General features: G+C 45.4%; 2 protein-coding genes, 1 non-coding gene and 1 pseudogene across 9 annotated transcripts; 1 reads left to right on the top strand and 3 right to left on the bottom strand.

Annotated features, from left to right (window-relative positions):
- The first annotated feature begins 9,870 nt into the window (after positions 1-9,870).
- Zmym3 (zinc finger MYM-type containing 3) lies at positions 9,871-32,962 on the top strand. Of its 6 annotated transcripts, none has more exons than XM_045140253.1 (25): positions 9,871-9,923; positions 11,329-12,014; positions 13,120-13,163; positions 13,469-13,541; positions 13,997-14,291; positions 14,508-14,685; positions 15,053-15,271; positions 15,560-15,710; positions 15,910-16,025; positions 16,189-16,275; positions 16,396-16,546; positions 16,776-16,948; positions 17,165-17,330; positions 21,556-21,653; positions 21,734-21,893; positions 22,345-22,457; positions 22,577-22,751; positions 22,929-23,075; positions 25,992-26,095; positions 26,306-26,474; positions 26,995-27,146; positions 27,717-27,831; positions 29,155-29,409; positions 31,285-31,402; positions 31,515-32,962. In XM_045140253.1, the coding sequence occupies exons 2-25, from the start codon at positions 11,348-11,350 to the stop codon at positions 31,705-31,707; spliced, it is 4,119 nt and encodes a 1,372-aa protein (XP_044996188.1). In that variant the 5' UTR covers positions 9,871-9,923; positions 11,329-11,347; the 3' UTR covers positions 31,708-32,962. The 6 variants fall into 6 exon arrangements, with proteins under 6 accessions (XP_044996188.1, XP_044996190.1, XP_004661004.1 ...); XM_045140255.1 differs by lacking the exon at positions 9,871-9,923 and adding an exon at positions 10,054-10,102; XM_004660947.2 differs by lacking the exon at positions 9,871-9,923 and adding an exon at positions 10,432-10,588 and having other exon boundaries at positions 13,475-13,541.
- A 9,167-nt stretch (positions 32,963-42,129) lies between these two features.
- Positions 42,130-42,232, bottom strand: LOC123456843. The gene has a single exon (XR_006634720.1). It is a non-coding gene; the product is annotated as a U6 spliceosomal RNA (small nuclear RNA).
- A 13,940-nt stretch (positions 42,233-56,172) lies between these two features.
- On the bottom strand, positions 56,173-66,951 carry Gjb1 (gap junction protein beta 1). 2 transcript variants are annotated; one of them, XM_045140817.1, is made up of 3 exons: positions 66,854-66,951; positions 66,555-66,612; positions 56,173-57,675 (listed from the first exon to the last, which is right to left on the bottom strand). In XM_045140817.1, the coding sequence occupies exon 3, from the start codon at positions 57,657-57,659 to the stop codon at positions 56,808-56,810; it is 852 nt and encodes a 283-aa protein (XP_044996752.1). In that variant the 5' UTR covers positions 57,660-57,675; positions 66,555-66,612; positions 66,854-66,951; the 3' UTR covers positions 56,173-56,807. The 2 variants fall into 2 exon arrangements, with proteins under 2 accessions (XP_044996752.1, XP_004661013.1); XM_004660956.2 differs by lacking the exon at positions 66,555-66,612 and having other exon boundaries at positions 66,854-66,945.
- A 1,895-nt stretch (positions 66,952-68,846) lies between these two features.
- LOC123456889 lies at positions 68,847-68,939 on the bottom strand (annotated as a pseudogene).
- Positions 68,940-70,312: the final 1,373 nt, after the last annotated feature.

Raw genomic sequence — 70,312 nt, 5'->3', positions numbered from 1 at the left:
CTACAGTAAAACCCTACCTCAAAAAGCCAAAAAATAGGGACTGGAAAGATGGCTTAGCAGTTAAGCGCTTGCCTGTGAAGCCTAAGTACCCCGGTTCAAGCCTCAATTCCTCAGGACCCACATTAGCTAGATACATAAGGGGGCATGCGCATCTGGAGTTTGTTTGCAGTGGCTGAAGGCCCTGGCATGCCCATTCTTTCTCTCTCTCTCTCTCTCTCTCTCTTTCTCTCCCCCCCCGTACCTCTTTCTCTCTGTCTGTCACTCTCAAATAATAAATAAATAAATTAATTAAAAAAACCAAAATATAAAAATTTAAAAAAGATTGTATAAAGAGCTCCTGTCAGCCAGGCGTGGTGGTACACACCTTTAATCCTAGCACTTGGGAGGCAGAAATAGGAGGATCACCGTGAGTTCCAAGTCAGCCTGAGCTAGAGTGAGACCTGCCTTAAAAAAAAAGCTCCTGTTCATGAGAAGGCAGGAAGGAATAAAGCCCTTTAATTTTTATTTATTTATTTACTTGTTTGAGACAGAGAGATTGGGTGTGCCAGGGCCTCCAGCCACTGCAAATGGACTCCAGATATATGTGCCCCTTTAGGCATCTGGCTTTATGTGGTTACTGGGAAATCAAACCTAGGTCTCTAGGCTTTGTAGGCAAGCACCTTAACCACTAAACCATAACTCCAGCCCAAGAATTTTTGTTTTTGTTTTTTTTTGGTGACCTGCAATCCTCCCAGCACTTTGGAGCAGAGGTAGGGGGATCACCGTGAGATCAAGGTCACCCTGAGAATCCAATGTGAATTCCAGGTCAGCCTGGGCTAGAGTGAGAACCTACCTTGAAAAACAAACAAAAAAAAAATTATTTGAGAAAGAGGGAGAGAAAGAGATAGAGAGAATGGATGCACCAGGGCCTCTAGCCACTGTGAACGAATTCCAGATTCACACAACACCTTGTGCATCTGACTTTATGTGGGTACTGGGGAGCTGAATCCAGGTCCTCAGGATTTGCAGGCAAGTGCCTTAACTTTAACTGTTGAGCTTTCTCTCCAGCCCAGTCCCCCCCATCTTTTGTTTTTGGTTTTTCGAGGTAGGGTCTCACTCTAGCTCACGCTGACCTGGAATTCACTATGCAGTCTCAGGGTGGCCTGCAATCCTCTTACCTCTGCCTCCCAAATGCTGGGATTAAAGGTATGCACCACCATGTCTGTCTCCAGCCCCTACTTTTGAAAAGAAAAAAATATATTGTTGTTGTTGAGGTAGGGTTTCACTCTAGTCCAGGCTGACCTGGAATTCACTATGTAGACTTAGGGTGGCCTAGAACTCACCGTGACCCTCCTACCTCTGTCTCCTGAGTGCTGGAATTAAAGGTGTGTGTCACCACGCCCCACTCCTTTTTTTTTTGTTGTTGTTGTTTGTTTCGAAGTAGGGTCTCTCTCTGGTCCATGCTGACCTGGCCTCGAACTCATGGTGATCCTTCTACCTCTGTCTCCCAAGTTCTGTTTTTTTTGTTGTTATTTTGAGGTAGGGTTTCGCTCTCTAGGGTCATCGCCAATTTTAACCAGCAATGGATTTGGTAAATTTTATGGTTGGCCAGCCAGGCCAAATGTACCAACTGGTGCAATGGTGATATGTCTGTTATAGTGTAGCCAACTGTTCTCTGGTCTTAAGGTCCGCTGAAAACCTAGTCAAAAGCTTATGGCTGGGGAAGACATAAGGCCTAGAGAGGAAACTACTACTGTTGTCTGGCTAAATGCATATATTATACCCACTAAACTGCCCTCTAAACACTTAGGCTTATGCCCATATATTAATGCTACTCTCACTCTTGGTTAGAGAAACTTCTTTTTTCCTTTAAAATTTTTTTTTGTTTATTGTTATTTATTTATTTGAGAGTGACAGACACAGAGAGAGAAAGAGACAAATAGAGAGAGAGAGAGAGAATGGGCACGCCAGGGCCTCCAGCCACTGCAAACGAACTCCAGATGCATGTGCCCCCTTGTGCATCTGGCTAACACGGGTCCTGGGGAATCAAGCCTTGAACCGGGGTCCTTAGGCTTCACAGACAAGCGCTTAACCGCTAAGCCATCTCTCCAGCCCAAGAAGCTTTTTTTTTCAAAATTTTTTTTTGTTGTGGTTTATTCTTATTTATTTGAGTGCGACAGAGAGAGAAAGAGGGAGAGAGTGGACACACTAGGGTCTCCAGCCACTACAAACGAACTCCAGGCGAATGCGCCCCTTGTGCATCTGGCTAACGAGGGACCTGGAGAATCGAGCCTTGAACCGGGGTCTTTAGGCTTCACTGACAAGCACTTAACCGCTAAGCCATCTCTCCAGCCAGAGAAGCTTCTTTTATCAAATGACAATGACCACTGGAGTAATGTAAAACTCAGCATAGTGCTGAGAAATGACAATGAAGTGTTCAGCACTGAGACATCTCTATCATACCCTCAGGGACAATTGCAGAAGAGGTGGAAGAAAAAAATACAAGATCTAGTGCTGGAGAAATGGCTTAGTGGTTAAGGCCTTTGCCTGTAAAGTCTAAGGCCTCAGGTTTGATTCCCCATTACCCACATAAGCCAGGCGCATGAGGCAGGCATATGCGTCTGGATTTTTTTTTGTGGCTAGAGGCTCTGGCGTGTCCATTTCCTCTCTATCTGACTCTCTCTCTGTGTCAAACAAATAAATAAAATGTTTCTAAAAATTTTTAAAAAGAAGCTGAGCAAAAAAAGGGGGGGCTGGAGGAATGGCTTAGCGGTTAAGTGCTTGCCTGTGTAGCCTAAGGATCCTGGTTCAAGGCTCGATTCCCCAGGACCCACCTTAGCCAGATGCACAAGGGGTGCACACATCTGGAGTTCGTTTGCAGTGGCTGGAGGCCCTGCGCACCCATTCTCTCCCTCGGTCTCTATCTGCCTCTTTCTCTCTGTCTGTTGCTCTCAAATAAATAAATAAAAATAACCAAGAAAAGAAGCTGGGCATGGTCATACACACCTTTAATCCCAACACTTGGGTGGGAGATGTAGGATGATTGCCATGAGTTTGAGGCCACACTGAGACTACATAGTGAATTCTAGGTCAGCCTGAGCTAGAGTGAGACCCTACCTCAAAAAACTAAAAACTAAAAACTAAAAAAAAAAAAAAAAAAAAAAAAAGTCAACTGGGTAAGAAATAAGTGCTTGAGAGTTGGTTCAGCGGTTAAGGTGCTTGCCTCTGAAGACTGAGGACCCAGGTTTGATTGCCCAGAACCCATGTAAGCCAGATGCACATGGTGGTGCATGCTTCTGAAGTTCATTTGCAATGGCCAGAGGTCCTGGTACAACCATTCTTTCTCTCTCTTTCTCTCTGCTGGGCAAGGTGGTGTACACCTTTAAACCCAGGTATTGGGAGGCTGAAGTTGGGGGGTTGCTGTGAGTTAAAGGCCAGCCTGGGTTAGAGAAAGACCCTACCTACCTCAAAAACAATGAAATATTCATCCAGGTATACTTATTTACATAAAATAAACACGCACATACATATTAACATGTTTTTATCTTCAATAAATGCCAAAAATGAGGCTGGAGGGCTGGAGAGATGGCTTAGTGGTTAAGTGCTTGCCTGTGAAGCCTAAGGATCCTGGTTTGGGGCTCGATTCCCCAGGACCCATGTAAGCCAGATGCACAAGGGGGCGCACACGTCTGGAGTTCGTTTGCAGTGGCTGGAGGCCCTGGTGCACCCATTCTCTCTCTCTTTCTCTCTGTCTGTTGCTCTCAAATAAATAAATAAATAAATAAACAAAATTTAAAAAAATCAGGCTGGAGAGATGGCTAAACAATTAAGTTGCTTGCCTGCAAACTTAACAACCCAGGTTCTATTCCCCAGTACTCATGTAAATCCTGTTGTTTGTTTGGTCTATGGCCATACCACTATGAACACGTCTGATCTTGTCTGATGTTTTTTTGCAGCAGCTAGAGGCCCTGGCATGCCAATTCTCTCTCTCTCTCTCTCTCTCGCTCGCTCACTCTCTCTTTCTCTCTCGTCTCTCTTTTCTCTATCTGTCTTGGCTTGCAAATAAATAATCTTTAGGATAAAAGAAAAAAATGAAGGAAGAAGGAAGAAAAAAAGTAAAGAATAGCCCATACTAAGTGCAGCAGAATTTGCTCAAAACCCACATAAGTAGGGATATTATAGTGCATAGTATCTTAAACTGTGAGTCAAGACACTATATTGGGTCACCTAATTCAATATGGTGGTCACTGGGCTGGAGAGATGGCTTACAATTAAAGCGCTTGCATGGGAAGCCTATGGACCCATGTTCAGTTTCTCTCCAAATCCCACTTAAGCCAGATGCACAAAGGTGAGGCAAATGCAAGGTCACACATGTCCACTAGGTGACTCAAGTGTCTGGAGTTTGATTGCATTGGTTGAGGTCCTGGTGCGCCAATTCTCCCTCTGTTTTTTGTGTTTTCTCTCTTCCTCTCTCTCTTAAAAAATGAATATGGTGGGCAGCAAAAATAATAAAATAAAAACAAAAAAACCCCAAAACTAAAAACAAGACAAAACAAATTATGGCTGGGTGTGGTGGTGCATGCCTTTAATCCCAGCACTCCAGCACTCAGGATGCAGAGGTAGGAGGATCACCATGAGTTCGAGGTCACCCTGAGACTCCATAGTGAATTCCAGGTCAGCCTGAGCTAGAGTGAGACCCTACCTCGAAAAATCGATAAAACCAAAAAACAAAACCAAAAAAAATTATGTGCCAGGTTTGGTGGTCCATGCCAGTAATCCTAGCATTTGGGAGGCAGAGGTAGGAGGATCACTGTGAGTTTGAGGCCACCCTGACTACATAGTGAATTCCAGATCAGGCTGGGCTAGAGTGAAACCCTACCTCAGAAAACCAAATACCTCCCCCACCACAAAAAAAAAAAAACAGTAGGATAAAATAAGGGGCTGGAGAAATGGTTTAGCAGTTAAGGTGCTTGCCTGCAAAGCCTAAGGACCCAGGTTAATTCCCCAGCACCCACGTAAGCCAGATGCACAAGGTGGCACGTATGTCTGGAGTTCCTCTGCAGTATCTAGAGACCCTGGTGCACCCATTATCTCTCTTTCCACCTGCATTTTTCTAATAAATAAATAAATAAATGCTAAATCATGCATACCAAATAATTATTTTAACATTATATTTTACTTAATAAAATTTTATTTTATTTTTTTATTTTTTTTATTTGAGAGCGACAGACACACAGAGAAAGACAGATAGAGGGAGAGAGAGAATGGGCGCACCAGGGCTTCCAGCCTCTGCAAACGAACTCCAGACGCGTGCGCCCCCTTGTGCATCTGGCTAACGTGGGACCTGGGGAACTGAGCCTTGAACCGGGGTCCTTAGGCTTCACAGGCAAGCGCTTAACCGCTAAGCCATCTCTCCAGCCCTATTTTACTTAATAAAAACTTATTTATTTATTTCTTTGAGAGGGAGAGAGAAGCAGATAGAGAGAACAGGCACACCAGGGCCTCTAGCCACTGCAAATGAATCTCCAGATACATGTACCACCTTGTGTATCTGGCTTAGTTAGGTACTGGGGAATTGGACCAGGTCCTTAGGCTTCAAAGGCAAACACCTTAACTACTAACCCACCTCTCCAGCCTTTTTTTTTTTTTTTTTTACTTTTTGGTTTTTCAAGGTAGGGTTTCACTCTAGCCCAGGCTCACCTGGAATTCACTATGAAGTCTCAGGGTGGCCTCGAACTCAGTGATCCACCTACCTCTGCCTCCCCAGTGCTGAGATTAAAGGAATGTGCCACCACACACGCTTCTCCAACCTTTTTTATGGTTAAAAAACCCTATATTTAAAATAAAAACATATTTTATTTATTTATTTGAGAGACAGAGAGAGAAAAAGAAAGAAAAAAAGAGGCAGATAGAAAGAGAAAGGGCATGCCTCTAGCCACTGCAAACGAACTCCATATGCATCCACCACATGGGTCCTGGGGAATCAAACCTGGGTCCTTTGGCTTTGCAGGCAAGCACCTTGACTGCTAAGCCGTATCTCCAGCCCAGCTTTATGATTTATTATCTGTAGGCAAGTGCCTTAACCACTAAGCCATCCCTCCAGCCCTGTTTTATTATCTGTAAATGCTTGGTTTGTGTATCTATTCTATATACCTGTATGCATGGGGTTGAGTAAACATTTCTTAGGTGAGGTTGGGGATTAGCTCAGTGGAAATAACAGATATAAGGCTCTGAGTTAGGTTCTCAGAATCAGAAAAAAAAATCACAAAAACACAGAAACAAACAAATGCACACACAAAAAGCAAGGAACTAAAATTTTCTCAGGTTAAAAGAGGTCACAAACTGGGTGTTCTAGTGAATACCTATTTGTCCCAGCACTCTGGAAACTGGGGTAGTGAGATCTCCTGGAGTTCATGGCCAGCCTGGGGCTACAGAGTGAGTTCTAGGTTAACCTGGGCTATAGTAAGACTCTGCTTTGAAAAAAAATTTGTGTAGTCAGGCATGGTGGTGCATGCCTTTAATTCCAGCACTTGGGAGGCAGAGGTAGGAGGATTGCCATGAGTTCAAGGCTACCCTGAGACTACATAGTGAGTTCTAGGTCAGCCTGGGCGACAGTGAGACCCTACCTTGAAAAAAAAAATTGTGTAGCAGAAATCAAAGAGTTAAGTGAAGGATGTAGTTCAGTGACAGAGTGTTTCCCTAGCATTTTGGGGCCCTAGTTTATACTACAGGCTAAACAAAATAAGACAAACCATTCCAGGCTGGCAAAGTAGCTGAGTAGATAGAATGCTGGCCTAGCAAGTACAAAGTCCTTGATTCAATCCCTCTGAGCCACATAAACTGGATGTGTTGGTGCACTCCTGTAATCTCAGCACTCAGGAGGCAGGAAGATTGGAAGTTCAAGTTTATCCTCGGTATATAAGGATGTCCAGGCCAACCTGGGTTACTTGAAGACTCTGATTTTAATATAAAGCCAGGGCCAGGTGTGGTGGATCACGCCTTTATTTCCAGCCCTTGGGAGGCAGAGGTAGGAGGATCATCACCATGAGTTTGAAGCCAGCCTGGGACTACATAGTGAATTCTAGGTCAGCCTTGGCTAGAGTAAAATCCTACCTTGGAAAAAAAAAATCCAGGAGCCGGGCATGGTGACACATACCTTTAATCCCAGCACTTGGGAGGCAGAGGTAGGAGGATCACCTTGAGTTCGAGGCCATCCTCAGACTAAAGAGTGAACTCCAGGTCAGCCTGGGGTAGACAGTAAAACCCTACCTTGAAAAACCAAAAAAAAAAAAAAAAAAAAAAAAAAAAAAAAAAAAAAAAAAGCAAGCAAGCAAACAAACAGCAACAACAACAAAAAGCCTGGTGTGATAGTGTATGCTTTAGCCTGAGGTAGAAGGATTGCCTGGTTTTCTAGGCTAGCCTGGGCTGGAAATCTGGTCTCAAACAACAACAAACCAACAGTAGACAATGAATAGATGAAAAGTAAATAATAGCTGGGAGTGGTGATTCAGGCCTTTAATCCCAGCACCGCCCTGGGAAGTTGGAGAGAGGATTGCTGTGAGTTAAGGCCAGCCTTAACTGACATGTATCCATCATTATAGTATTTCCCAGAGTGGTGTTATTACTATAAAATCCTGTGTTCCTTGTCGTTAGTTTTTTTTTTTAACTTTTAAAAATTATTTATTTATTTGACATAGAGTGAATGAGCACATCAGAGCCTCTAGCCACTGCAAAGGAACTCCAGATGCGTGCGCCCCCTTGTGCATCTGGCTAACGTGGGTTCTAGGGAATTGAACCAGGGCCTTTGGCTTTGTAGGCAAACACCTTAACTGCTAAGCCATCCCTCCAGCCTGTCATTAATTGCTTTTTTTTTTTTTTTGAGTTTTTTTTCCTACGTTCCCAAGGCTGGCATCATGCTTCAAGCAATCCTCCTGCCTCAGCCTCTCTTGTGCAGGAATTACAGGTGTGTGAACCACACCCAGCTTTTGTTTTTCAACAGAGTTGAACTGTGTGGCCCAGGCTGGCTTCAAAGCCACAATTCTCCTACCTCTACCTCTCAAGTGCTGGAATTCTAAACCACCTTTCCAGATTAGAATCCACTCCCTCTGAAGTCACCACATTGCCTTTAGAAATAATAAGACACCGGTTACTCCTGCCCCCTTAGATTGTTTCCACTCAATTTGAAAGCTAATGAGCAGGCACTCTTCCCACCAGAGCAGCCAAGGATTCAAGCATACGTTGAGAAGGGCAGGCACCAAAAGAACTAGGTGTCCCAACTGAAAAGAAACAAATAGAACATGCAAAGGGAGATACAAAGATAAAAGGAAGAAGAAGATGGGAGATGGGTACACAGCATACTGATTAAGATACAGAAATCTGGGTTTAGGTACCCTCCCCCCACTCCCACACACACACACACACACGAAAAAAACCAAACAAACAGAAAAAACCAGTTACATTTATCTCTGTTTGTAGGAGACAGCAAAGACAACCTCTCAAGGCCATGGAGGGAACTAGAAAAGATGGTTTCTGGGAAAATCTGGGTAAAACTCCCAAGGACTACAAGACTAGAAAAGGCTTTGTGTGGGAAGGAAAGACCAGAGGCAAGCTAGACTGGTTACTAGACACTAAATCCATGTGTCCCCAAGGGCCTCCTAGCCTGAGTCTCTAGTATCTCAGTTATTAAATGCTGTGCAGCCCTTAGGAACTGGTGTGGTAATGTGGGGGTAGAGGTTGTGAAGTGCTTTAATTATGAAAACTGAGAATAGGTACTGGCACCTGTTAATTAAAAAAGCTCATTTTATTTTTAAATATTTATTTTTTTTGAGGTAGGGTCTAGCTCAGGCTGACCTGGAATTCAGTATGTAGTGTCAGGATGGCCTTGGACTCATGGCGATCCTATCTCTGTCTCCCAAGTGCTGGGATTAAAGGAGTGCACCACCACACCCAGCTTCTATTTATTTATTTTATTTTATTAATATTATCGTTTTGTTTTTGTTTTTTTCCAGGTAGGGTTTCACTCTAGTCCAGGCTGACCTGAAATTCACTATGTAGTCTCAGGGTGGACTCGAACTCATCGTGATCCTCCTACCTCTGCCTCTGCTGGGATCAAAGGCATGCACCACTACGCTGGCTCTATTTATTTTATTTTGAGAGAGAGAGAGAATGGGTATGTCAGGGCCTCCAGCCACTGCAAATGAACTCTGTATCACCTTGTGCATCTGACTTACATGGGTCCTAGGGAATCGAACCTGAGTCATTAACCTCTAAGCCATCTCTCCAGCCCCTGTTTTTTTTTTTTTTAATTTAAGTCAGTAGGCCTAATGCTAATGGGTCTTACTCCTGCCCTACTTTCTCAAGACTTAACCTCAGCCACATCCACATGCTAAGAATCATTGAGGCGGGAGCGTGTGTGTTTGCCTGAGTGCTACTGGGAGGCGCAGAGACAGAGAGAAAAAGAGACAGTGAGACAGTGAAGAACAGAGAATGGAGATAGGAAGAGAGGAGAGAAAGGATGAGTGGGGGAAGGTCAGCACTAGCCTGGTGAAGAAAACTACTTAAGAGATAAATGCAGGGAGCTCCTGCAGGAAGACTTGGCGAGAAGATCCCAGAACTGACCCTAAGACCACTGAGGGAGTGGGAATAGCTTTGCAGGACCTGGTTTGGTGGTCATCAGCCAGTGAATAGTTACTGCATAGGCGTTGTCACTGAGCCAGAGCCATTTAACCCGCCATGGGTGGCTGGAGAGCAAGCTTAAGATATCCCCTAACTGACTGAGACTGGTTAGAGCCCCCCTCCTGGGGCTGCAAACAAGGGGAGGAGGGGCACGTGAGGGCTGGGTCCCTGCTTCCCTGTCACGCACAAACCCAACAGTCGCCTGGGGGGCGGGCCCCAGAGAGGTGGGGATGGGGGAGGGTAATCTTGGCGCTTGCTGCATGGCGTAGGTAGGGACTGCTGAAGGGGGACACGCGCGCACGGGGGGGCGCACGAGTGGGAAGCGAAGAGACATACGGGGGGGGGAGGGGACCGGGAACCATTTGAATGAGAGGAGGGGATCACCGGTACAGTGGGCTCCAGGAGGTCGGGCGGGGGCGGGTATGACGGGGCCAGACTCTTGAGCCAGGTAAGGAAGCAGGTGCTTAGAGCTGGGTTTGTTTTTTCCTCCCCTCCGTGTGGCATGCCTTGTGAGGGTGTTTTTGTGTTCTAGGCCCTTCGGTAGCAAGGAGGCGTCGCCTTCCCTTGGGGTAGGCTTCTTTGAAGCTCCAGAGGCTATCTTTTCCTCCTTAACTAACGGGGCCCGGGCGGGGGCTCAAACTCCATCCCCAGTGACTAGGTTCCATTCCGCAATTTCCAGGCGGCCACTGGGCTGGGAGTCTCGCGCCGGGGGCCGGCGCTGTCTCGCGAGCCCCCTCCACCGGCCAGCCAATGGGATTGCTCGCTGGCACCGCCCGCCCGCCTGGTGCAGAGCGCTCAGCACTGCGAGCGGCGCTGCCATTTAAAGGGGCCGCGACCCCTATCCCGGCTGCTAGGGAGGGAGGTGGAGAAGGAGCGCGGGGCCGTCGCTGTCTGCAGTTCTAGGCTTGTAGCCTTTACTCTAACCCTGCCTCAGGTAGGGGTCGGGCCTGATCAAGCCGAACCGAACCTGCAGGCGGGATCTCGCAGTAGCCGGGAGGGGGTCTGAGGAGAAATCGTAGCTCCAAAATGTCTTCCTGTAAATGCCTGAGGTGGGGGGTGGGCAACAGGAGAAGGGAAGATTGGGGAAGCAATGGGAGAGGGGCACGGGGCTGAAGATGCAGGCTCCCCCGAAGGTAACTGGGGGGAGGAATGGTTAGAAAGGGTAGTTATGGAGGCGGGGGAAGAAGGGTTGAGGGAGGACCTGGCGAAGCGGGGAGGGACGGTGAGGCCGGATAGGAAGGGTAGAGACTGGGGTCTTGGGGGCACTGAGGGAGTCAGGAGGGAATAGGAACTGAGGTAGCAGGGGCGGGAAAGGCTCCAGTGGTGACGGCCTTAGGTGAGTCTGAGGGGGCATTCAGTATGAGTTTGGGGGGGGGTGAAAGGTAAGGGGCGAGAGAGCTGGGAGTTGTGGTGGGGGGTGTCCAGCCGAGTGCAAGACCAACTGCCTGGTGAGCGTGGGCACTGGGCCAGGGTGGGGAATGCCACTCCTCACAGAGGGCGCTGTATTGGGGAGGGGGGAGTAGATATTAGGACTACAGCCTGTGGAAATGCTTGTCGGTGGTTGGGGGGGGGTGTTAATGAGGAATCCAAGTGGGTGACGGGTGTGCCCCATAGCCTATGTAGGAAGTAATTCTGGCTAAGACCACCTCTACTGCCCCCTCTTCTAATCTGCAGCCCATATCCAGCCATCCTCATGGACCCCAGTGATTTCCCTAGTCCATTTGACCCATTGACCCTGCCAGAGAAGCCCCTGGCTGGAGACCTTCCAGTAGACATGGAATTTGGAGAGGATCTGCTGGAATCCCAGACTGCCCCAACTCAAGGCTGGGCGCCCTCTGGTCCGTCTCCATCCTCAGGGGCCCTGGACCTGCTTGATACCCCTTCTGGCCTGGAAAAAGACCCTGGAGTAGTCCTGGATGGAGCCACTGAGCTGTTGGGGCTGGGGGGGCTGCTCTATAAAGCCCCCTCGCCCCCAGAGGTGGACCATGGTCCACAGGGGACTCTTGCCTGGGATTCGGGGGAGCAGACCCTAGACCCTGGACCAGGGGGCCAGACTCCTGAGGTTGTGCCACCTGATCCAGGGGCTGGGGTAAATCCCTCTTCACCAGAGGGACTACTAGAGCCTTTGGCTCCTGATTCTCCAATAACCTTGCAGTCCTCCCATATTGAAGAGGAGACACCTTCTATAGTTACAAGGAGAAGGGGCTCCTCTGGGCAGGAGGAGGAGCATCCTCAAGGGCAGCCACAGAGCCCAAATGCCCCCCCTAGCCCTTCTGTGGGAGAGACTCTGGGGGATGGAATCAACAGTTCTCAGACCAAACCTGGGGGCTCTAACCCCACTGCACATCCTTCCTTGCCTGGTAGGTTGCCTAATCATCTGGAGGGGTTGGGGAGAGGATGGTGTAAGGAGGAGTGGCTATATGCTTTGGGAAGGAGGAGGGGCCAGAGGGTGGAGAAATAAATGTAGGGATGTGTTTAAGGAAGAAGTTGGGGTTTAGGAGACAGGCATGGGGGTGTGGTGAATACTATAGAAAATAATGGAGGAATAGGATGGGTAGGGCTGTGCAGGATGAGTGGGTAATTTGATGGCAGAGGTCCCCCCTTTTACACCCCATTGGATTTTTGGTGCCAGGGTCTGTCCTTCGGGATTTGAAGGAAGTTGACAGGCTTTTTGGCTCCATGATTTTTCCAGCTGTTTGGTTTTAGATGAGAGTGGGGTTTCTAGGATTGATGAATGATAACAAGACGCTGAAGTCTGATTTCAGGGAAATGGCAGAAAGATGGGGTTTAGGATTGCATCTCTGATATGAGAGTAATAACTTAAATCTCTGAGACATGGTATGTCTAGTAGTGTCCTTCCTCTAGACTTTGATGGGGGTCTTGGGATTTATATCACCACCCAAGTCCAGGGAACCTACCCATACATTGATGGTTTCTTTTCATCTTGTTTCCTTTGAGCTGTTACAATATATTTTTGTTGGTAAAATATAAATTCTCCATGAAAGGTGTATTACTTATGTGCCCTTAACTTCCAATGACAAGGATAAAAAGCTGTTGAAGCTGGGCGTGGTGGTGCATGCCTTTAATCCCAGCACTTGGGAGGCAGAGGTAGGAGGATTGCTGAGAGTTTGAGGCCACCCTGAGACTACATAGTGAATTCCAGGTCAGCCTGGACCAGAGTGAAACCCTACCTCGAAAAACTTAAAAAAAAAAAAAAAGCTGTTGAAAGGGGTAAAATGTTTATTTAATGGAGAAAACCTACACACATTACCCACTGCCCCCTTAGTTCAGAGCCTGAGGTAGCCCTGAAAAGGGCCCCAAGAAGCCACAGGCGCTCTTTTCCCTTTCAGTTTTCCCTTTCAGTTTTGAGTAAGTTCTTCCCCAGGAATGGAGGTGGGGGTTGGGCCTGGGAGGAGGTGGGGAGGGCAGGCTCAAGATTTAGGCTGCCTTCTGCTTCCTTTGCAGGAGATGGTCTGACTGGGAAGGAGAGTGAGAAGCCGCCAGAGAGGGTGAGGGGGGAGGGGATTGCAAAGAGTCTAGTTCCCCCTATAGCTCTGGTAAAGACAGACCCTTCATTTTCCCTCCCAGATGTTGTTCAGTTAGTTCTGTATGGAGAGTCAGAGGAGGGAGGGAGCTCTTATATCTACTACTTCTTAAGAAGAAAGTCCAACCTCTTTTTTCTCCCCTCCTCTTAAGGGCTGGGCCTAGGGTCCCTACTCTCCCTTCCCCCTCCCATCTCCTAACCCTCCCCAAACCCTGCACTTCTGTTAGCCTGCCCCTGGTGTCAGCTTTCCTCCCTGCCCCTGTTTCCAAGGTACAGAAGAGAAGCGAGCGCGTTAGGAGAGCAGAGCCTCCAAAACCTGAAGTTGTGGATTCCACTGAGAGCAGTAAGTAGGATTTGAGGAAGTATGACCTGGGAATTCTGGGTGTGGTGAAGAGTTGAAGGTGGGATTATGACAGGTCATGTATCTTCTAGTTCCTGTAGTTCCTCTCTTTGCAGCCAAGCATGCAATAAAGCGCCTGTCTCTGCTATAGGTTGGCATGGGAACCACAGACAGTGGGGGAAATGGAAAACAAGAACAGCAAGAATGGAGAGTTTCCTGTTTCAACTATGCCATCCCTGTCCACAATCTTCTTTCTTGGAACCCCCCCTTCAATATTATAGAGTAACCATGAATGAGAGACACCAGTAGCTTAAGATATCCATATAATGGGAGTGGGGTATAACAATAAGATGAAAAGTCCCAAAGATAGTAAGATCAAGGTGAAACTTAGTCTGGACATCAGATAGCTAGAGACCTGGCCTAGTGGTCTTTTCTCACTGCCCCCCTCACTCCCACAGTTCCAGTGTCAGATGATGATTCTGATGCCATGGTAGATGATCCAAATGATGAAGACTTTGTCCCATTCCGGCCCCGGCGCTCTACCCGCATGTCCTTGCGTTCAAGTATGTCACAAAGGGCCGGGCGCTCTTCTGTGGCCACCAAGATGACTTGTGCACATTGCCGGACACCGCTGCAGAAGGGGCAGACAGCCTATCAGCGCAAGGGGCTGCCTCAGCTGTTCTGCTCTTCATCTTGTCTCACCACTTTTGCCAGGAGGCCCTTGGGCAGAAAGACCTGTACCTTCTGCAAGAAGTGCGTGTGGAGGTCCAAGGGTGGGGGGTAGGGGTCAGGGAGGGAGTTATGAGTGAGACAAAATATGTTGGCAAGCACCAAGGAGAATGGAACAGGGAGAGTTATTTTAGGGAAATGATCATAAATTACTTGACACTGTGGACATCAACGAGGGGAAGGATTTATATTAATGGAGAGGGTGATCCTGAGAATACTTAAACCTGTTCCCACCTCCAGGGACATATGGAACACCAAGGAATCAGTTATGGCACAGACTGGTTCAGGAGGCTCCTTCCATGAGTTCTGCACATCTGTCTGTCTCTCCCTGTATGAGGCCCAGCAGCAGCGTCCTATCCCCCAGTCTGGGGATCCTACTGATGCCACTCGCTGCAGCATATGCCAGAAGACTGGAGAGGTGAGGACACTGAGTTGGGGCTAATTTACAGAGCCTGGGCAGCTCTGACATGCCCCTCTGGTTGTGGGACTGCAGGGGCCAGGCCTTATGGAAAAGGGATTCAGGCAGGAAAGGCAGCCATTATGAGAACATATTCAAGGATATAGTTTCTTCAGGATGTATGCAGCTGGCCTTCCTTGCCTCCCAGGACCTCTCCATCAAGTTGGCAGCCCGATGCACAGGTTGGGGAATCTCTAGGCCCACTGTCTGTTGTGAAGGTCTAGGGGGAGGTGGGGATCTGTTCTTGCAATGGGATGGGCAGTGGTGGCCAGGCCCCAGCTCAGGGTGTGTGTATGTGTGCATGTGTTTGTGTGTGTGTGTGTGGCAGGTCCTACATGAGGTCAGCAATGGCAGCGTGGTGCACCGGCTCTGCAGCGACACTTGCTTCTCCAAATTCCGGGCCAACAAAGGACTGAAAACCAACTGTTGTGACCAGTGTGGGGCTTACATCTACACCAAGACAGGGAGCACTGGTCCTGAGCTCCTCTTTCATGATGGCCAACAGAAGCGGTTCTGCAACACAACATGCTTGGGGGCGTACAAGAAGGTGGGGCCGAGGGAGTAGTGGATTAGAGGGCTGTGGAAGGGGGTGTGGCTCTTGGGTGATAAATAAAGGTGCCTGATGGGTCAAGGCTGGGAGAAATAAAACAAATAAAGGGGGTTTCAATTGTATCTGTTATGTTTTATTTTTGAAGCTGGCTGGTGGACACACAGGTCTTTGTTATATTATCATCTATGCTTTTTTGTATGCCTGAAATATTTCATGTTTAAAAAATTTTAAAAATAAAAGCGAAGGGACAAATCCAGCCTCAGCCTCTCCTTCCCCATCCTCCAGAAAAATACACGTGTGTACCCATGTGTTTGGTGCAAGACCCTGTGTAAGAACTTTGAGATGCTATCACATGTGGATCGTAATGGCAAGACCAGCTTGTTTTGCTCCTTGTGCTGTACCACTTCTTACAAAGTGAAGCAGGCAGGGCTCACTGGTAGGTGCAAAGCCCTCTTCTGGGATTCCTGCTGGCCTTCCTTCTATCTCCCATATTCCCCTTTTCTAGAGTAATCCCCGATGCCCAACCTCAGCCCCAGTCACATCTTCCTGTGGATTTTCCATTCTGTCTCTGCCCTGTCTTACACCATCTATGTGCTCTCTCTTTCTCTTTTCCTTTCTTTCTCTCTGTGCCCCAGGCCCTCCCCGACCCTGCAGCTTCTGCCGCCGCAGCCTCTCTGACCCCTGTTACTACAACAAGGTTGACCGCACAGTGTACCAGTTCTGCAGCCCCAGCTGCTGGACCAAGTTCCAGGTACTCCAGACCCTGGATCAGGGATAAAGGGTGTGGCAACAGAGAGGGTAGGAGAACTGGGGTAGGTAGGCCTGGGCAGAGCAAAGAGCAAGCCTGACTGCCCCTCCTCTAGGCCAGCACCACACACATCTTGCCCCACACCCCTTGTCTTCCTTCCCTCCAGAGAACAAGCCCTGAGGGGGGCATTCACTTGAACTGTCACTACTGTCATAGCCTCTTCAGTGGCAAGCCTGAGGTCTTGGACTGGCAGGTAAGATCCCACCCCACCCCACTCACATATTGCTACATGTTTGAAGGGGTTCTTCCACTTGGTTCCCACCAGATGAAGATGTCATACTGCTACCCTTCCTGCCCTGTGTTCCCACCTCAGGACCAGGTGTTCCAGTTTTGCTGCCGTGATTGCTGTGAGGATTTTAAGCGGCTCCGGGGTGTGGTGTCCCAGTGTGAGCACTGCCGGCAGGAGAAACTCCTGCATGAGAAGCTCCGATTCAGTGGGGTGGAGAAGAGTTTCTGCAGCGAAGGTAAGGAAATGAGGAAGGGACAGGAAGCTCTGTCCCTCATAGCCAGGCAGAATGGCAGAGAAAGCAAGACTTGGAATGTGGTCTTATGGGCAGGGACTTTTCAGGATGCTCTACCTCATCTTTTGGGCATGAAGGGCTGTTTAGAGGCAGTTGCAGCTGTAGTATTTTGAAAAGCTGGGTCTTGGGCCTGTAGGTATCTTAGAACTTGTTCCTTTCCCCTTCTTTCCAGGCTGCGTGTTGCTGTACAAACAAGATTTCACCAAGAAGTTGGGTTTATGCTGTATCACTTGTACTTACTGCTCCCAAACCTGCCAGCGTGGAGTCGCTGAACAACTGGATGGCAGCACCTGGGATTTTTGCAGTGAGGACTGTAAGAGCAAGTACCTGCTATGGTACTGCAAGGTAAGGAGGGTCAGCATGTCAGAAAGGAGAGAAGGAAGGTAACAGGGGTATTAGCTGTTGTGTTGCCATCAAAGTGTGGGCAGATCTCCAGGTAGGGGAGCTGATCTCTCCAGTCTCTAAGCTGGTCTAGTCTCTAAAGGGAGAAACATGACTTATCCTAAGGGAGAGAGCCCAGAACATTTTAGGAGGCAGGTCTGACCATCTTGTCAATGTCAGGCTGCCAGATGCCATGCCTGTAAGCGCCAGGGGAAGCTGCTGGAGACCATCCATTGGCGTGGACAGATCCGTCATTTCTGCAATCAACAGTGCCTGCTGCGCTTTTATAGCCAGCAGAATCAACCCAACCTGGATACACAGAGTGGACCAGAGAGCCTCCTGAACAGTAAGTATGGGGCAGGGTGTACACTGTCAGAAGTGGCCTGGGCTCTTCTAACCCTAGGTACAGCCCCTTCTTCCTTTGTTGCAGTCACCTCATCCCTGGTGAGAGCTCCAATGTTCCTTTAGATTCCAGATTCTAGGTACCTGGGGGGTGATCTTTTACTTAAATTTTATTTTATTAAATATTTTATTTATTTGTGTGTAAGAGAGAGGCAGATAGATACAGAGAGAAAGAAAGAACGAGTACACCAGGGCCTCCAGCTGCTGCAAATGAACTCCAGACCCATGCACCATCATGGGTATCTGGCTTACGTGGGTCCTGAGGAAGTAAACCTGGGTCCTTTGGCTCTGCAGGCAAGCACCTCACCACTAAGCCATATTTCCAGCCTCCAGAGGGTGTTCTTACTTAAATCTTCTTGGAGCCAGATTTAACTGCTTTTTGATAAGGGTATATATTTTTAAATTTTATTTATTTATTTATTTATTTACTTATTTTTGAGGTAGAGTTTCATTGCAGCTTAGGCTGACTTGGAATTATCTATGTAGTCTCAGGGTGGCCTCAAACTCATGGCGATCCTCCTACCGCTATCTCTCAAGTGCTAGGATTAAAGGCATGTACCACCACACCTGGCTTTAAAGATAATGGGCACACTAGGACCTCCAGCCATTGCAAGGGAACTCCAGACGTAGATAGAGATAATGGGCACACTAGGACCTCTAGCCATTGCAAAGGAACTCCAGACATATACACCTCCTTGTGCATCTGGTTTACGTGGGTACTGGAGAGTTGAACCTCACTGCTTAAGCTTATCAGCCAAATGTCTTAACCACTAAGGCATCTCTCCAGCCCTATGAGGATATATTTATAGGTAGTGGTGCCTACAAAGTTAGAAAGGGGCATGAGTTTTTTTAAGTTATTTTTATTGAGACACACACACAGAATTGGCATGCTAGGGCCTCTAGCTACTGCAAATGAACTCCAGATGCATGCACCACTTTGTGCATCTGGCTTATGTGGGACCTGGAGAATCAAACCTGGGTCCTTCAGCTTCTCAGGCAAGTGCCTTAACTGCTAAGCCATCTCTCCAGCCTTACTTTTATGTTTGTAAAATATATTTTTAATTTATTTATTGTTTTGGTTTTTCCAGATAGGGTCTTGCTCTAGTCCAGGCTGACCTGGAATTCATGGTGATCCTCCTACCTCTGCCTACCAAGTGCTGGAATTAAAGGCTTGCACCACCATGTCTGGCTCTTTATTTATTTATTAGAGAAGGCGGGGGTGAAGAATGGATGTGTTAGGGCCTCTAGCCACTGCATATGAACTCCAGACACATGTGCCACCTTGTGCATCTGGCTTACATGGGTACTGGGGAATTGAACCTGTGTCCTTAGGCTTCACAAGCAAGTGCCTTAACCGCTAAGCCAAATCTCCTGCTTTATCTTTTTTTTTTTTTTTTTTTTTTGGTTTTTCCAGGTAGAGTCTCACTCTGGCTCAAGCTGACCTGGAATTAACTATGTAGTCTCAGGGTGGTCTTGAACTCATGGTGATCCTCCTATCTCTGCCTCCCAAGTGCTGGGATTAAAGGCATGCGCTATCTTTGTATTTTTATTTATTAATTTGCAAGTAGAGGAGGAAGGGTGGGAAGGAAGGAATGGGCACACCAGGGCCTTCTGCCACTGCAAATAAACTCTAGATGCAGTGCCACTTTTTGCATCTGACTTTATGTGAGTACTAGGGAATCAAACCTGGGCCTTTAGGCTTATGAAAGCAAGCACCTTTAAGCAATGAGGTATCTCTCCAGTTCTTTGGTAAATTTTGAGAGAAAAGGAGGTGTCAGCATAAGCTCTAACCTTTAGTGATACTGGAAACTATTAACTATTTTTGGAATGTTACCCTGGTCTCTCAGGGATATTCAACTCCTGAGTGCTGTCTGGTGGAAGGTTTGAAATTGTGTATGCACATACATGCATACATTTTTTTCTTTCCTTTTGTTTTTTGTTTTTTCTTGGTAAGGTATCGATCTAGCCCAGCCTGATCTGAAATTCATTCTATAGTCTTAAGCTGGTGTCAGACTCCATGATCCTCCTGCCTCTTGAGTGCTAGGATCAAAGGTGTGAGCTACCATGCCCAGCAATATTTGATTTATTTCAAGGTAGTATCTCACTCTAGCCCAGGATGACCTGTAATTTGGTCTAGTTTCAGGCTGTCCTCAAACTCACAGTGATCCTCCTACATCTGTCTCCCAAGTACTGAGATTAAAGGTGTGCACCACCACATGTATTTTTTTTTTTTATTTAAGTGAGAGATGCAGTGTTTAATTCTGGGTATCTAGAAGCAAACAATTCTCTTGGTTATTGTTGTTACAGCCCAGAGAAGATGATCTGGGATGGCAAGGAGCAGAAATTTAGATTTCTTCCGGGCGTGGTGTTGCATGCCTTTAATCCCAGCACTTGGGAGGCAGGGGTAGGAAGATCACCATGAGTTCAAAGCCACCCTGAGATTGCATAGTGAATTCCAGTTCAGCCTAGGTTAGAGTGAGACCCTACCTCAAAAAATGAAAAAAAAAAAAAAAGAAGAAAAGGAAATCTAGACTTCCCATTATTTATTGGTATGTTTGTTTTTTTCTTTCGTTGGGGTAGTTTTTGAGGTAGGGTCTCACTATAGCCTATACGGACCTGGAATTCACAATGTAGTCTGAGGGTGGCCTCAAACTCACAGCTATCCTTCTATCTCAGCCTCCCGAGTGCTGGGATTAAAGGCATATACCATCATGCCTGGCAAAAAGTTATTCATTTATTTATTATTTTATTTATTTGGAAGTGATAGAAATAGGCAAGGTGAGAGAGAGAAAGAAAATAGGCATGCCAGGGCTTCTAGCCACTGCAAACGAACTCCAGATGCATGCACCCTCTTGTGCATCTGGTTTATGTGGGTCCTGGGGAATTGAACCTGGGTCCTTTGGCTTTGCAGGCAAGTGCCTTAACTGCTAAGCCATCTCTCCAACCCCCACCCCTTTTTGTTTTTTTGAAGTAGAGTCTCACTCTGGTCCAGGCTGACCTGGAATTAACTATGTAGTCTCAGGGTGGCCTGAAAACTCATAGTAATCCTCCCACCTTTGCCTCCCGAGTGCTGGAATTAAAGAAGTGTGCCACCACGCCTGGCAGCCCTTATTTATTTATTTATTTATTTAAGAGAAAGACAGGAAGAGGGGCTGAGAGAGAAAAGAGAGAATGGGTGCACCAGGGCCTCTAGCCACTGCATATGAACTCCACACGCATGTGCCATCTGGCTTATGTGGGTACTAAGGAATCAAACCTTGGTTCTTAGATTTCACAGGTAAGCACCTTAACTGCTGAGCCATCTCTCCACCCCATTTTACTTTATTTATTTTATCTTTTTTGTTTTTTTTTGACATAGAGTCTTGCTTTAGTTCAGGCTGGCATGAAATCCACTATGTAGTCTCAGGGTGTTCTTGAACTCACAGCGACTTTTTTGAGACAAGGTCTCATTATGTACCTCTGGCTGGCCTGAACGCATAATATAAACCAGGCTGGTCTGGAATTTGAAGCCTGTATGATCATCCTGCTTCTACCTCCTGAGGACTACTGGGATTATAGTTATGAGCCACCATGTCCAACCTTGATGTGCTAAAGTAGAGGTGAGGAAGACAGAGAGTTCCTCCAGTGAGAACATTCATTTATTTTATCTGTTTTGTTTTTCTTTGAGGTAAGGTCTCACTCTAGCCTTGGCTAATGTGGTATTCACTGTAGTTCCAGGCTGACCTTGAACTCACAGTGATCCTCCTACCTCAGCCTCCCAAGTGCTGGGATTAAAGGCGTGTACCACCATGCTCACCTTATTTTATCAGTTTTGAATATGTGATATATGCATGTTCATCTCTGTTTAGGTGCATGTATGTGCAGGTGTGTATGAATAAGTGTGCATGTATAGGCCAGCATTAGGTATCTCTTACTGCTTTCTGCTTCTTTTACTGAGGCAGGGTCTCTCATTGAATTCAGAGTTCACCAACTTGACTACTCTAGCTAGCCATCTTGTCTCAGAGATCTGTGTGTTTTTTTTCTCCCAAGTGTTGTGATTATAGGTGCACATTGCTGTGCCTGGCTTTTTATGTGTTTTCTGGGGGTCCAAATTCAGGTTCTCACGTTTGTGCAACAATCACTTTACAGACTGAGCCATCTCCCTAGCCTTCATTTGTTTTAATCTGCAGGTCAGTCTTCTGAGTCAAAGCCTCAGACACCCTCTCAAGCCAAAGTGGAAAACAGCAACACAGTGAGGACCCCAGAGGAGAATGGAAATTTGGGCAAGGTCAGGGCTAAAACTAAGGGAGAAGATAATCTCAGGAGGGTGCTACAGTTGTCTGGACTAACATTCCTTTGTCTTTGCAGGTCCCTGTGAAGACTCGATCAGCTCCAAGTGCTCCTACCCCTCCACCCCCACCACCCCCAGCAACACCTCGGAAAAACAAAGCTGCCATGTGTAAACCTCTAATGCAGAACCGAGGTGTCTCATGCAAGGTAGAAATGAAGTCCAAAGGGAGTCAGACAGGTGAGCCACGGTACCTTGATGCCACAGGCAGTATTTTATAGTCCTAGGCCTTAAGCCTTATGTTCAGAAACTGAACTAGGGAATTTCTTAGGTGACTGAAGAATTATGCATATGGTTGTCCTAGAATCACAATTATGTCTCAACCTTTGGTTCAAGGGCAGTTTTTTTTTTTTTTTGTTTGTTTGGTTTTTGAGGTAGGGTCTCACTGTAGCCCAGGCTGACCTGGAACTCTATGTAGTCTCAGGGTGGCCTCATGGAACTCATGGTGATCCTCCTACCTCTTCCTCTTGAGTGCTGGGATTAAAGGTGTGTGCCACCACGCTTTGCTCAAGGGCAGTTTTATGACATTGAACAGTTTAGAGCTGTGGGGATGACAGATGAGCATCAGATCCTAGATCATATGTGACCTATGTAGCAGGGGCTCTAAAAAGACTTGTTTTCTTGGTGACAGAGGAGTGGAAGCCACAGGTGATTGTGCTGCCCATCCCAGTGCCCATATTTGTGCCCGTGCCTATGCATTTGTATTGCCAGAAAGTCCCGGTGCCTTTCACAATGCCTATCCCGGTAAGTGTCCTTGCTTTTCCTAGTGGAATCCTCCTTTACCCTGCTATGATTAAGACCCACCCCCTTCCTTATTCTTCTCGGCTGGCACCCTCATCTGCTAGTGGGATTTGTGCCTCCAGGTGCCTGTGCCCATTTTCTTGCCCACTACTTTGGAGAGCACAGACAAGATTGTGGAGACAATTGAGGAGCTGAAGGTGAAGATCCCTTCCAACCCCTTGGAGGCTGACATCCTGGCTATGGCAGAAATGATTGCAGAGGCTGAGGAGTTAGACAAGGCCTCATCTGATCTCTGTGGTATGCAGTGAACAGGACGATGCTAGAAATAGTGTCACCCCTTTGTCTGCCTATGATGGTGGAGGGTGGTGATCTTGGGGCTAAGTGAAATATGGGGAAAGTTTGGAACAGACCCTGAATATCTGCAAGAGTGCTAGCAAGAGCTGTAGTGATTGAGCCTACTTCTCTGCCTCCTAGATCTTGTGAGCAATCAGAGTGCAGAGGGACTTCTGGAAGACTGTGACCTGTTTGGGCCAGCCCGAGATGATGTTCTGGCCATGGCTGTCAAGATGGCCAATGTGTTAGATGAGCCTGGGCAAGACTTGGAGGCAGATTTCCCCAAGAGTAAGTAGGATTCATGGGGTGACCACTGTAGCATTTGTGTGTGTGGCACTGAGTATGGCAGCATTTGTGTTACCAGGAAGGGACCCCAAGCACATGATCTTACACAGTGCTCATTGTGCCCCTTAGTCAGAAGTGTTAGTGTTTTTTTTTAATTTATTTATTTGATAGTGACAGACAGACAGAGATAGAGACATACAGCAGATAGAGGGAGAAAGAGAGAGGGAGAGAATGGGCGCACCAGGGTCTCCAGCCACTGCAAACGAACTCCAGACATGTGTGCCCCCTGTGCATCTGGCCAACATGGGTCCTGGGGAATCGAGCCTCGAACTGGGGTCCTTAGGCTTCACAGGCAAGTGCTTAACCACTAAGCCATCTCTCCAGCCCGACCTTGAACTTCTGATTCTCCTGCCTCTACCTCCTAACTGAACATCAAACCCAGGGTTTCATGCATGGTAGACAAACACACTAGTAACTGAGAAGTATCTCCTGTTCCTGTTTATTTTATTTGCTTTTTAATGTTTTGTTTGTTTGTTTTTTTGGTTTTTCTTTTGGTTTTTCGAGGTAGGGTCTCACTCTAGCCCAGGCTGACCTGGAATTCACTATGGAGTCTCAGGGTGGCCTCGAACTCATGGCAATCCTCCTACCTCTGCCTCCTGAGTGCTGGGATTAAAGGCATGTGCCACCATGCCCGGCTTTGGTTTTTGTTTTTTTTTTTGAGGTATAGGCTCTCTCTAGCATAGGCCGACCTGGAGTTCACAACGTAATGTCATGCTTGCCTTGAACTCACAGTAATCCTCCTACTTCTGCCTCCGAGTGCTGGGATTAAAGGCATGTACTATCATGCCTATCTATTTTTTTGAGGTGGGGTCTTGCTCTAGCCCAAGCTGACCTGTAATTCTCTATGTAGTCTCAGTCTGGCCTTGAACTCACGGAAATAATCCTACCTCTGCCTCCCAAGTGCTGGGTAAATGCATGTGCCACCACCCCTGGCTGTTTGTATTTTTTTTTTTTTGAGGTGGGGTCTCACTAGCTCAGACTGACCTAGAATTCACTATGTAGTCTCAGGGTGGCCTTGAACTCATGGTGATCCTCCTATCTCTGCCTCCCGAGTGCTGGGATTAAAAGTGTGTGCCACCATGACTGGCATGCATGCATGCATACATACATACGTACGTACATACACATATTTATATATATATATATATTTTTTTCGAGGTAGGGTTTCACTGTAGTCCAGGCTGATCTGGAATTCACTTTGTAATCTCAGGGTGGCCTGGAGCTCACGGTGATCCTCCTATCTCTGCCTCTTGAGTGCTGGGATTAAAGGTGTGCACCACCACACCTGGCTCTGATTTGTATTTTAAAATTTTTTATTTTTTATTTATTTATTTATTTTTGTTTTTTTGAGGTAGGGTCTCACTCTGGTCCTGGCTGACCTGGAATTAACTATGTAGTCTCAGGGTGGCCTCGAACTCACAGTGATCCTCCTACCTCTGCCTTCAGAGGGCTGGGATTAAAGGCGTATGCCACCATGCCCAGCTAGAATTTTTATTTTTAGTGTTTATTTTGTATGGGGATTTGGTTACTTTTTGGGAGAGAAACTCCTATAATATAAAATTTTATATCACCACTATTTAAAAATATATTTACTTTATTTGAAAGTATTTACTTAATTTTATTTGCAACAGAAATACACATACTGAGGGAGGGAGAGGGAGGCAGACAGAGAAAGAGTATAGGCACCCAGGCTTCCTGCCATCTCAGACTCCAGATGCATGCATCACTTAGTGCATCTGGCTTTATGTGGGTACTTAGGAATTCAACTCAGATCCTTAGGCTTTGCAGGCAAGCACCTTAACTGCTGAGTCATCTCTCCAGCCCTATCATCACTATTTTAAGTGTAAAGTTCAATAATGTTAAGTGTAGTCACATTGCTGTAAATGTTTGTGTTTGGTGGAGGTTTTTTTTGTGGTATTAGGGATTGAACCTAGGGCCTTAGGCTTGTCAGGCAAGCATTCTATCACCAAGGTACATCCCCAGTCTTATTTTTACCTTTTATTTTGATGTAAGGACTCGCCAAGTTGCCCAGGCTGACCTTGAACTCACTCTGTAGCCCAGGCAGGCCTTGTTCTTTTTATCTTCCTGCCTCCTGAGTAGCTGGGAGGGATTATATTCTTGTACCACCAGGCCTGGCTTGGGCATTATTTTGTTGTTGTTTTTCTTTTTCTTTTTGAGGTTGAGTCTCACTCTAGCCTAGGCTGACATGGAACTCACTCTATAGTCCCAAGCTGGCCTCGAACTCATGGCAATCCTCCTACTTCTGCCTCCCCAGTGCTAGGACTAAAGGCTTGTGCCACCATTCCCAATGTTTTTTTTTTTTTGTTTTTTTTTTTTTTTGTTTTTGGAGGTAGGGTCTTACTCTCGCCCAGGCTGACCTGAATTCACTATGTATTCTCAGGGTGGCCTAGAACTCACGGTGATCCTCCTACCTCTGCCTCCTGAGTGCTGGGATTAAAGGCGTGCACCACCATGCCCGGCCGTGTTTGTTATTTTTGTGACTCTGAGCATCTTTTCTTTTTGGGGGATGGCGGGGTAGGGTTGGGTTTTCAAGGTTGGGTCTCACGCTAGCTCAGGCTGACCTGGAATTCACTATGTAGTCTCAGGGTGGCCTCGAACTCACGGCAATCCTCCTACCTCTGCCTCTCGAGTGCTGGGATTAAGGTGTGTGCCACCATGCCCAGCTATGAGTATCTTTTGATATAACTTTGCTGGTTCTTATTGAGCTCAATGAAACTGACCAATGGTTTATCTTGAGCCATGTGGGCAAATAGCAGCAAAGGTGTAGGATGAGTGGACTGCAGAGTTGAGATCTAAAGAAGACATTATTATTATTTTCTTTTTTTTCTCTTCTATTAGATCCTTTGGATATCAATCCAAGTGTAGATTTCCTCTTTGATTGTGGCCTGGTAGGGCCTGAGGATGTGTCTACTGAACAGGACCTCCCCCGAACTATGAGGAAGGTGAGGACTGAGGGTACTGTATCCACAAAAAGAAGATGGGCATCCAAACTGGTGGGGGTGCTCTCATAGCCAAGCCAGTTCACAAAGTCATCAAGGCTGTGCGCCATAAAAGCTCTATGTGTCTTGCATCAATACCTCCATCCCAGTGGTGAACACTGCCCCTACTGCTCTGGCTTTACCTTTGCCACTTTCCTCTTTTCTTCTCTCCAGGGTCAAAAGAGGCTGATGCTTTCTGAAAGCTGTTCTAGGGACTCTATGAGCAGCCAGCCTAGCTGTACTGGTCTCAACTATTCATATGGTGTCAATGCTTGGAAGTGCTGGGTGCAGTCAAAATATGCCAATGGAGAAACCAGCAAGGGTGATGAACTGCGCTTTGGCCGTAAGTTCTCAGGAGGAGTGAGGCACAGGAAGAAGGAGGTGAAGGGGAAAGGGGGCATGTCTATGATGCTGCTGAAGATGTCTTAAGAATGAGAAGGGTATGATCACTTAGTAGTTTACTGTCCTGGGGCTGGGAAGATTGCTTAGTGGTAAAGGCACTTAATTGAAAAGCCTGCTAGCCCAGGTTCAGTTCTCAAGCCGCCCATGTAAGCCAGACACAAAAAAATGATACAAGCATCTGATCTGGTATTTGTAGCAGCATGAAGCCCTGGTGCACACAGTCACACTGGCACATATGTGAAAATAAATTACTTTAAAAAAAGACTTAACTATCCTGTGAAGATGGGGAAGAGTTATATATTAAAAAGAGATCCTAAGTTCAAGGCTGGGGACTTTTTTTTTTAATTGGTGGGTCTTCTTCAGGAGCTGGGTGTAACTAAAGGGTTAATGATGGTGGACATAAGTCAAATTCTCCATGGAGTTTTCTTAATCCTGTCCATCTTTACTACATATCACTGCAGCCAAACCTATGCGTATCAAAGAAGATATTCTCGCCTGTTCAGCTGCTGAGCTTAACTATGGTCTGGCCCAGTTTGTGAGAGAAATTACTCGACCCAATGGTGAAAGATATGAACCTGACAGTATCTACTATTTGTGTCTTGGCATCCAGCAGGTACCCCTTGCACATCACCTTGTTTTCCATCACTCTCCACACAGTGAGAAGGATCCTACTGGAACTGTTTCTAGCCCACTCCTTATTACTTGTCTCTTAATCTGAATAAGCAGCTGCCCTGTGATAAATTTCCTATGACAAATAGGACATGAGATGTCACTACTGTCCTAAAACCAGAACTTGACTGTTAAGACTGTTTAAGGATCAGTCTTTATTTCTATCTGGGTACCCTAAATCATCCTTGAATCTATTCTTAGGGAAGAATGTGCAGGTTGGGTGATCAGGTAATGTTTAGTTCCTACTGGGAGAGGTCAGCCAAGTATGATCTGGCAAGGGGTTTTCTGAGCTGCTGAGGACATCTCCAAGCCATCTCCTCTTCCAACAAATTGTCAGCACATCAGAGGTGTAGGAACACCAAAGCAAAAGCTGCTCTCTGGGTCATCTAATCAAGCAGTTGTTTGCTATCCTCTCCTAATTATCAAGAACCATTCCTGGGGCCTCCAGCTTCATTGTCTTTCCTGTAGGATCTACAGTCTGGCTTGATATGTGTTTGTTTTTTTCTTTCTTTAGTACTTGCTGGAAAATAACAGAATGGTGAACATTTTCACGGACCTCTACTACCTGACTTTTGTTCAAGAACTCAACAAATCCCTGAGTACCTGGCAGCCCACACTCCTCCCCAACAGTAAGGGACAGGGTCTTAGCACCCCCTTCTCCCTCTCCTTCTTTCAACACACCTTCAAGAGTCCTGTGCTGTCTGGACTACTACTTTTCACTAAGGGTTCAAGGGCAGGAGTATGTAGCCAGACGCCTCAGGGTTTTGAGCTAGAGAAGCAAGACCCTTGCTCTTGAATGTGAGGAGAGGAGCCACATGTGATACATGCCTATAATCTCAGCCCTTGAGGCCAAGGCAGAATTGTGAGTTCTAGGCTATCCTGGGCTACAGAGTAAGACCCTTCCCCATCATTGGAAAAAACAAAGGATGGGCTGGAGAGATGGCTTAGCAGTTAAGATGCTCATCTGCAAAGCCTGAGGACACAGGTTCAAGTAACCAGTACCTATGTAAGCTAGCTGCACAAAGTGGCACCTGCATTTGCTGGTGTGCCCATTCTCTCTCTCTCTCTCTGCCTCTTTCTCAAAAAAAAATATTTTTTAAAAACATGAGGAGAGAGTCAAGACTTAGATCTGAGTCAGATACAGTAGTGTGTACCTATAATTCTAGCTACTCAGGAAGCTAAGGCAAGAGGGTCTCAAGTTCAAGGCCATCCTGGGGTACATAGGGGAAATCCTTTCTCAAAGAAAATACTCAGATATGAAGAGCTATGTCTGAGACCAAAATAAGATAGCCTAGGTTTGAGTGGTAAGTTAAGAAAAGAAAGAAAGGGCTGGAGAGATGGCTTAGTCATTAAGGTGCTTGCCTGCAAAGCCAAAGGGCCGAGGTTCAATTCCCCAGTACCCACATAAAGCCAGATGCAGAAAGTGGTGCATGTGTCTGGAGATTGTTTGCAGTAGCTAGTGGCCCTGGCATGGCCATTTTCTCTCTCTCTACCTCTCTTTCTCTCTGCCTATTTCTCTCTCTCAAATAAACAACAACAGCAACAAAAAAAAGTAAGTAAGTTAGTTGCTGGGCTTTAGTCTACATCTACCTGCATTAATTTGAGGTTAGTCAGCACATTTTACATGCAAATTGAAAGTATATAAAAAGTACCCTAGCTGGGCATGTACTTTTAATCCTAGAACATGGGAGGCAGAAGTAGGAGGATTGCTGTGAGTTTGAAACCAGCCTGAGTAAATTTCAGGTCAGCCTGGACTAGAGTGAGACCCCACCTCAAAAAAACTAAAAAAAAAAAAAAAAAAAACAAACCCTGTCCTACTGTTTAGATGAGTGCCAAGGTTTTCTATAATGGTAACTCACTAAATGAGTATGTATATAAGACCCAAGATTGGTCTATGAGTGGTTGGGTCTGGAAAATTCAATCCCTTTTGTTTTTTCCTTTGTCCATTGCAGATACTGTATTCTCCCGAGTGGAGGAAGAACACCTCTGGGAGTGCAAGCAGCTGGGGGTCTACTCACCCTTTGTCCTTCTTAATACCCTCATGTTCTTCAACACTAAGTTTTTTGGGCTCCAGACAGCTGAAGAACACATGCAACTCTCTTTCAGTAATGTGGTACGGCAGTCCCGCAAGTGTACCACCCCTCGGGGAACCACCAAAGTAGTGAGCATCCGCTACTATGCTCCAGTCCGCCAGAGGAAAGGGCGAGGTATGAGGCTCCTTTACTTTTGGCCCTTATTTTCTTCTTTCATTCCAGCCACACTGGTCAAGTTGATCCTCTTCTGTCACTGGTTCCCTCTTCTGTGCTTGCAAAGAAGATAAACATAGCCAGTCCTCCTAGATGATAGGCAATGGCTGCTCATAAATTTGAGGTCAATCATCTGCCTACTTTCCACCTTTCCTTCTCTCAGGGCAGCTTATTTGCTTGCCTAGGGAATGGGTGTGGACAAGTAGTAAGTTGGTAGGTATGTTTGACTCTCAAAAATGAGTTGAAGGCTGGAAAGATGGCTTAATGGTTAAGGCGCTTGCCTGTGGAGCCTAAGGACCCAAGTTTGATTCCCCAGATCCCATGTAAGCCAGATGCACATGGTAGTGCATACTTCTGGAGTTTGTTTGCAGTGGTTAGAGGGCCTGGAGCACCCATTCTGTCTGTCAGCCTCTATCTCCCTCTGTCTCTCAAATAAGTAAAAAAAGAGTTGGGCTGGAGGAATGGCTTAACAGTTAAGGCATTTGCCTACAAAGCCAAAGGACCGGTTCAATTACCCAGGACCCACATTAGCCAGATGCACAAGGGGGCACACGCTTCTGGAGTTCATTTGCAGTGGCTGGAGGCCCTGGTGTGCCCATTCATTCTTTCTCTCTCTCTCTCCCCCTCCCCCTCTTTCTCTGTCAAATAAATAAATATAAATAAAAATACTAAAATAAATAAGAGTGAGATTGAAAGTAAATGACAGCTGGGCATGGTGGCACACACCTTTAATCCTAGCACTTGGGAGGCAGAGGTATAAGGATTGCTATGATTTTGAGGCCACCATGAGACTACAGAGTAAATTCCAGGTCAGTCTGGCCTACAGTGAAACCCTACCTTGAAAGAAACAAACAAAAAAAAAAAAAAAAAAAAAAAAGGAAATCAGAAAAAGCAAGTGATTAACAAACTTTCTGTGATTAAGTCTCCCTGGAGTGATGTGCTTATGGCCGTCTTCATTTTCTCTGTCCTGAAAGGAAAGCCAAACCTTGTATCTGTTTTACCAGTCAGTTTTGTTTGTTTGTTTGGTTTTTTTGAGGTAGGGTATTGCTCTAGCTCAGGCTGACCTGGAATTCACTTTGTAATCTCAGGGTGACCTGGAACTCACAGTGATCCTCCTACCTCTGCCTCCTGAGTACTGGGATTAAAGGCGTGTGCCACTATGCCTGGCTCAATAGTCGGTTTTTATAACATGTGAGATCACTGCCATATTTTATCAATTTGGGGGACATTATAAAGACTTTGATGGCAAGAACTTGGGAAGACTACAGAATAGCATACCTATATGATGTTTGGTTTTTGTGGAAAAATAGACCAGAGCCAGGTGTGGAGGCACGAGCCTTTAGTCCTAGTACTCAGAAGGCAGAGGTAGGAGGATCGCCACAAGTTCTAGGCTAGCCTGAGACTACATCATAAGTTCCAGATCAGCCTGGGCTAGAGCAAGACCTTACCTAACAAAAATAAAAGAAAAGAAAGGAAAAAGAAAGGATGGACAAGTTCTGCTTCCCTTCCTACCTCCCTTCCTTCTATTTTTTTGGGGGGTGAGGGTTGTATTGGTGTTATACGCCAGAGTCTTGTGCATGTTTGGCAGATATACTACCACTGAGCTATGCCTCTTATTTTCCCTATATTTCTTTTTATTTATTTTTGGTTTTTCGAGGTAGGGTCTCACTCTAGTCCAGGCTGTCCTGGAACTCACTATGTATTCTCAAAGGGGGCCTTAAACTGTCAGTGATCATCCTACCTCTGCCTCCCAAGTGTTGGAATTAAAGGCGTGTACCACTACACCTGGCCAAGTCTGTCTTTTTAATGAGTCTGGATCATGTCTCTCCAATACAGACACAGGTCCTGGGAAACGGAAGAGAGAAGATGAAGCCCCTATTTTAGAGCAGCGTGAGAATCGTATGAATCCTCTCCGCTGCCCCGTCAAGTTCTATGAATTCTATCTATCAAAATGGTAAGTTAGTGGTTTTACCAGAGTGTCATTGTCATGTAGATCCAAGAGATCTGATCTACTTCACCTCAGGTACTGATCTTCTATCCTCCCAACTCCATCCCCACCATTGTAGTCCTGAAAGTCTCCGGACTCGGAACGATGTTTTCTACCTGCAACCTGAGCGGTCCTGCATTGCCGAATCGCCTCTCTGGTACTCTGTGATTCCTATGGACAGGAGCATGTTGGAAAGCATGCTCAATCGCATTCTGGCTGTACGTGAGATTTATGAAGAACTGGGTCGTCCTGGAGAGGAGGACCTGGACTAAGCTCATGTGCTACACTTATCCATCTTCCACATTAAATGTTTGTCCTACAGTGTGACTGGCCCAGGAACCAACGCTACTCATTCTGAAAGGCCCTGAATACCTTTCTATCACCCATTCCCTGCCTTCCCTAGGAACCCCTGCCTTTAACCTTCTATACCACTTGACAACATGGGGCCCCAATTTTCTGTACTCAGGGGCTAGTCCCCCAGTGTTGGGCACAACCCACCTAGCCTATTTTCTTTGTTTCACAATAAACCCTTTCTGCGAGGGCCACACTGTGGTGGAGTGTTAATAGCGCTGGTGATCCTGTTGGCTTTGGGTTTCCTGACCTATTTATGTAGGTGAAGCCCCTTGTTCCTAGGCGTGACCTAGGGAAGAACCCAGCTGCCTTCTCTGCCCTGTACCCACTCTCTCTCCCCTGTTCCCCAGTACCATGTCTTGTCTGAGAGGTTTGAAAAAAAAATGATCAAATAATGAGGGGACCATTTACCTAAAGCACAGAGCTCAGACACTTATTCCTCCTGAGATAATTGGTTGTTGGCACCCTTTCACCATGTATCCCACCCCAGCAAGCACCACCCCTTGGTGCTATAGTTTCTGAATGGTTCCAGATGCTTTCTTCTCCTCAAAAGTAGAGAATTACTCTGAGTATGGGGAGCAGACTCCTGTTGTGCAGCCAGCCTCCTGTCCCCTTGGTTTATGTGTTTGTCTTTTCTCTGCCATCCTAGGTTGGCATGAGCCATGGTGTCATCATGCTTAGGCCCTTCTGTAACTGCCTCCCTTTAGTTAAATCAACAAAGTTCCCAAGGCAACAACTACCTTCTGGCTTGGGGCTAGTTTCCCCACTCTTGTTCTCCCCCTATCACAAGACAGGCCAAGCTTGTAGGGGCCTGGGTTATACAGGATACAGACTGGTCAGAAGGTCAGTAAAGAGCTATGAGTGTGGGTCCTGCCCCTACTGCTTACATCTTTTTTCCCCCATCTTGCCTTTGTGGACCCAAAAACTACTAGTGTCTGGCAAAGTGGGTACCCAGTTCTTTCCCTGTTGGCTTTGCTATTCCCCAGCCTCCTTTTTGTGTTTTTATAACTGTCACCAGTTTAGCCACTGTTTAAACTGTATATATTGTTCTGAGGTGCCTGGCCTGCCTATTCCTTCAGTGAGCCATGCCCACCCTTGTGTTTTAGTGAGAAGCTGTTGTCACAACTAACCTTCTGTCTCTGGAATTGTTTGTTTCAAATAAAGAGTTAAAATTGTCTTTTGCTTTCTCTGGAGGAGGGAGAGTGGTGTTTGGAGGGATGAGGAATATAAATACTTGACAGAGTAACTTCCTGTGTTTGAAGTGTAAAGAAGTCCATCTTGATTTGAGAATCAGTATTATTCATCTGTCTTAATGAATTACTAAAACTTGGTCCTTTTACATAGTCTTCAGACACTTCAATAAGATATTCTTTAAGGCCAGTTGTTGTGGCGCACACCTTTAATCCCAGCACTTGGGATGCAGAGGTAGGAGGATTGCCATGAGTTCAAAGCCACTCTAAGACTACATAGCAAATTCCAGGTCAGTCTGGGCTAGAGCAAGACCCTACCTTGAAAATCCAAAAAAAAAAAAAAAAAAAATTCTTCAGCAGCTTAAGCTGGGACAGCTAACACCTGCCATCCTAGCACTTGGAGCTCTTGGGAAGTGGAGGCAGGAGGATCAGGAGTTCAAGGACATCCTCAAGTACATAGCCAGTCCAAGGCCAGTCTGAGCTACATGAGACCCTATCAAAAAATGGGCTGAGCCAGGCGTGGTGGCGCACGCCTTTAATCCCAGCACTCAGGAGGCAGAGGTAGGAGGATTGCCATGAGTTCAAGGCCACCCTGAGATGACAGTTAATTCCAGGTCAGCCTGGACCAGAGTGAGACCCTACCTCGAAAAACCAAAAAAAAAAAGAAAAAAAAATGGGCGGAGGGCTGGAGAGATGCCTTAGCACTTAAGGTTCTTGCCTGCAAAGCCAAAGGACACAGGTTCAATTCTCCAGTACCACGTAAGCCATATGCACAAAGTGGCACATGCGTCTGGAGTTCATTGGCAGTGGCTGGATGCACTGGCATGCCCATTCTTTCTCTCACTCTCTCTGCCTTTTTCTCAAATAAATAAAAATATTTTTAAAAAATGGGCTGAGAAAAAATAAAAATTAAAAAAAAACAACAGGCTGAGGATATAGTTCAGTTAATACTTCGCATGCATGAAGCCCTTGGTTTCATCACCACCACATGAATCAGGTGTGTAGCACAGCAGAGGTAGAGGCAGTGGGATCAGAAGTTTACCCAGTGAGTTTGAGGCCAGCTTGGGCTGCATGAGACCCTGTTTCCAAAAGCAATAACAAAAACTCAGCCATTTGTTCAAGATACATTAGATTTAAGAATCAGATTACATGCTTCAAGAAACATCCATAGACCAGTTACCCATTTCCAGTAGACTCCCAGTACAGAGGGCTGGCTAATGAGTACGCAATTGATGATAATACAGGCAGAATGAAATAAGATAATGGGAGCGTAGAGGAGTAAGAAAGGGAGGTTATGTGAGGGTTCACTGAGATGTAGTTATCACTGGACCTTGGCCTCAAATGGTTTTGAGAAACTAGACATCTTTAGCGGTAGAAATGCAAGGCTGAGATTTGTTTTTCCTGCTAGAGAATATTCGGGCTCAGAACTGTTGCTTCAGGGAGAAGTACATAAAACAGTCTAAGGATGGAGGAAAATGGCCTGAAGATACATAGGAGTTTGTGCATAAGTTTCTTTGTGCCTTGATGAGACCTGTGGTGAAAGGGGAGGATAAACCGTTAATCCCAGCTCTTGGAAGGTAGAGGTAGGAGGATTGTCGTGAGTATGTGGCTAGCCTGGAACTGCAGAGTGAGTTCCAGGTTAGCCTGGGCTAGAGTGAGATCATCCTACCTTGGGGAAATAAAAAAAAGGTTGAACCAATCATGGCGGTGCACCCCTTAAATCCCAGCACTTAGGAGGCTGAGGTAGAATCACTGAGTTTGAGGCCAGTCTGGGCTACAGAGTGAGTTCTACGTCATCTTGGGCTAGATGAGATCCTGCCCAAAATCAAACCAAACCAAAAAAAAGGGGGGGGGCCTCAGGGCTGGTGTAGTGGTGCACGCCTTTAATCCCAGAATTTGAGAGGCAGAGGTAGGAGGTTTGCTGTGAGTTTGAGGCCAACCTGAGTCTGCATAGTGAATTCCAAGTCAGCCTGGGCTAACAAGACCCTACCTCAAAAACAAAACAAAACAAAACAAAAAAAAATGGGTTCAGGGCAGCAATCTACCCTGTAATTTAAACAACTAGTCAGTCAAACAAGATGTGTTCACTGTACAATAGTGGCATGTCACTTATGGGTTAAATGACTGCTGTCCAATTGGGTATTGAGGTTCACTCTACAGGAGGTAAATTTTAAATTTTTTTATTAACAATTTCCCTAATTATAGACAATATCCAATGGTAATACCCTCCCTCCCCCCACTTACCCCTTTGAAACTCCACTCTCCATCATGTCCCCTCCCCATCTACATCAGTCTTTTACTTTTGATGTCTTGATCTTTTCCTCCTCTTATGATGGTCTTATGCAGGTAGTATCAGGCACTGTGAGGCCACGGATATGCAGGCCATTTTGTGTCTGGAGGGAGCATGTTGTATGGAGTCCTGCCCTTCCTTTGGCTCTCACATTCTTTCTGCTACCTCTTCCACATTAGACCCTGAGCCTTGGAAGGTGTGATACAGATATTGCATGCATGCACATGCTCACACCAGGGCTTCTTGCCACTACAAATGAATGCCAGACTCATGTGCCACCTTTTTTTTGGTTGTTTCAAGGTAGGGTCTTGCTCTAGCCCAGGCTGACCTGAAATTCACTATGTAGTCTCAGGGTGGCCTCGATCTCATGGCAATCCTCCCTGCCCTGCTTCCCGAGTGCTGGGATTAAAGGCATGTACCAACATGTCCAGCTTCATGTGCTACTTTTTTATTGGGGGGGAGTTCGAGGTAGGGTCTCACTCTGGCCCAGGCTGACCTGGAATTCACTATGTAGTCTCAGAGTGGCCTCAAACTCATGGTGATCCCCCTACCTCTGCCTCCCGAGTGCTGGAATTAAAGGCGTGCACCACCACACCTGGCTCATGTGCCACTTTAAAAAATATTTGGTTTTTGGAGGTAGGGTTTCACTCTAGTCCATGCTGACCTGGAATTCACTATGTAGTCTTAGGGTGGCCTTGCACTCATGATGATCCTCCTACCTCTGCCGCCTCCAGAGTGCTGGGATTAAAGGCGTGTGCCACCACATATGGCTTATTTATTTATTGTAAATATTTTATTTATTTATTTAACAGAGAAAGAGGGGGAGAGAGAGAATGAGTGTACCAGGGCCTCTAGCCACTGCAAATGAACTCCAAACACGTGTGCCCCCTTGTGCATCTGGCTAACGTGGGTCCTGGAGAATCGAACCAGGATCCTTTGGCTTTGCAGACAAACTCCTTAGCTGCTAAGCAATCCCTCTAGCCACTTATTTATTTATTTTTCAAGCAGAGAGATAGAAAGGAGAGAGAAAGAAAGAGAATGGGTATGCCAGGCCTCCAGTTATTGCAAAGATCTCCAGATGCATGTGGTATTGTACATTTGGCTTTATGTGGGTTACTAGGGAATTGAATCTAGATTCTTAGGCTTTGTAGGCAAGCACCTTAGCCACTGAGTCATCCCTCTAGCCCACATGTGCCACTTTTTGTGGTCTGGCTTTATGTGGATACTGGGGAATTGAACCCAGGCCAGTAGACTTTGCAGGCAAATGCCTTTAACTGCTGATTGATCTCAGACTCATTCATTTCTGTTTATTTATTTATTTATTTATTTATTTATTTATTTTGAGGTAGGGTTTCCACTTTAGCCCAGGCTGACCTGGAACTCACTATGTAGTCTCAAGCTGGCCTTGGACTCACAGTGATCTTCCTACCTCTGCCTCCTGGGTGCTGGGATTAAAGGCATGCGCCACCATGCCTGGCTAGCCTCAGTCATTTCTATTTTTTTTAATGTTTTATTTATTTATTTGAGAGCGACAGACACAGAGAGAAAGACAGATAGAGGGAGAGAGAGAGAATGGGCGCGCCAGGGCTTCCAGCCTCTGCAAACGAACTCCAGACGCGTGCGCCCCCTTGTGCATCTGGCTAACGTGGGACCTCGAAGCGAGCCTCGAACCGGGGTCCTTAGGCTTCACAGGCAAGCACTTAACCGCTAAGCTATCTCTCCAGCCCTCTATTTTTCTTTTTTAAAGTATATGGTAATTTGATACATGCATGTAATGACCAAATCAGGGCAATTAGTATTTCCACCTCCACAAACATTTATCCCCCTCTCTCCCCTCTCCCTTATAGCCTTTTTCCAGATCACTGGCCTCTGCTACCAATTTTTACTCTCATATAAAGAAACATTTATAGGTAGGATCCACATGTGAGCAAGAACATGTGATGTTTGGCTTTTTGGGCCTAGGTTACCTCACTTAGTATAATCCTTTCCAGATCTATCCATTTCCCTGCAAATTTCATTTTTCTTTACTGCTGAATTGAATTCCATTGTATAAATGTATTACATCTTCATTATCCATTCATCAGTTAGGGAACATCTAGGCTGGTTGCATTTCCTAGCTATTGTGTATAGAGCAGCAATAAACATGGATAAGCAAGTATCTCTAAGATAGTGAGAAGTGTCCTTAGGATATATTAAGCCATATACTTAAAAAATATTTTTAGAGGCTGGAGAGATGGCTTAGCAGTTGAGGTGCTTGACTGCAAAGGCTAAGGATCCAAGGTTGATTCCCCAGAACCCCCATAAAGCCAGGTTCATAAGGTAGTGCATGAGTCTGGAGTTTGTTTGCAGTGGCATGTCTATTCTCTCTCTGCCTCTTTCTCTCTGTGTTCAATAAATAAATAAATAAAATATTTAAAAATATTTAATTTATTTATTTTAGAAAGAGAGAGATATAAAGAGAATGGACACACCAGGGCTTCTAGCTACTGCAAATGAACTCCAGATGCATGCACCTTCTTGGGCATCTGGTTTACGTGGATACTGGGGAATCAACCCTGGGTCCTTAGACTTTGCAGGCAAGTACCTTAACCATTAAGTCATTTCTCCAGCCCTGTCTTAGGCTTTTGATTAGGCTTTCATTTCAGGCAGGAATCCCCTATCATGCATGGAGCAGACCTTAAATCTAGAGAGTAGTTGGTTTTCCCAATAACAGACCTGACATCATTGTAGCAATTGGCACATTTAGCCTAGCTGATGAGCTGTGTGGCTTGTAGGATATACTGATGGTTAAGACCATTGATAACTTTTCCCTCCCAACAGGCTATATAACCCTTTCTAGCCTCCTGACAACTAGTCAGCAGGGAGGACGGCTCCATCTCAGCTTCAGCTTGATTTTTTAGAGTCCTGCAGCCCAGGTATGTTCACCTTCAACTTTATTACAGCTATTTGTGCAAGCTGGAATTCCAGTCTGTCCATAATCAAGAGTATGCCACTGTCTGTCCGTTCAGTAGGGACCTTTTAAGTCAGAAGTGTTTCTGCATGTGATATCCAAGAGTCCAGGCTCCTGAACATATCTCTGTGCACTTAATATTTAATTTAATTGATTTATCTGAGAAAGGGAGACAGAGAAAGAAAGAGGCAGATACAGAAAGAGAGAGTGGGTGCTCATAGGCCTCCAGCCATTGCAAATGAACTCCATATCTATGTGCCATCTTGTGAATCTGGCTTATGTGGGTACTGGGTAATTGAACCTAGGTCCTTAGGATTTTCTGGCAAGTGCCTTAACTGCTAACCTGTCTCTGTGCATTTAGATGAGACCCATACCTAACTAACCCCATCTTTTTTTTTCCATTTAAGTTGCTAGCTACTCTAATCACAGCCAACATGCTCTACTCTTTAAAGACTTAATCTTTTTATTTGAGACAAAGAGAGAGACAGAGAGAAAGAGGCAGAAAAAGAGAAGTATGGGTGCACCAGGGCCTTCTGCCACTAAAAACAAACTCCAGATGCATGTACCATTTTGTGCATCTGGCTTTACGTGAGTATTAGGGAATCCAACCTGGGCCACCAGGCTTTGCAAGCAAGTACCTTTTTTGTTGTTTAAAAAAAATTATTTCCAGCACTCGGGGAGGCAGAGGTAGGAGGATCGCCATGAGTTCAAGGCCACCCTGAGACTACATAGTGAATTCTAGGTCAGCCTGAGCTAGATTGAGACCATACCTCAATAAATCAAAAAACAGGGCTGGAGAGATGGCTTAGCGGTTAAGCGCTTGCCTGTGAAGCTTAAGGACCCCAGTTTGAGGCTCGATTCCCCAGGACCCACATTAGCCAGATGCACAAGGGGGCGCACACATCTGGAGTTCTATTGCAGTGGCTGGAGGCCCTAGTGTGCCCATTCTTCCTCTCTCCCTATCTGCCTCTTTCTGTCTCTGTCTGTCGCTCTCAAATAAATAAAATAAACCAACAAATAATTAAAAGAAAAAAACATGGAGGAGGTTTTCAGCTCAGCTCCAGCAGGATTTCTCAGTGAGCTTGTAGCCTAAGTATGTGGAGTCTTCAGCAATAGGGTCTTACTATCTATTCCTGGTGGGAAATCAAGGGCCTCAGAAATGGCCTGTAATATTTTGGGAGCATCAGGGACCACCCTGTCCAACAACTCACTGGAGGGTATCCCATCTCTGGCACTGGAAATTTTCTAGTAACAATCTATGGCTCCTGAGTGTTTCATTATCCAAAAAAGTAGGTTTCCATATGGCTTATTTATATCCTGTTAGATTTTGATTAGCTCTCCCTCCAGCAAGCAAGCATCTTTAATGGCTGAGCCACCTCTCCAGCCCTTAAGACTCAATCTTTATACTACATTTGCCTATATCTACATCCAATCTGCTCTGTTTTTTATTTGTTTTGATTTTTCATGGTAGGGTCTCACTCTAGCCAAGGCTGACCTGGAATTCACTATGTAGTTTCAGGGTGGCCTTGAATTCACAGCCATGCTCCTACCTCTGACTCTTGAGTGCTGGGATTAAAGGCATGCAATACCACACATGACTTTGTTTTTTAAAAGATTTTACTTTTATTTATTCATTTGTTAGAGAGAGAGAGAGAGAGAGAGAGAGAGAGAATTGGCATACCAAGGTCTCTAGCCACTGCAAACAAACTCCAGATGCATGTGCCACCATGTGCATCTGGCTTGTGTGGGACCTAGAGAATTGAACCTGGGTCTTTAGACTCCACAGGCATGTGCCTTAACTGCTAAGCCATCTCTCCATCCCCCCCTTTTTTATTTTCTGAGGTAGAGTCTTACTGTAACCCAGGCTGACCTGGAATTCTAATCTTAGGCTGGTCTCTCAAATTCACAGTGATCCTTCTACCTCAGCCTCCCGAATGCTGGGATTAAAGGTTTAAGCCTTTTTGTCGCCAGTATGCTAGTACTTCCACAGGCTATGATGCACCTATATTGTGTTAAGCTTAAACAAGTGACTAACATTTTCTGTTGTCAACCCTTCTCCTTACATAAACCACCATAATGTCCTGTGGGAATCCAGAGATGGCGTGAGCCCTGTGGTGTAGCAAATACCTACAATCTCAGCACTCAGAAGGCTAGGGAAGCTGGATCTGGAGTTCAGGGCCAGTTTGTCTCAACCACAGACCCCAATAAAACAAGAGATGGCTCAGTGGTTAAAAGTGCTTGCTTGGAAAGCCTGATGATGGCCTGGGTTCAATTTCTCGGTACTTATGTTAAGCCAGGATGCTGAAAGTGGCGCATGTATCTCGAGTTCGTTTGCAGTGTCAAGAGGTCCTAGAACAACTATATTCTTTCTCTCTCTCTGTATTTGCAAACAAATAAATACAAATATTATTTATTTATTTATTTATTTTTAAATTTTTATTAACATTTTCCATGATTATAAAATATATCCCATGGTAATTCCCTCCCTCCCCACCCCCACACTTTCCCATTTGAAATTCCATTCTCCATCATATTACCTCCCCATTACAATCATTGTAATTACATATATACAATATCAACCTATTAAGTATCCTCCTCCCTTCCTTTCTCTACCCTTTATGTCTCCTTTTTACCTTACTGGCCTCTGCTACTAAGTTAAATACAAATATTTAAATATTTTATTTATTTATTTATTTGAGAGTGACAGACAGAGAAAGAGGCAGAGAGGGAGAGAGAGAGAGAGAGAGAGAGAGAGAGAGAGAATGGGCACATTAGGGCTTCTAGCCACTGAAAACGAACTCCAGATGCATGTGCCAACTTCTGCATCTTACGTGGCTTACGTGGGTACTGGGGTTGAGCCTCGAACCTGAGTCTTTAGGCTTCACAGGCAAGCACTTAACTGCTAAGCCATCTCTTCAGCCCCAATACAATATGTACAAGTTGTAAGCCAGATACAGTGGTGCATATCCCCTTTTTTTTGGTTCATGGCTTTAATCTAAGCACTCTAGAAGCAAAAGTAGGATTGTTGTAAGTTCAAGACCAGCCTTGGACTACAGAGTTCCAGGTCAGCCTGGGCTCGAGTGAAAGCCTACCTTGAAAAAAAAATCAATATAACAAGAACAAGAACAAACCAAAAAACAGGGCTTAGGACTTCTGGTCAAGATGGCGTCTGCCTAACCATACCACACCTCCCAGGGAAGGAAAGATACATGCAGATCCTAAGGAGAGAACCATCCCATCATACATCTAAAGGGCCCCAACTGAAACTAAGAATAATTGATGAAACTAGCAAGAGTGCTGTTTTCTTGGTGAACCTGGTACCAGCACAAGGATGAAGAAGATAGACACAGAGAACAATCAACCTCTACCAAATCAGATATCCAGAAACACAGAGGCTCAGGGAAATTTGCGGAAGAGGGGTGGAAAGAATGTCAGAGCCTCTTTTTGGGTCATGATACACAGTGACATTGCCTCCCACCCATAACTGATGGCTAACCCCACAATGTATGACCCATATACCCAAAAAGGAGGGCCCAGGTGGAGTGGGGAGGACAGGGAGGAGGCTAACAATCGTACCAACTTGACTTTATTCACTGACTACAAAACTAATAAACAAACAAACAGGGCTTAGCAGTTAAGGTGCTTGCCTGCAAAGCCAATGGACCCAGGTTCAATTCCTCAGGACCCATATAAGCCATATTCACAGGGTAGCACATGCATCTGGAGTTCGATTGCAATGGCTGGACGCTCTACACACCCATTGTCTCCCTTACAAATAAATAATTTTTTGTGTAAGTGGAAATTTAATATGATAAAGTTGCCAATGGAATTCCACAGAATAATTGTAACCATGTTGTCAGAATTGTCTATTAATCTCAAAGAAATTGGCTTGCATTTGAAATGGGCCTTAGCAAAAAATATGGAATGCTTCATGAATGTGCATGTCATCATTGTGCAGAAGCCATGCTGATCTTCTCTGTATTGTTCTGATTTTAGTATATGTGCTGCCAAAGCATGCATTCAAATAAATATTTTAAAAAATATTTTACTTATTTATTGTAGAAAAAATGGGTACACCTGGGCCTCCAGCCACTGCAAACAAACACCAGATGTCTGTGCCATCTTGTGCATCTGGCTTATATGGCTCCTGGGGAATCGAACCTGGTTCCATAGGCTTCACAGGCACCTAACTGCCAGTATTTTTTTTTTCTTTTCAATTTATTTTTATTAACAACTTCCATGATTGTAAATAATATCCCATGGTAATGCTCTCCCTCCCCCCACTTTCCCCTTTGAAACTCCATTCTCCATCCTATCCCCTCCCCCTTTCAATCAGTCTCTCTTTTATTTTGATGTCATGAGCTTTTCCTCCTATTATCATGGTCTTGTGTAGGCAGTGTCAGGCACTGTGAGGTCATGGATATCCAGGTCATTTTGTGTCTGGTGGAGCACACTGTAAGGAGTCCTGCCCTTCCTTTGGCTCTTACATTCTTTCCACCACCTCTTCCGCATTAGACCCTGAGCCTTAGAACGTGTGATAGAGATATTGTAGTGCTGAACACTCCTCTTATTTCTTTCCAGCACCATGAAGTCTTCTGGGTCATCCCAAGGTCACTGCCATCTGAAAAGAGAAGATTCTCTACCAAAAGTGAGAGTAGGATTAATATATGGGTATGAACATTAAGAGAAGTGCTGACTGGGCAGTTTGATAAGCATAGTATATATATTTAGCCAGACAGCAGCAGACGTTACACCCCTAGGGCTCATGACTACCCCTGTTTTAAGTTTTCAGTATCAGGGATGTATTCCCTCCCATGGAACGGGCCTCCAGTCCAATTAGAGGGCAGGTGGTTTCCACCATGACAGACATGCCACTATTGCACCCATTGGCTCATTTGGCCTGGCTGGCAAAACATAAGGCTTGCAGTGTTCACTGTTGAATATCTTCACTGGTGAATTCTCTTTCTCCCATTGAACTGCATGCAGAATGGCTTCTTCCAGCTTTCTGTCAGCTGGTTTACATGGAGGTTATCAGCTCAGTTCTAGCAGGATTTCTCAGTGGCCTTGCTGCCCAAGTATGTGGAGTCTTCAGCAATAGGGTCTTGCCATCTATTCCTGGTGGGAAACCAAGTGCCTTGGCAATGGCCTATAATGTTTTGGGGGCATGAGGGACCTCCCTGGCCAACAACTCTCTGGAAGGTATCCCATCCCTAGCATCAAATTTTTTCTTTTCTGATTTTTCGAGATAGGGTCTCACTCTAGTCCAGGCTGACCTGGAACTCACTATGTAGTCTCAGGGTGGCCTCGAACTCACGGTGACCCTCCTACCTCTGCCTCCCAAGTGCTGGTATTAAAGGCATGTGGCACCACGCCCAGCTCCACTGACAATTTTTTAGCAACAATCTATGGCTCCTGAATGTTCCATTTTCCCAAAAAGTAGGTTTTCAAATGATTTATTTACATCCTATTAGATTTTGATTCACCCTCCCTCCACCTTTCCTTTACTCAATCTCTTCCCCTGACTTCATTTAGGCTTTTTCACCCCCAATCAATCTATTCTTCTACTTACATATGTACAATACCATCTTATTAAGTAACCCTCTCCCTTCTTTTCCCTTCCCTTTATATCTCTTTCCTAGCTTACTGGCCTTTGCTACTGAGTTTTTTTTCCTACTCACACAGAAGTCCAGTCATCTGTAGGTAGGATTCACATATGAGAGAGAACATGAGACACTCAGCTTTCTGAACCTGGGTTGCCTCACTTAGTATAATCCTTTCCAGATCCATCCATTTTCCTGCAAATTTCATAATTTCATTTTTCTTTACCGCCGAGTAGAACTCCATTGTATAAATGTGCCATATCTTCATTATCCACTCATCAGTTGAGGGACATCTAGGCTGGTTCCATTTCCCAGCTATTATAAATTGAACAGCAATAAACATGGTTGAGCACGTACTTCTAAGGAAATGAGATGAGTCCTTCAGATATATGCCTAGGAGTGCTATAGCTGGGTCATATGGTAGATCAATCTTTAGCTGTTTTAGGAACCTCCACACTGATTTCCACAATGGCTGGACCAGATTGCATTCCTACCAACAGTGTAGAAGGGTTCCTCTTTTTCCACATCCCTGCCAACATTTATGATCATTTGTTTTCATGATGGTAGCCAATCTGACAGGAGTGAGATGGAATCTCAATGTAGTTTTAATCTGCATTTCCCTGATGACTAGGGATGTAGAACATTTTTTTAGATGCTTATATGCCATTCGTATTTCTTCCTTTGAGAACTCTCTATTTAGTTCCATAGCCCATTTTTTGATTGGCTTGTTTGATTCCTTATTAGTTAACTTTTTAAGTTCTTTGTATATCCTAGATATTAATCCTCTATCAGATATATAGCTGGCGAAGATTTTTTCCCATTCTGTAGGTTACCTCTTTGCTTTATTCACATTGTCCTTTGCCGTACAAATCTTTGTAATTTCATGAGGTCCCAGCAGTTAACTGTGGTTTTATTGTCTGAGCAATTGGGGTTATATTCAGGAAGTCTTTGCCAAGACCAATATGTTGAAAGGTTTCCCTTACTTTTTCTTCTAGCAGTTTCAGAATTTCAGGTCTAATGTTATGGTCTTTAATCCATTTGGACTTAATTCTTGTGCATGGAGAGAGAGAAGAATCTATTTTCATCCTTCTACAGATACATATCCAGTTTTCCCAGCACCATTTGCTGAAAAGGCTGTCTTTTCTCCAATGAGTATTTTTTGCCATTTTTATTGAATATCCGGTGGCTATAGCTACCCGGACTTACATCTGGGTCCTCTATTCCATTGATCTACATGTCTGCTTTTGTGCCAGTACCACGTTGTTTTTGTTACTGCAGCTCTGTAGTATTGGTTAAAATCAGGTATGGTGATACCAGCAGCCTTATTTTTGTTGCTCAGTATTGTTTTAGATATTTGAGATTTTTTTATGATTCCAAATGAATTTTTGGATTGTTTTTTCTATTTCTGTAAAGAATGCCATTGGAATTTTGATGGGGATTGCATTAAATGTGTCAATTGCTTTTGGTAAGATTGCCATTTTCACAATATTGATTCTTCTGATCCAGGAACAAGGGATGTTTGCCCATTTCCTAGTGTCTTCTGCAATTTCTCACTTGAGTGTTTTAAAGTTTTCATTGTAGGGATCCTTCACTTCCTTGGTTAGGTTTATTCCAAGGTACTTTATTTATTTATTTATTTTTGATGTAATTGTGAATGAGAGTGATTCTCTGATTTCATCCTCTGTGTATGTTTTAAAATTTATTTTTTTAAAAATTTTTTTATTTGCAAGCAGAGAGAGAGAGAGAGAGACAGAGAAGAGAGACAGAGAGAGAATGGGCGTGCCAGGGCTTCCAGCCACTGCAAACAAAACTCCAGATGCATGTGCCCCCTTGTGCATCTGGCTAACGTGGGTCCTGGGGAGTTGAGCCTTGAACCAGGGTGTATTTGTTGTTAGCATATAGGAAGGCTACTGATTTCTGTGTATTTATTTTGTATCCTGCTACATGGCTATTGGTGTTTGTCAGCTCTAACAGTTTGCTGGTATAGTCTTTAGGGTTCTTAATGTATAGAATCATGTCATCTGCAAATAATGAAAACTTGATCTCTTCCTTTCCAATTTGTATCCCTTTTGTGTGTGTCTTTTGCCTTATTGCTATGGCTAAGACTTCCAGTACTATATTAAATAAAAGTGGGGACAGTGGGCACCCTTGTCTTGTTCCTGATTTTAGTGGAAAAGCTTCCAGTTTTTTCCCATTTAGTAATATGTTGGCTGTAGACGTGTCATAAATAGCCTTTATTATATTGACATATGTTCCTTCTATTTCCAGTCTCTGTAGGCCTTTTTCATGAAGGGATGTTGCATTTTGTCAAGTGCTTTTTCTGCATCTAATGAGATGACCATGTGATTTTTGTCCTTCAGTCCATTTATATAATATATTACATTTATTGATTTGCATATGTTGAACCATCCCTGCATCTCTGGGATAAAGCCTACTTGGTCGGGATGAATGATCTTTTTGATATATTTTTTTATTCTATTTGCCAATATTTTGTTGAGAATTTTTTGCATTTATGTTCATGAAGGAGATTGGTCTGTAATTTTCTTTTTCTTTTTTTTTTTTTTTTCTATCTTTGCCTGGTTTTAGTATCAGGGTGATCCTAGCTTCATAGAAGGAGTTTGGTAGGATTCCCTCTTTTTCTATTTTATGGAAAAGCTCAAGAAGAAATGTTTAAAACAAAACAGAGTTGGCATGGTGGTCCATGCCAATAATCACAGCTAAGGCAGGTGGGTAACCATAAGTTCTGGTCCAGCCTGTGATAGTCAGTTTAGGACATCTTGGGCCATAGAGGGAGAACCTGTCTCAAAACAACAACAACAACAAAAAATCCTCTGGGGCTGGAGAGATGGCTTTGGGTTAAGGTGCTTGCCTGCAAAGCCAAAGGACCCAGGTTCCATTCCCCATATAAAGCCATATGCGCACTGTGGCACATGCATCTGGAGTTTCTTTGTAGTGGCCAGAGGACCTAGCACACCCATTCTCTCTCATTTGCCTCTTACTCTCTTTAAAATAAATAATAATATAAAAAGTTTTTTTAAAAAAACAATCCTCCCCTACCAAAAGAATCAAAACAAAAATCCAGAAAGGATGAGCCTGGTGTGGTGGCGCACGCCTTTAATCCCAGCGCTCGGGAGGCAGAGGTGGGAGGATTGCCGTGAGTTCGAGGCCACCCTGAGACTCCATAGTGAATTCCAGGTCAGCCTGAGCTAGAGTGAGACCTTACCTCAGAAAAAAAGAAAAAAGAAGAAAAAAAACAGAAAGGAGAACACTCCTCTCTGAGGGACTTGGTTTTGCTGGGGGTGGGGCAAGGGGGTGGTTGGAAGCTTCACAGAAGAAATGACATATGAGCTTTGTTGACTCATTGGGGGTTGGCCAGTCAAGGGGAGAAAGGAAACCTCCAAATTATCTTTCACTCCTTTCTCTCTCAAACTCAGATGCCAAATTTCCCTGTAGGTTTTTATATCCACAATGGCTCTTTCTATTCCTACAGGCTCCACTTGAGCTATTGCTACAACTCCTTAACTATTTACCATTCTACCTCTAGTTTTTCTTTTTCTTTTTCTGTGCTCACTATCAAACCCAGAGCCTTGTGCATAGCCAAGCAAACACTTTACCCCTGAGCCATGTCCCCAGTCCCCATCTCTTTCTCCAGTCTCTTGAACTTCCAATCTACTCTCCACTCTCTATGTGTTTCCAGACACACAAGTCTGCAGGTGTCACTCCTCCTACAGTACCCATAGATAGTCATCTCTCTCTCTCCCTCTCTCTCTCCCCTCTCCTCTCTTTTGCTCTCTCTCTCTGTGTGTGTGTGTTTTGAGATAGGCTCTCACAAAACCAAGGCTAGCCTCAAACTCGCTGTGTAGCAGAGGGTGGCCTTGAACTTCTGTGATCCTCCTGCCTCCATACCAAGTGCTGGTATTATAGGTGTGTGCCATCATAACCAGTTTGTTTGGTGCTGGGGATGGATCTCAGGGTTTTGTACTTGCTAGACAAATACTGTAGCAACTGAGCTACATTCCCAGCCCCAATACAGTCATTATTTGTTTATTCTCTCATTTATCTATTGAAGCAAGGTCTCATTCTAGCCCAGACTTGGCCTTGAACTCATGATCATACTTCTACCTTAACTTATAAGTGTTAGCCTCTATGCCCAGTCAGTCATTCTTGTTTCTTCATTATCATTATTATTATTTTGGCTTTTCAAGGTAGGGTCTCGCTGTAGCCCAGGATAGCATGGAATTCACTATGTAGTCTCAGGGTGGTCTCAAACTCATGGCAATCCTATCTCTGCCTCCCAAGTGTGCTAGGATTAAAGGCAAGAGCTACCATGCCTGGCTTAGACAGTCATTTTTTAAAAGTTATTTATTTGAGGGGGCTGGAGAGATGGCTTAGCGGTTAAGCGCTTGCCTGTGAAGCCAAAGGACCCCAGTTGTTCGAGGCTCAATTTTCCAGGACCCACGTTAGCCAGATGCACAAGAGGGTGCACGCGTCTGGAGTTCGTTTGCAGTGGCTGGAAGCCCTAGTGTGCCCATTCTTTCTCTATCTGCCTCTTTCTCTCTCTGTCACTTTCAAATAAATAAATAAAAATGAACAAAAAAATTATTTATTTGAGTGAGAGAAAGAGAGAGAGATATAGAGAGATATAGAAAGAGATAGACAATGGGCATGCCAGGGCCTCTAGCCACTGCAAACAAACTCCTGATGCATGCACCACCATGTCCTTCTGGCTTACATTGGTGCTGGGGAGTCAAACCTGAGTCTGTAGGTAGGTGCCCTAACTGCTAAGCCATCTCTCCAGCCCTAGACAGTCATTCTTAACCCCTTTGTATATATGCTTAAAAAATATCTCTATCACACCTTCCAAGGCTCAGGGTCTAATGCGGATGAGATGGTGGAAAGAATGTAAGAGCCAAAGGAAGGGTAGGACTCCCTACAATGTACTCCCCAGACACAAAATGGCCTGGATATCCATGACCTCACAGTGCCTGACACTACCTACATAAGACCATCATAAGAGGAGGAAAAGATCATGACATCAAAATAAAAGAGAGACTGAGATGGGGTGGGGATATGATGGAGAATGGAGTTTCAAAGGGGAAAGTGGGGGGAGGGAGGGTATTATCATGGGATATTTTTTATAATCATGGAAGTTGTTAACAAAAATTTGAAAAAAAGAATAGAACAACAACAAAAATGAATGAATGAATGAATGAATGAATAAATAAATAAAGCAGGTGTGGTGATGCATGCCTTTAATCCCAGCACTTGGGAGGCAGAGGTAGTAGGATCGCTGTGAGTTGGAGGCCACCCTGAAACTACATAGTGAATTCCAGGTCAGCCTGAGGTACAGTGAGACCCTACCTCAAAAAACAAACAAACAAACAAAAAAACTAAAATAAAAAGAAAAAGACATACAAAGCCCATTATAATTTGCTTATAGTTTATCTTTCCCACCTTCCCTACAGCTATTCTACTGCTTAAATCTTCCAAGACAGATTATTTGTCTGACTCCTTTTCAGCTGTCACTATCCTGCCTTATTCCCCTTCACTGAAACACTCCAATCCTTTCTCCACTTACCCCCATTGGTGTAGTCTAGCCTAGTCCAGGAACCAAAGGGGGAACAGGTCAGTAGGATTGTGTAGCCCTTTATCCACCACAGGTTAGGTCTGACATTTAGTCTGTTTTTTAAAAAATTTTCTAATATTTTAAAATTTATTTTTAGGTCTGACATTTAAGTAGTGTGGAATCAGTAAATGGAGTGAGCATTCCCCTCTAGCCCCCACTGTGCACACCCAGGCTATCTGATTGAGCATCTGAACCAGTTTGTGGTTGCCATGCCAATTCTCTATGGATACTGCAGCTTGCTCTGAAATCTCAATTTGGTTGGCTGGTGCCTTGACTACTCTCCATAGTTCAGCCAGCCTTTTCATCCAGGAACTGACACTCTCCCCTAATCCCAGACACCTCTGAAAGACTATAGGCATCCCCCAAAACAGCAGTACCATGAGATACAGTATGCAAGATACAGTATGCAAGAGACAGTATGAAAAAAGCTACTATGTTTTTTTTGAGATAAGATCTTGATATTTAGCCCAGGCCAGCCTTGAACTTGAAATACTCTTTCTGTGCCTCTTGAGTGTTGGAATTACAGGCATGTACCACACCTGGTCTAATAGTGTCAATTTTTTTTTTCTATAGATAGGGTCTCGTTCTCACCCAGGCTGACCTGGAACTCACTCTGTAGTCCCTGGCTGCCCTTTAACTCACAGTGATCCTCCTACCTCTGCCTCCTGAGTGTTGGGATTAAAGGTGTGCACCACCACAACCAGCCAATGTCAAATTCTTTACACTGGCTTCATTCAGCCCAACTAAACCAGCCTCATTCCTTTCTGGCTCATGGAGAATTCTAGTACATTTTAAGGCCACAGTCTCAGTGTCTATGAGACCTTGTATCTTATTTATTTATTTATTTATTTTGAACAACATGATGTCATGTAGCCTAGACTGACCTGGAATTCACTGTATAGGTAAGGCTGGGCTTGAACTTCTAATCCTGCCTGCTTCTACCTCCTCCGTAATGGAATTTCAGGTTGCATCACTATGCCTGACTGATCACCTTTATAACTTTAACCAGCTTTTGAACACATCTTTTTTTAAAAAAAAATTATTTGTTTGCAAGGGAGAGAGAGAGAAAGAGAAAAGGAGGGAGGGAGAAGGGAGGAGAGAGAGAGAGAGAAACAGAGAGAGGGAGAATGAATATGGGTGCACCAGGGTCTCTTGCCACTGCAAATGAACTATAGACACATGCAACACTTTATGCATCTGGCTTTATGTGGGTACTGGGGAATCAAAAACTCTGGGCCACATAAGCTAGAAAAAGGCTATAAGGGAGGGAGGAGAGAGACGGTCTTAAGGGGATGGTATTGTATATATGTAAGTAGAAGAATAGATTACAGGGAGGGGAAAGGCCTAAGCAAGGTCAGGGGAAGATATTGTATAAAAGAAAGTGGGGGGAGGGTCAATCAAAACTCAAGATATTCTGAATATGACATATGAAAATCTACTTTCTTGAATAATGGCAAATCCAGAAGCCATAAATTGTTACTAGAAAATTTTCAGTGCCAGGGATGGGATACCTTTCAGTGAGTTGTTGGCCAGGGAGGTCCCTGTTGCCTCCAAAACATTATTGGATATTGTCAAGGCCTTTGGTTTCCCGTGAGAAAGAGATGGTAAGACCCTATTGCTGAAGACTTCACATGCCTGAGCAGCAAAGTCACTGAGAAATCAAGCTGGTAATGAGCAGAAAACCTCCCTGTAGCCCAGCCAACTGAAAGCTGGAAAAAGCTGCACTGTATGCAGACTTATGGGTGACAGAAGTCATCAGCAGTGAAAACAGTGGACACTGGAAGCCTCAAGTTTGGCCAGACAGGCCAAATGACTGACTGAGTGCAATAGTGGCATGTCTGCTCTGAGAAACCAACTGCTCTCTAATTGGACTGAAGGCCCACTCTATGGGAGGGAGTACATGCCTCTGTTACTGAAAACCTAATCAAAAGCCTATGACAGGGGAGATCATGGGCCTTAGGGGTATAAAGCCTGCTCTTATCTGGGTAAATGCATATATTACTGTCACCAAATTGCCCTGAAAGCACTACACTTAATGTTCATACTCATATATTAATGCTACTCTCACTTCTGGTTAGAAAAGCTTCTCTTTTCAGATGGCGATGACCACTGGGATGACCCAAAAGGCAACATAATGCTGAGAAGAAGGGACGGAGGAATGTTCAGCACTGAAACATCTCTATCACACCCTCCAAGGCTCAGGGTTCATTGTGGAAGAGGTGGCGGAAAGAATGTAAGAGCCAAAGGAAGAGTACCACTCCTTACATACAACTGTCTGGACAGAATTTGGCCTCAACATCCAAGACCTCTCAGTTCCTAGCAATACCTATACAAGAGCCTCATAATAGGAGAGACAGATGATGGCATCAAATTAAAAGAGAGACTAATGGGAGAGGGAGGGGATATGATGGAGAGCAGAGTTATGAAGGGGAAAGTGGGGGAGGGGAGGGAAATACCATGGGTTGTTGTCTGTAAGTATAGAAGTTGTCAATGTGTGTGTGTGTGTGTGTGTGTGTGTGTGTGTGTGTGTGTGTGTGTGTATGTAACTGGGCCAGCAGGTCAGCACTTGGGAGGCAGAGGAGGAGGATCGCTGTGAGTTCTATGCCAGCCTGAGACTACATAATGAATTCCAGGTCAGCCTAGACTGGAGTGAGAACCTACCTGGAAAATCAAACAAACAAAACCCCCTGGACCTTCAGGCTTTGCAAACAAGAACCTTTAACAATTGAGTCATCTCTCCAGACCAAGAACACATCTTATTTGATTCTTACAAAAGCTGTGGGAAAGACAGAGTCCTTACTATGAACTTTGTATTGCATATGAAGACTGAGACCCAGAGTGGGTAAGTATAAAGTGTCCAAGGGTAAATAGCTCCTCAGTAGAGAGCCGGTCTCCTAACTCCAATAATCTCTTCACTACCCACCTTGCTCAGCACATTATGTACTGTGTGGTAAGTAATAAGCCTCATCTGCTCAATATCTCACCTTCAATTGAAAAAGTCAGTCCTGGGGTCAACCTGACCTTCACCAATTATCTCTCTGAGACACTATGTCCATGGAGCTCCCCCTCAAGCTTCCTTCTGCCTGTTCCCACCTGTTTAGCAGAATACAATAATCATGTGTCCAGGCTAAGGAGATGCTCAGTGGTTAGAGGTGCATGTTGGCCAAGGTTGAAAGTTGGATGGCCTGGGTTCAATTCCCCAGTATCCACATAAGCCAGACACACAGAATAGAACATGTATCTGGAGGTCATTTGTAATGGCAGGAGGTCCTGGCACACCCTTAATCGCTTTCTGCCTGCCTCTTTCTTTCTCTCATTAAAAAAGGGGGGACTGGAGAGATGGCTTAATGGTTAAGGTGCTTGTCTGCAAAGCCAAAGAACCCAGGTTTGATTCCCGAATACCCACGTAAGCCAGATGCACAAGGTGGCACATGCGTCTGGAGTTTGTTTCCCATAGCTAGAGGACCTGGGAAGCCCATTCTCTTTCTATCCGCCTCTTTCTCAAATAAATAAATAGATATTTTTTAAAAGGCCAGCATGGTGGCACACACCTTTAATCCCAGCACTTAGGAGCAGAGATAGGAGGATTGCCATGAGTTTGAGGGCAGCTTGAGACTACGTAGTGAATTCCAGGTCAGCCTGACCTAGAGCGAAACCCAACCTTGAAAAGAAAAAAAGCCAACCATGGTGATGCACACTTTTAATCCCAGCACTTGGGTGGTAGAGGTAGGAGGATCACTGTGAGTTCGAGGAGGCCACCCTTAGATTACATAGTGAATCCTAGGTCAGCCTGGGCCAGAGTGAGACCCTACCTTGAAAAAACAAGACAAAAAAAAAAATCATGTGTTCTCTCTTTGGATGTTAATACCTGATAGCTGTGGGGTTTGTGTGCGTGTGTATGTACATACGTGTGTGTGTGTGTGTGTTTGAGGCAGGGTCTCACTCTGTCCCACACTGACCTGAAACTCACTCTGTAACAGGCCTAGGCTGGCCTTGAACTCACAGTGTGTGCTATCATGCCAGCGTATTGGTAGCTCTATTGTTCCACCATTGCCTCTGGAGAGATGAGTTTACATCTGGCTCTCTTTCCGAGGGGGAATGGTGGAAACTTCCGAAGACAGAGTAGATTTCTGAGATGATGAACAATTTAGCATTTCTCATTTTGGGTCCCTCATGGGTCAGGATAGGGTTAATTAATTAATTATTGTTGTGTTGGTGACTAAACTGAGGCCCTTCTGCATGTGAGGCAAGTACTCTACCACTGAGCTATACCACAGCTCTATTTTGAAACAGGGTCCCATGTTCAAGGATGGCCTTGAACTTCCCATCTGTTTGCTTTCCACCTCTGGCATGCTGGGATTACCAGCATGTGCCATCACACCTGGTTTCTATAGTTGTGGGGACTCCAACCCAGGACTTCATACATAGTAGGCACTCTACCAAGTGATACATCTTCGGCTCCAGAATAGAATTTTTTTGGGGGGGAGGTGGGGTCTCATTCTAGCACAGGCTGACCTGGAACTCACTCTGTAGTCTCAGGTTGGTCTGGAACTCATGTTGATCCTCCTGCCTCAGCCTCCCAAGTGCTGGGATGAAAGGCATGTATCACCATGCCCATATATTTCCACGCCCGGCCCCAGGATATAATTTTAAAAAGAAAGATCTGGGCTGCAAAGATGGCTCAGCAGTTAAAGGTGCTTTCTTATAAAACCTGGTGGCCTGGGGTTCAGTTCTTCAGGACCCATTCAAAGCTCCTCTGACTCCAGAGTGCTGGGATTAAAGGTATGTGCCACCACACTCAATTCTCTTTATCTTTTTTTTTTTTATTAATCTTTATCTTTTTAATGGAGTAAGAACAATTCTAATGAAATTATCCCTGATTTTTTTTTTCCTTTCTGGTATTCTTCCTCCATTTCACCACATACTGTAGAGGGAGTGGCCAATACTTTGTCCTTTCAAAGGATAGGGATGCAATGATGGAAATTTATTGTTAGAGACTTGGACTCTGAGGCACTTCTGTTGGTGCAATGAATGAGAAGAGGAGGCCCCACAAGGATGGGGAGGGATCTTTTAGAAACATGTACCAGTGTTGAAGAGAGCTTAGAAAAGTGCCAGATCCTGTTAACACACAGGGAAAGGAAATGGGCTCGGAGAATGGCACACCTTACTAATAACTGGCATAACCAAGACTGGAACCCAGCTTTGTCAAGTCTCAGCCTGAGGCTTTTCCTTAGGCAGCTGACAGGGTGCTGGCAAGAAACTAGTGCTCCAACATGCCTGAGTTATGACTGGGAAGGATGGGTTCAGAAAGCAGTCAACAAAGACAAGACTGGGGAGGCGGATGGGGTTAGGGGTTGAGTCCACAGTGCAGGGGTCAGGAGGGGCATCAGGTGCTAATGTCCAGGGAACAACAGGACAGCTGTCTCAGGAGCATAGGGAAAAAGCCTAGTTGGGGTACTCAGGGAATGTGTGCCACTCTTTTTGACCTTGACCTGAAATATTCCTCTAGCATTTTCTGTCTCTCCAGAAGAGTTGTTCTTTTGTTTGTTTGTTTGTTTGTTTGTTGAGGTAGGGTCTCACTCTAGCCCAGATTAACCTGGAATTCACTATGTATTCTCGGGGTGGCCTCCAACTCTCGGCAATCCTCCTACCTCTGCCTCCTGAGTGCTGGGATTAAAGGCATGCGCCACCACGCCCTACAAGAGTTGTTCTTTTATTTATTTTTTGTTTTTGAAGGTAGGGTCTTACTCTACCCCAGGCTGACCTGGCACTCACACTTAGTTCCAGGCTAGCTTCAGACAGCGATCCTCCTACCTCTGCCTCCCAAGTGCTGGGATTAAAGTTGTGCATAACTACACCTGGCTTTATTTTATTTTATTTTATTTTATTTTTGAGGTAGGCTCATTCTCACTTTAGCTCAGGCTGACCTGGAATTCACTCTGTAGTCTTAGGGTGGCCTCGAACTCACAGTGATCCTCCTACCTCTGCCTCCTGAGTGCTGGGATTAAAGGCATGCGCCACAACGGGCGGCTTTTAATTTTTTTTTTAATCACAGAAAATACACATGTGAATTGGATCCCAACAGAGCTGTTAAAAATGAAAAAGAAGCCAGGCGTGGTGGCGCACGCCTTTAATCCCAGCATTTAGGAGGCAGAGGTAGGAGGAACACCATGAGTTTGAGGCCATCCTGAGACTACAGAGTGAAAATTCCAGGTCAGCCTGAGCTAGAGAGAGACCCTACCTCAAAATAAATAAAAAAAGAAAGAAAGAAAAAGAAAAAAAAAAATAAGCTGGGTGTAGTGGCACATGCTTTAGTCCCAGCATTTGGGAGGCAGAGGTAGGTGGATCGTCTGTGAGTTCGAGGCCACTCTGAGGCAACATAGTGAATTCCAGGTCAGCCTGAACTAGAGTGAGACCCTGCCTTGAAAAAACAAGAAAAAAAAAAAAAAAAAAAAGAAAGAAAGAAAAACAAACGAGGAAAAACAAAAAGCAAGCAAACAAAACCCCAGAAAACACCAGAGAACAACAAACAGCAGGGGAGAATGGCCCCGGAGTCTGGCTTTGTCAGGCCAGGAATGCGGTGGTTCTCCATTTGCAGCTTCAAGTCAAGCTTCCTTTTTGCCGCTTTCCTTTCTTGATCAGCAAAATGCCAATCGCGGCCTGCTTATGCCCAGGGAGGTCAGAGGTTGCAGGACAAAGAACTTTGACAAACACTCAAGCCAGTTCTTCATTTACTGTAAAATCCTGTTTAATGTGTAACGTTTCAGAGAGAGAGGCCTTGGGGACTGGAGACAGGGGCAACCCTGACCATCCCCCCTCCAATTTATCTGCCTGCTTCTCCCTCCCAAACTCCTTCACCCCAGACTTGTCCTCTTTTCCCATAAGGCAGGTGGCAAGATAAGACAGTACCTCCTTTTCTTGCTTGCTATCCACGTGTCTACAGGACCCCTCCTCCACTCGGCTTGCCCATAGCCCTCCCCACCGATGTAACTGCAGAAATGGGCTCTCTGACAGCACAGGGTTAGGATTAGTTTCATAATTGGAATCACTGTCAGAGCAACCCATCTCTTGTCCCCAGTGGTCCCAGGGAAAGGGGGAGAGGGAAGAGGAGGGGGTATGGCCAACAAAAGCTGCCCACATGCCCAGTAACCTTGAGCACCCATGCATAGGCGGTGTCCAGCTCCCCAGCCCTCCAGTTTCTCAGCACCAAGGCTCTGAGAGGAAGGGGAGTAGGGAGGGAAGGAAGGTTTTGATGGAGTAATCCCTGGCAGGCAGAGGCCTGCTCACCGGCAGGGGAGGAGGAAGAGGGGCAGGCTCAGGGCTGGGTGGTGAAGGGCTGGATGGGAGGCTGCCTGGTATGTGGCATTAGCAGGCTGAGCAGCGGTCACTCTTCTCAGCCAGGCCAGCCCCGGTGCCAGGGCTGCGGCGCAGTATGTCTTTCAGGGAGCCATCCTGCTCACTCAGCAGCTTGTTGATCTCATTCTGCTTGTATTCAGGTGAGAGGCGGTGGCCAAAGCCAGAACCCTTGCGGGAGGGTGGATTGGAGCGGCGCTGGGCTCGGCGGGCACAGGCCCGTATGATGAGGTACACCACCTCGGCCACATTGAGGATGATGCAGATGCCGGAGGCAGCGAGCATAAAGACAGTGAAGACGGTTTTCTCAGTGGGGCGGGATACGAAACAGTCCACTGTGTTGGGGCACGGATAGGCCTCGCATTTGACTAGCCGCACCATGGCATAGCCAGGGTAGAGAAGATAGAAGACGTACATGAAAACCGCCTCGAACAGCAGCCGAAACACCACACTGATGACATAGGTCCACCACAGTGTCCCTGAGATGTGCACCTTGTGCCTCTTCACCTCTTCCAGGTGTAGGGGGTCCCCATGACCTTCAAGCCGCAGAATTTTCTTTTCTATGTGCTGCTGGTGGGCCACGTGCATGGCCACGAGGAGAGCTGGCGTGGAAACTAAGATGAGCTGCAGGGACCACAGACGCACGTGGGAGATGGGGAAAAACTGGTCATAGCAGACGCTGTTGCAGCCTGGCTGGAGGGTATTACAGATGAAGGAAGACTTCTCGTCACCCCACACGCTCTCTGCAGCCACCACCAGCACCATGATTCTGAAGATGAAGATGACTGACAGCCATACTCGGCCAATGGCAGTAGAATGCCGATTCACGCCACTGAGCAAGGTGTACAAACCTGTCCAGTTCATCCTGCCTCATTCACACCTGTGAAACATGAGGCACGAAACACCATAAATGCCGCCTTCTCCCTCCCCTCATCTCAACCAAGAATCAGTGACAGAAAAGGCAGGATAGTCATAGCTTTCCTCACTGACCTCTCTCTGCCAGCTTCTCCTCCTCCTCATTCACTTGACTTGACCTCCCTGAGTCCCATCCCCCTTCACATTCATCCAACATTCTTTCCTCTTAAGTCCCTTTCTTCATTAGTCCTATCTTGTTCTGCTATTAGCCATCCCTTTTGGCTCCTCTTCCCCAGCTCCTTAATACCTGACTTATAGCAAATCCAACAAAGTCATTACCTTGGGGAGCGCCTATCCTTGAGGCCACCCAGACAGGTCCCCTATGGTCTCATGTCTGTGTAGGGGGAGTGGTCCCTGGGTCTGCGCCTGCGTCCCAATTCATCACCGCCCGGTGCTGGGGAGTCATATGCTGCTTTATACCCACTGTCTGTACAATGGGACCTTTGTGGGGCTCTGAACAACACCCTTTAGAATTCAGATCAAACGCCCTGACTTCCGCCCACCCTACACACAGAGCACTTGTGTCCCAGCGCCGGACACCCAGCCTGCACCCACCTGTTCTGTGCCCGCCCGGTCCATCGCCACCCCCGCCCCATGGCCCCACCAGAAGAATGGCTATGGGGGAGGAGATGGAACACAGACAGGTGCACGTAAGACAGGACTTTAGGGAACCAGGAGGCACTGGACTAAGGTCGTCTCTCATAACGGGGTTTTTCCTAGGCTTAGGTCCCCTGTAGGGTCTGGGTGAGCTAGAGGGAGGAAAGGGAACTCTGCATTTATCAAGCCAGGAAGTGTGCTAGTCATCTCTTGCATTCTTTCTTTTGACCCATTTAGCAAGCCTGTAACCCACTCAAGGTTACGCAGCTCCAGTAGTGGGAGGGTAAGATGAAGCATAAAAAAGGTCTACAGCAAAATATTAGACGTGTGTATGTATGTGTGTGTGTGTGCACGCGCGCATGTGCGCACATGCGCCGCACGTTTGAACTAGGGTCTCACTCTAGGCCAGGTTGGCCTTGAATTTACAATGATCCTACTTCAACCACCAGTGCTGGGATTAAAGATGTGCGCCACTGTACTCAGAAAGACTATATATAGTCTTATAGCAGCAAACTCCTTGGATTTTTGCAGATAAAGTCATCCAAAGGAAACAACTAAAAACAGAAAAGACTGGACAGGAGTGGTGGCGCACACCCTAAATCCCAGGACTTTAAATTTTGTTTATTTTTTTAAATTTTTTTTGTTCATTTTTATTTATTTATTTGAGAGTGACAGACAGAGATAGAGGCAGATGGAGAGAGAGAATGGGACTACCAGGGCCTCCAGCCACTGCAAATGAACTCCAGATGTGTGTGCCCCTTGTGCATCTGGCTAACATGGGTCTTGGGGAATCAAGCCTCAAACCAGGGTCCTTAGGCTTCACAGGCAAGTGCTTAACTGCTAAGCCATCTCTCCAGCCCTTGTTTATTTATTTGAGAGCGACAGACAGAGCGAGAAAGAAGCAGAGAGGGAGAGAGAGAGAGAATGGGTGCGCCAGGGCCTCTGGCCACTGCAAAAGAACTCCAGACGCCTGCGCCCCCTTGTGCAACTGGCTAACGTGGGTCCTGGGGATCTAGCCTCCAACCAGGTACCTTAGGCTTCACAGGCAAGTGCTTAACCGCTAAGGCATCTCTCCAGTCCCCCAGCACTTTAATACTAGGAGGCAGAGGTAGGAGGATTGACATGAATTCAAGGCCAGCCTAAGACTACATAGTGAATTCCAGGTCAGCCTGGGCTAGAGGGAGACCCTACCTTGAAAAATCAAAAAATAGCCGGGCGTGGTGGTGCACGCCTTTAATCCCAGCACTCGGGAGGCAGAGGTAGGAGGATCGCCATGAGTTCAAGGCCACCCTGAGACTACAGAGTTAATTCTAGGTCAGCCTGGACCAGAGTGAGACCCTACCTCGAAAAGAAAAAAAAAATCAAAAAATAAAATAAAATAGAAAAGAGCCGGACGTGGTTGTGCATGCCTTTAATCTCAACACTAGGGAGGCAGAGGTTCAAAGCCAGCCTGGGACTACAGAGTGAGTTCTAGGTTGGCCTGGGATAGTGAGACCCTACCTCAAAAAAAAAGGAAAATTAAAAAAAAAACAGGCACAAATTAGTAATAATAATAATAATAAAAAGAAAGGGGCTGGGGAGATGGCTCAGCTTCTAAAGGTGCTTGCTTGCAAAGCTTGATGGCCCAAGTTCAATTTCTCAGTACCCACATAAAGCCAGATGCACAAAGTTGTGCATGAATCTGAAGTTCTTTTGCAGTGGCAGAAAATCCTGATGCACCCATACACTCTCTCTCTCTCTGTCACTCACCTCTCTGTCTCAAATAAACAAAAATATTTTTTAAAATAAAAGAAAGTAAAGGCTAATGTCACTTGGGAAAGCACAGAAATCATGGAAACTGTCCACGTGTGAGCACATACCAAGTCCAGGAAAGGGAACTCCTCCAGGGGATGGGCAGATGGGTAACATGGTAAGGCCAAGTCGGAAGTAGAAAACAAAAAGTCACCAAACAAAGAGCAGGTTGGGAGATGGAATACACAAGGGTCACATGACTTTGGTTTGAATCCTAGTTCTTCACCTAATACAACCTTAGGCTAGTTACCAAGCTTCACTGAGCCTGCTGACACATCTGTAAATGGGACCAATACCCAGGATTACAGCAAGCTCAATGAAGCAGCCCACAAGAGTTCTTAGCGCAGCTCTAGGTTTTAGGTGGTGATCAAGGGGTTAAGAACCTTTTCAGGAAGAAGAAACAATGCTGCCTTGGGTGGCTAAATGGTCTGCCAAGCCCACACATCTCTTTTTTTCTCCTCAGTGCTGTGTGGTTGACCTAGAGTGCCTGTCTGACATAGAACAGACAGTTTCAATGCTTCATTGCTTCCCTGCCTCCGGTGTCAAGTGCATATTGTAACCTCTTGCTTATGAGCTTGCCAGTGGCTGTAGGGAGGAAATTCTCCCTTACCCCTTAGGCAGACAAAGAAGGCCTCTCCCCACCTCCCACCATTTCTGCCACTGAGTTGCCAGGAGATCTTGCTAGAAGCAGGAAACTGGATGTGAGTGGCACAACCCAAGCCTGGACCTGAGGAAATTCAGCACATTTCCTGCCCCTCTCTCCCCAGGGCACCTCCACAACAGGGACAGTGGCTACCGGAAGAAGATATACATACATACATTATATATATATATATATATATATATATTTTTTTTTTTTTGAGGTAGGGTGTCACTCTGGCCCAGGCTGACCTGGAATTCACTATGTAGTCTCAGGGTGGCCTCGAACTCACGGCGATCCTCCTACCTCTGCCTCCCAAGTGCTGGGATTAAAGGCATGTGCTACTATGCCCAGCCAGAAGTCTTGTATTCACTTCCTGAGTGTCTCAGTTGGTTATAAAAGGAAGGAGCAGGGTAACAGCAACTGGAAAAGCTGGGGAGTGAGGTAAAAAAAAAACTGGGGAAGGGGCTGTAGCCTCAGCTACTGGGGGTAGTGAACTGAGGCAAGAGGATCACTTGAGCTCAACGTTCTAGATCAAAGCCAGGTGTGATGATGCACACCAGAAATTTTAGCACTTGGGAGGTAGAGGCAGGAAGATCAGGAGGTCAAAGCCAGTTTCAAGTACACAATTCAAGGCTAACCTGGTTTACATGAGACCTTGTCTAAAAAATAATTAAAATAAGGGCTGGAGGTGTGGCTTAGCAATTAAAGGCACTTGCTTGCAAAGCCCGAAGATCTTGGTTAGATTCTCCAGTGCCCATGTAAAGCCAGATGCACAAAGTGGTGCATGTGTCTGGAGTTCATTTGCAGTGGCACAGGCCCTGGCATGCCCATTCTCATTCTTTCTCTCTCTACTTTCAAATAAATAAACAAAATTCTAAAAAAAAAAAAAAAAAAAAAAGCCTGGCGTGGTGGCATATGCCTTTAATCCTAGCACTCAGGAGGCAGATGTTGGAAGTCAGCCTGGCACAAAAGAGTGAGTTCCAGATTAGCCTGGGCTAGAGTGAGACTTTGCCTTGAACAAAGCAAAAAACAAATAAGTAAGTAAGTAAATAAATAAATAAATAAAATTTTAAAATGTAAACTAATTAAAGAGAGTGAAGCCAGCGTGGTGGCACAGGAGCGCTGTGAGCTCAAGGCCAGCTAAAGACGACACAGTGAATTCCATGTCAATCTGGGCTAGAGTGAGGCCCTACCATGAAAAACTAAAGGAAAACTAATAAAAGAGAGAGAGTTCTAGACCAGCCTGTGTAATGTAGTGAGGTACCATCAGAAAAACAAAACTAGATGAAGAAAAGAGAGAGAGAGAAAAAAAAATAACCATCAGGGTTGGGGAGATGGCTCAGCAGTTAAAGGCGCTTGCTTGTAAACCCTGATGACCTGGGTTCAATTCCCCAGTACCCACATAAATCCAGATGCACAAAGTGGTGCATACATCTGGAGTTTGCAGTGGCAAGAGGCCCTGGTGTGCTCTTCTCTCTCTCTCTCTCCTTTCAAGTAAATAAATAAAAAAAATATTTTTTATTTTTTAAAATATTTTATTTTTATTTATTTATTAGAGAGTGACAGACAGAGAAAGAGGGAGAGAGAGAATGGGCGTTCCAGGGCTTCCAGCCACTGCAAACGAACTCCAGATGCATGCGCCCCCTTGCGCATCTGGCTAACGTGGGTCCTGGGGTGCTGAGCCTCGAACCAGGGTCCTCGGGCTTCACAGGCAAGTGCTTAACCACTAAACTATCTCTCCAGCCCCCCAAAATATTTTTTTTGTTTTTTTGAGGTACAGTCTCACTCTAGCCCAGGCTAACCTGGAATTCACAATGGAGTCTCAGGGTGGCCTCGAACTCATAGCAATCCTCCTACCTCTGCCTCCCTGGTGCTGGGATTAAAGGCATGCGTGACCACGCCTGGCTCAAAAAATATTTTTAAAAGACCTCAGTGAACTACTGTTTATCTGGTTCCAGCATGAGGGAATAGGGGCTCAGGCATCCTTTCTCCTAAGTTTAGGATTCTGAAGGCAAAAATGCTGCCAGAGGGCTGGATAGATGGCTTTAATGGCTAAGGTGCTTACCTGCAAAGTCAAAGGCCCAGGTTTGATTTCCAAGGAACCACATAAGCCAGATGCATAAGGTGGCACATGCATCTGGAGTTCGTTTACAGTGGCTGGAGGCCCTGGTGTGCCCATTCTCTCTCTTTCTCTCTCTCTCTCTCTCTGCCTCTCTAACATACAAAATAAATAAATAAATAAACAAACAAACAAATAAATAAATAAATAAGATGCTGTCAGGGGCATACAGTTTCCAAGAAATGTGTCAGTGAGACCAGCCTGGACCACATAGTAAGACCTTCTCTCAACCAAAAGGCAAAATAAAATAAAATAAAAAGAAGGAATGAAGGAAAAAAAAAAAAGAGGAGATAAAAGAGCTTGATGTGATGGTTTATGGCCTATAATCCAAGCACTGGAGATGCTGAGGTAGGGGAATCATGAGTTAAAGGCCAGCCTGGGCTACATTGAGACCTTGTCTGAAAAAAAAAAAGCTGGGCATGGAGGCTCACTCAGCACTCAGGAGGCAGAGGTAGGAGAGCTGCTGTATTCTCAAGGCCACCTTCACTACATAGTGAATTCCAGTTTTTAGGCTTTTCACACACAGGGCTAGGGATGTGGCCCAGTGGTAGAGTGCTTGCCTACCATGCATGAGGCCCTAGGTTCAACCACGAGGGCAGCAAAACCAAACTAAACCATTTAAAAACATTTACTGAGGGCTGGAGAGATGGCTTAGTGATTAAGCACTTGCCTGCAAAGCCTAAAGACCCAGATTTGAATTCCCACTACACACATAAAGCCAGATGCACAAAGTGGCCCATGCATCTGGAGTTTGTTTGCAGAGGCTGGAGGACCCAGTACCCCCATTCTCTCTGTCTGTCTGTGCTTGCAAATAAAACATATTAAAAAAGAAATTAACTGAGCATGTGTTAAGTATGTGCGAGGCCTATGCACATGAACTTTATCCTGTGATTCTCATAACGGCCCTAGGAGGGAAGATGTTACTTTTAGCCTCATGTTATAGAGGAAGAAACTGCGACAAAAGAAGGTCATGCTCTAAAGTCATACGGTCAGCAAGTGACCGAGCTGGGATTTGAACCAGGTTAGGCTGCTGTCAGAGCCCATATTCTTTCCATAGACTTTATAGCCTTGCATTGGTTTAATTTTCTTTCTATGGGTAGCTTTTAGAAACAAGGAGGTCCAAAACTGGTCTTCTATTTCCCATCAACTGACACCTCTCTCCTTCATTCCCAGGATGCCCACTGGCCTCTTGACTTTTTTTTTTTTTCTTTTTCCTTACTCTTCATGGGCTGTTTCTATGAATCTCAAAGCAAACCTTGGGTGTTTTCTATTCTCTTCCCCTTAGGGTTACCCCATAGACCTCCTGACTGCCCCTGAGTTTCTAAGTCCTTGTAGTTCTCTGCTCTTTCCTTCTTGAGCTCTCTAGGACATAGCTAGTGGCTCCCTTTAGGGCCCCTAAGAACCCTTGTATGGTCACTGGGATTTCAACTTGTGCTTTCTTGTGTCAACAGAAATACCTCAAGGGTTGCATTTAGAAAACATCCAGGGGAGCGACCTGGTTTTGAAATCCAAACTGTTTTCCTGACTTTGGGTTAAAGTCCAGATATTGATAGGCTGAGTTGCGCCAGGCAAGTTTTGCTCCATATTTAATTAGGTAGGGCTTCTAGGTCCTTGTCAGGCTTCTGAATTTGATTTGTCCCAGCAAATACAAAAGCAAGAGATTTCTCTCAGTCTTTACAAACAGTTATGTAATGTTATCCCCATTTTTCAGACCAGGAAGTTGAGGCTCAGAGAGATTAAGAAACTCATTTCAATGGCAATTGCACTGCTGCCAAGAAGTAGAATCAAATTCCATATTTATTTTCCTTTGACTTTAAAGTCTTTGTACATAGCACTGCTTTTGGTGGCTTCTCTTTTTCAGGGCTGTGTATTCTGAGACCATGTGGGTATGTGCATGCACACAGGCATAGTACATTCATCACCTCTGGCTTTCCTTCCAATAATTTTTATATTTGAGGAGATTGCAAAACAGGAGCCTGGCTGGACTAGATGAGGTTACACTCAGAAACCAGGGCTGGGGATATGGTTCAGTTGGTAAGAGTGCTTGCCTAGCATGCATGAAACCCTGGGTTTGATCCCCTGCACTCAAAAAACTGGTCAAAGTAACACATGCCTATAATCCCAGCATGAAGTAAAAGCAGGAGGATCGAGGGTACAGAGTCATCCTTGGCTACATATACATGAGGCCAGCCTGGGCTATATGACATGAGCCCATGTTTTAAATAAATTTTAAAAAAAGCTGAGCATGTTGGTGTACACCTTTAATCCCAGCACTCTGGAGACAGAGGTAGGAGGATTTCTGTGAGTTTGAGGCCAGCCCGGGACTACATAGTCAGTTCCTGGGCTAGTGCAAGACTCTGCCTCAAAGCAACAACAATAAACCCTAAAAAAATATATACCCTTCAACTCTATGCTCCCATCCTGTTTCACAGGCTGCCTATGGTCAAGAAGGGTGTGGGGCTTAGAGATTTTTGCTCTGAATTTCTGGCTATCTTCATCAGTTTGGTGTGGCTAAGACCAATCTCTTCCACTTCCAGCTCCTTCTCTAGCCCTGCTTATCTTCCCACCTCCACCCTGCGGTATTACAGTATCTCAGGCACTAGATTTAACCCTCCACCCTGGCCAGGCTTGCTCATGATGACCTGTTTAGTTCACTCCGCACTTCTCTTTCCCTCTCCTTGCTGTGATCTATTCATAAAACTTACGTCAATATTAGTTACCTTACCACTATTTCAACCTCTACTTATTCCTCCACCACCCACTTGACTTCCTATTACTGTTTACTTGGGTTCCTCATGATAGTTACCAGTTACGGAATGCCTAATGTGAATAGGAACTGTATGGTTATGAACTCTCAAACTTAAAATAATCCCACAAACTGTTGTTTTCAATTCACAGATGAGATAATAGTAGCTCAAAAATGGAGTAACTTTTTTTTGAGGTAGGGCTTCCCTTTAGCCCAGGCTGACCTGGGATTCACTATGTAGTCTCAAGTTGGCCTTGAACTCACAGCGATCTTTCTACCCCTGTCTCCTGAATGCTGGGATTAAAGGTATACAGCACCATGCCTGGCAAGTAATTTGTTTTTGAGACAGGGTTTTATCATATAGCTCAGTCTATCCTGGAACTCATTATCCTCCTGCCTCAGCTTCCTGAATCCTGGGATTATAGGCATATACCATCATGCCTGGTAAAATGTTGTGACATCACATAGCTGTTAAACAAGTGATAGAACTCAGACTGCAAGTCATACTGACCCCTCTTCTAAGCCCAAGTCTCTAACCCATGACTTATGTTCATTAGAATATTTTTCCCTGTTCTCTCTGCATCTCATTTTCTAATTCTATGTATTCTGCTATGCCATTACCAACAGCTGGAACAACTTTCAAACAGCTGGGGCCCACCAGTCCTGTAGAACCTCAAATCATCAGTTACCCCAAGCTCAGCTTGAGTTTAGAGCTTTTCCTCTTCAAGCAAATGGAAAGGCCTGTGTCCATATCCCTGACCCTGTTGGCTTGCCCTATGCACTCTCAGGGATCTGTATTCATCCACCCATACCCCCATGTTGTGAAGATACGTGGTTTACCTTGTAATCAGGTAAGGAAAACAGCATCTAGTATTGCCCAATGATCCTACTGACCCTTAACCCTGCGTACCACAAAATGTCTCAGAAAGGTGAGCTTGACCATTTTACCTCAAGCGAGTCCTTCAGTTCTCCCTGGGAATCTCACCCTACGTGGATGAAAGGAATCCTTGGGTGAGAAAAAAAGAGAAAGAGAAATAATTTAGAGCCTGGAAAGAGGGTAAGAGTTCGAGACTGCAGAAAAGCTAAGCAGCTGTGCACCTGGCAAGGAGGGATGGTACTCCGGCTCAGAGGAAAGCACAAAATGACCCTAAGTAGCTGGAAGCTGAAATCAAGAGAAGGCCCCAGTTTGTACCCCAGTGCCATGCCAGCCCTCCCTACCCCCCTCCGTCAGTACCCAGACTCCTCACCTCCCTGACACTGCCACACCTGTTTCCTGCTGCCCTTTCCCAGGGAATGTCTGCAGGCGTTTCTGCCTTATGCCACTAGGCACTGTCAGCCCAGCCCAGGGGAGGGACAATAAAGCTAGGGCCTGAGCTTGACATGGCCCACAGCCCAAGAGGAACAAGAGGAACAAGAGAAACATTAACCAGCCCCACCCCCTTCCACACACAATCATTAAAAAAGATTGATCCTCTACGCTCCCAATGGGTTTGAAGCCCTATCCTGAGTTTCTTGCTCTATCCCAGATGGAGAGGAATCCTTGTCAACTATGTGCCCATGTTTGAACTATCCAGGGGGCTGAACTAGTTTTGGCTATTTAACATCCTTCAGCTGTCTCACATCCCTTTCCTTAGATGCCCCTGTGCAGGCACGTGGCAGAGATGACTCTCGTATTAGATGCCATCTCTTCTACCCCCACCCCTCCCCAACCTCTACAACTATGTGGCAATACGGAGGACAAAAGCACCTGAGGTCAAGATGGGGGGTGACAGTACTCCCCATCCACATGGCAGTAACTGTGTGTCCTTTGGCCATATGCTTATTGTCCGTGTACTTTGTGACTATATCTCAGAACTCTAAAGCCTCCTCAAAAATTATTTTCTAACCTTGGGGCCCAAGCAGTTGAACTTCAAAGTGTATCATATGAAAGCAGTGAATCTTGGTAATCATTTAGGTAAACAGAGACTGTCAACCATTAACTGAGGGACCCATCTAGTGTCAAGGCCCCCACTACTGAGGGCTTACCTGAAGACCCTTGTCATTTTACAGCTTGGGGGCACTGAAGAAATAAGAGAAGTCAGCAACATGTAGTCCTCTGTCTTCTGTTTGAGCTGACCTCCAGAAAGCAAGCCAGGGCCTCAGTGTCTCTCTGCTGAATATGGGCTATGCTAGATACATCAGCAGAAAAGTCTTTCCTGCAGACCTACTGGGAGGCAACAGGAGACTACGTGCTGGGTTCAGGGGTCAGAGGAAGGTAGAACATATCCACTGTTATTGGACTGAGGGTGTGGTTCAGTGTATAGCCCTTGCCTAGCTTTGGGTTTAATCCCCCAACACCTCATATGCACAAAAAGGGATTTACCAACTTTTTTTTAAAAGTTAAATTTATTTTTATTCATTTACCTATTGAATGAGATAGAGACAGGGGAATGGGCATGGCAGGGCCTCTAGACCCTGTGAACGCACTCCAGATGCATGCACTGCCATGTGCATCTGGCTTTTGTGGGTTCTGGGGAATCAATCTTGGGTCCATAGGCGGGGGATGGTGGCACAGATCTTTAATCCCAGCACTCAGGAGGCAGAAGTATGAGGATTGCTGGGAGTTCGAGGTCACCCTGAGACTAAATAATGAACTCCGGGTCAGCCTGAGGTAGAGTGAGACCTTACCTTGAAAAAAAACCTTGGGTCCTTAGGCTTTGCAGGCAAATGCCTTAACTGCCAAGCCATCTCTCCAGCCCAACTTTTTTTTTTTTGGTTTTTCAAGGTAGGGTCTCACTCTAGCCCAGGCTGACCTGGAATTCACTATGGAGTCTCAGGGTAGCCTTGAACTCACAGCAATCCTCCTGCTCTACTTCCTGAGTCCTGGGACTAAGGGCTTGCACTACCATGCCTGGCTAACATTTTCTCTTTTTAGAGGCAGGATCTCACTCTAGCCCAGGCTGATCTGGAACTCACTCAGTACACCAGGCTGGCTTCAAACTCAGTGTTACTACCACCTCAGCCTCCTAAGGGCTGGGATTATAGGCATAAACCACCACACTCAGGTCATGAATTTATCAACTTCTTCTTTTTTTGTTTTTATGACTAGTCTTATTAACAGTATAACGTTTTCATGCCTTTGTAAATTTTACATTAGTTTTGCTATTCACAATATTTCACTCAATTAAAAATCAACAAATAATCCTACATGAAGGAAAAAAATGAGCTTTCCTTTTTATATAATCAGCTACATTCTTTTAAAAAAATATGGAACACTTCACGAATTTGCGTGTCATCCTTGCACAGGGGCCATGCTAATCTCTGTGAATTTATCAACTTCTTGAGGATACAAGGCCAAAGCTATTGAGATATGTATTCAGTGACATGGTTGTGATATTGACTGCTAAGGGAGTTCAAAGGAGAAGATGAAGGCTGGAGACATGACTCAGAGGTTAAGGCATCTGCCTACAAAGCCTAAAGATCCAAGTTTGATTCCTCAGTAACCACATAAAACCAGATGCACAAGGTGGCACATACATCTGAAGTTCGTGTGCAGTGGCTAGAGGCTCTGGTGTGCCCATTTTCTGTCTCTGTTTCTCCCTCTCTCTCAAATATATATATATTAAAAGGACGTATGAAGAAGCTGAATCAGGGAAGGCTTCCTAGAGGAGGTAGGGTCTGAACAGAGAAGTAAAAGACGAATAGAAGGAAATGAGAAGGGCTGGAGAAATGGCTTAGCACTTAAGATGCTTGCCTGCAAAACCAGGTTTGATTCCCCAGTATCCACATAAGCCAGATGCACAAACTGGCACATGATTCTGGAGTTCATTTGCAGTGGCTGGAGGCTCTGGTGCACCCATTTTCTCTCTTTCTCTCTCTCATAAATAAAAATTTTAATAAAAGAAAGCTGGGTGTGGTGTCGCACGTCTTTAAGCCCAGCACTTGGGATGCAGAGGTAGGAGGATCGCCAAGAGTTCGAGGCCACTCTGACATTACATAGTGAATTCCAGGTCAGTCTAGGCTAGAGTGAGACCCTACCTCGAAAAACAAAAATGTTTTTAAAAAGAAAGAAACAAAAAGGGTAGAGCTAACATTTTGAGGAGGAGGAACAGTAAATGGAATAAACAAGGCATGCTTGGGTGATAAGAGGCAGCCAGCTCTGTGTTGGGTGGTTGGGGAAGAAACCATCTATCAGTCAACCAGGGACTCAGAGCATGGAGGACATTTAAAATCAGATAGGGAATTTCTTTAGAGAATATCTGGTAACCTTATATAAAACGAAACTGAGCCAGAATCCATGGGAGATGGGAGAGGCTGAATGCCCTGTTTTGGTTCTTTGTGATTCTTGTTGAGTCAAGTTTAGATAGAGTAAATGGAAAAGACTAGCATTTCTTTTTCTTTTTAAATATTTATTTATTTATTTGAGAGCGACAGACACAGAGAGAAAGACAGATGGAGGGACAGAGAGAGAATGGGCGCACCAGGGCTTCCAGCCTCTGCAAACGAACTCCAGACGCGTACGCCCCCTTGTGCATCTGGCTAACGTGGGACCTGGGGAACCGAGCCTCGAACCGGGGTCCTTAGGCTTCACAGGCAAGCGCTTAACCACTAAGCCATCTCTCCAGCCCAAGACTAGCATTTCTTAAGTACTTAATGTAGAAAAGGCAATGTCCAAAGTACTTTGGCACTATTAATATTTCCACTATGTGGAAATTAAGGTACATATA

This window comes from Jaculus jaculus, chromosome X (genome assembly GCF_020740685.1).
Source record: "Jaculus jaculus isolate mJacJac1 chromosome X, mJacJac1.mat.Y.cur, whole genome shotgun sequence".
NCBI classification, from domain to species: Eukaryota; Metazoa; Chordata; class Mammalia; order Rodentia; family Dipodidae; genus Jaculus; species Jaculus jaculus.
Note: the sequence above shows the minus strand (reverse complement) of the source record. Positions and strands in the feature narration are given on the sequence as shown.

Bases quoted from the DNA above. Each gene is read 5' to 3' on its own strand.
- Zmym3 (XM_045140253.1), top strand. From the start codon at position 11,348: ATGGACCCCAGTGATTTCCCTAGTCCATTTGACCCATTGACCCTGCCA. The intron at 12,015-13,119 runs GTAGGTTGCCTA...CTTCCTTTGCAG, and splicing joins TGCACATCCTTCCTTGCCTG to GAGATGGTCTGACTGGGAAG. The intron at 23,076-25,991 runs GTAAGTAGGATT...CTCTTCTATTAG, and splicing joins GGAGGCAGATTTCCCCAAGA to ATCCTTTGGATATCAATCCA.
- Gjb1 (XM_045140817.1), bottom strand. From the start codon at position 57,659: ATGAACTGGACAGGTTTGTACACCTTGCTCAGTGGCGTGAATCGGCAT.